The sequence below is a fragment of the Seriola aureovittata genome, chromosome 20 (assembly GCF_021018895.1).
Source record: "Seriola aureovittata isolate HTS-2021-v1 ecotype China chromosome 20, ASM2101889v1, whole genome shotgun sequence".
NCBI classification, from domain to species: Eukaryota; Metazoa; Chordata; class Actinopteri; order Carangiformes; family Carangidae; genus Seriola; species Seriola aureovittata.
Window position 1 is genome coordinate 21,446,492 of NC_079383.1, and position 70,284 is coordinate 21,516,775.

Below are 70,284 nucleotides of genomic sequence, written 5' to 3' on the forward strand. Positions count from 1 at the left end.
GGTCTGTGAGCTCTGTGAGAGCCTGTTGCCTCCGCCACTTAAAGGTGAATCCCGGTCCGCTGCTGTACTTCGAACAGAGCCGGGGATTTAAAGGAAAGCCTCGGTTCAGATGTGTTTGTTATTACCAGGCTCAGATGTGGAGCCACTGTCACGTCGGCTCAGGGACGTATTTGATTGAATGGGACGTTGAACCTCTCTGGGGATTATAAAGTGGAGGTTTAACTATGATAATGTAGTTGTTATTGTTCTCTTTATATAACAGTGATTACTGAGCCGAGCTAGCTCTGTGGACACCTGAACACAACAACCGTATTCCAGCTTGTTCTTGGGTGTTGAGGTTTAGATGTTGAAGTTCCTCCACGTCAAACTGGGACAGTCATTAATTCTTTATGGAAACACAAAGTCTAAAACATCATTATATGAAACTACACAAACGTATTAGTCAGAGGTGTCCGGTTACTTTTGGCCATCTCGTGTACAAGGCCCCAAATTAATCACATGTCACTGTTTAGCAACAATCTGGGGAACAGCCCCAGATCTGAAGTACATGAAAGTATGTGGAAATCAACAGTATTACAACACTGCAATATGGAAGTAATTGATTGGTCAGATTTGGAAGTAAATCAATAACTTTGGAGTTTTTAAAAGATGAGCAGATGCTTCAAACCATCATCAGCTGTCACATTTCAGTTTTTACATGTAACAGTTTAAATAAGAAGCTGTTTGATTGGAAACTTTCACCTGAAGAAAATAACATGTTATTATTTTATCACTGACATGTTCTATATGTTCTATATGTTCTATATGTTCTATATGTTCTATATTAATGCAGCTGATCTGAAGTCACAGCACCTTTGAACCTTTGTTTTGCTGCTATGTTAAAGGAATATACTCTCGTGTCTGAAGGGTAAATACAGATAGGTGCTGCTTAGCTTAGCCTAGCTTAGCTTAGCTTAGCATAAAGCCTGAAAACAGTGGGAAACAGCCTGAAAAAAGCAGCTCTAACAGAACAAAGTGTAAAATAACAAGTTGCTGCTTTATGGAGATTATTATTATTATTGAACTATTCCTTTAATGTGTGGATATATAACATATATGTTAAACTGCTTCTGTGTTGATGTGTTGAGCTTTTCTCTTTACAAATAATGGCGGTTACTGACTCTCACTAGGCCTGTCCCCCCTGTGCTCAGACTCGTCGTCGGGCTCGGAGGAGGAGGCGGGGCCGGGCGACGACATGTCCGGCATGGAGCACTGGATGAGCCGCCCTTCCCAGTTAGGCCCCGCCCACCTGGGCTCCACCTCCTCCTCGTCTTCGTCAACGCAGAGCGGAGGCAGCGGCAACGCCGGGCGGCTGGCCGACTCGCTGGCGCACACGCACATCTCGCACCTGGCGCACACGCACCTGGCGCACACGCACCTGGGCCAGTCGCACCACCAGCAGAGCCACCTGTCCCAGTCACACCACGGTAAGGCTGCACTGGTTCTTACTGGGTTGGTTTATTTCTCCTGTTTGATGACGACCTGCCAGACCGCTGTGTTTCCATAAGGGCGGGTCCTCACATTGAAGGGGGTATTATATATATTTATATATATATATATTTACCTGTTAGGGGCCTATTACATTTGCAATTAACCCAATTACCAATTATCAATTAGATAATATACGTAAAAACTCATAGATCTAATAATGTGAACAAACATTCCTGTTGTTACTGATTTGTTTCTGTCTCATCTTGCACAGTATTTATTACATTACATTAATATTACATTACATTTATTACATTTTATATGTTTTTATTTATTTCATTCTTCACATTACAGTTCATATTCCCATTGTAGCTTCTCGTTTGACGCCGTTTTTATGCTGCAGTCAATTTTCATTCATAATTCATCCACCCTCTTTACTCATCATTGACTTCTTCAGTTTGTTTACACCACCTCCATCTTCTCTATGGACACGTGCATGTTCTTTTTAAAACACTCGCCTCCAAGAGCCGTTGCATTTCCCCGTCACCTTGAACTCCACGTGTGTGTGTGTGTGTGTGTGTGTGTGTGTGTGTGTGTGTGTGTGTGTGTGTTGTGACCTCAGGTATCGGCCACCTGTCTCTGAAGAGGAAGGGCGCTCTGAGCGTCGCAGAGAACGGAGGATCTCTGCGGCGATCCTGCGAGTTTGGATCCGACATGCTGTGGCCACCGCCGCTGGAGTCCGACGGTAGGTCCAACCCCCTTTTACCCATCACCCATCTCTGCAGGATGTGCATGTGTGAACACATTTATGACATTTATGAACGTATTGACAGATCCCAATAAATCTGATTTATTAGAGGAACATTTTGATCTGAAATCAAAGATATCGAACTCAGATCTTTTTTTTAATCATCCATCTATAAAAACCTAAATTATGCACGCTCTCTGTTAGAGTTTAGAATATTAATAGTTATTGACGAGCCCCCTGTAATAAAAAGATATACTCTGCTGTTTCTTTCTGTAGATTTATTTTGAAGGAACCGGTTGAATGATGAGATTGTGTTTTGAAAAGCTGGTTTCATGTCAACACTTCCTCTTATAAACTGTGCTTTCATGTATTTAAAGGCATCGTGTTTTATTGAACCTCACACGTTCCTGTGTGTGACCCAAACCAATGTAAAAGTCAGAACCAGCATCAGAGCGTGCGACAGCGAAACGACGAACAGCTCAGTGATAAACATGATCAATGATTCACCACCGGTTCGTCTGTTTGTCTGTCTGCCTCTCCCTCTGCTCCCTCCATCTGTCCCCTCCCAGAGAACCACTCGGCCCCCCCGGACGTGACGGGCTACTCTTCGGACTCGTCCCACTCCCACACCGAGCGTCACCACATGGCCAACATGGGAACCATCGCCAGGAACACGCAGAAGTACGGCAACGCCGAGCGCATGGAGACGGGCGACGGTGAGAGTCAGGTCGCACCTTTAACCCGCTCCCAGCTGGAGCCTCCGAGCAAAGATGCTGAAGGCAGTCAGATGAAAATAGAAACTCTTTAATCAGGAGGTGAACTCTAATTGGATCACCACCTCAGAGAACTGACCAATTAGAGTGAGGCTGCTGGTGTCGCTCCCCTGGATGAACAGATTGGATGTTTTTTAAAGAAAGCTGACGGAGCACATTTGTTCTGAAAGCTGTATTTACTGTTTGTTGTTTAGTTCTTTTCCTTGAAAGCCAGTCTTGAGATTTGAACCGGCAACTCTAGTCTCCTTATTACGGACAGTTGCCGTGACGCTGGAGGTTTGTCGGGTTCGTTATCGATAAAATAACGAGGACTGACACGGCTTTTCACCATCTTTACAACCGTGTGTGTGTGTGTGTGTGTGTGTGTGTGTGTGTGTGTGTGTGTGTGTGTGTGTGTGTGTGTGTGTTTCTCCCAGGTGTCCCGGTCAGCAGCCGTGTGTCGGCTAAGATCCAGCAGCTGGTGAACACGCTGAAGCAGCCGCGCAGACCTCCGCTACGAGAGTTCTTCGTCGACGACTTTGACGAACTTCTAGAGGGTTAGAAACAGTTTTTGAATCTTCACGTTTCCGTCTGCTTTCTGTTAATTTAACGGTTCCGTATTTAACACTTTTATTTTTGAAGTGTTGATCCATAAGAAGATATATTTGTGGGTTTTGTGTCCGGCTTCTCTCTGGAGTCTCTAGTAACAACAGGTCGGCTGAATGTTTTCTGAGTGATCCAATAAAAATAAAGCAGATTTCAGGTAAAAACACTCAGAGAAACCAAATCCTGTAAAGGTTTGGATGGTGGGTCCAGGTGGGCGGGGCTTGGTGACTGCTTTGTTGTGACATCACAAAGTTCCAGAAGTCCTGACGGCTGGTTTTAAGGCTCAGTTTCTGAATACAGGCTGTGTGCATTTCTCTGTGGACTGAGGCTTTGATACTTTCACAGTATTAATATAGAAGCTAGAGCTGATCTATAATCACACTACACATGGACACAGACCTTTACACTGGAGGAGCTTTAAGTTTATCTTCATACCTCGGAGTCGTAAAGATATGACAGTTATAATAATCGTCCACTGCAGCCTGAGGAACTGAACCAAGATGTTGATGTTTCGATATAAAAAGTCTCTGACGTGATTCTGAAAGTTTAAAAACACTTCTTAATGGTTCAACACCTTGATAACTTACGCTCACATCCCTATCACACCTGTGTGCGAGTGTGAAGAAATATTTTCATCTACAGAAACAGACGATGGAGAGCAAATGATTTGCAGCCTGGTTCCTGCAGAGCTCAAAGTTCTCTATAAGTATTTATAAACGTATATGGAGGGAATCTGCCGCTCGCTCCGTCTGTCGGCCGTTTGCTCAGCTTCACCATCTGGCTGCGTTTTCTATCTTCGTCCTCCGTCTCTTCGCTTCTCTCTCATTGTCTGTAGAAACCTCAGAAGAAGAAGTGTTTCTTCAGTTAGGACACATCACAGTGGGCTGTAAATATCTGTGGTTGGTGTTGATGTGGTGGTTCAGACCTTCACTTCACTCTGGAGCCATTTTTTAAATTTATTTCTTTATGACAATGACTCAAAGTTGAATCCTTCCCTCTGCGGCTCGCTGCTGTCTGGATATCTGGACAGCGAATCAGCTGTCCAGATATTAACACGCTGCGTTTGTGTTAATAACAGATTAATTATCAGCCGTTTGTTAGTGTGATTACAGCTTCCTTACAGCTTCGGCTGAATGTTTCCATGTGTTGTTTTCAACACAACTCGACCGTAAACAAGCTGTGAACAGTGAAGCTTTGTGAGCTCGATGATGATGATGATGATGATGATGACATTATCCGTCTCCCCATCTCCAGTCCAGCAGCCGGACCCCAATCAGCCTCGGCCGGAGGGGGCGGAGATGATGCCGGTGCGGGGCGAGGCGCTCGGGGTGGTCACTAACTGGCCCCCCTCCCTGGAGGCGGCGCTCCAACGCTGGGGAACCATCTCCCCTAAAGCCCCCTGCCTCACCAGCCTGGACACGGCGGGGAAGCCGCTCTACGTGCTCACATATGGTAACCAGACGCTCAGCGGCTTCACACGCTCCTTTACATCATTTATTGATGAAGCAGAACAGATGATGGTGACGGAGAGAGTTCTGCAGCTGAGAGGAAACTCAACTTTTTAAGAACTTAAAATCTCATCTCTCTCATGTGGTTGATAAAAATGCATGGAGACATTCATCACGCACACATTCACATCAAGTTGTTTTTTTACTTTGTTCCTTTTTCTCTGGGACAAACTTGTGTATTTGATTAAAAAAGAAACAGCTTTTGGACCAGCGGTCGGCGACTGGCGGCCCGCGGGCCAACACCGGCCCTCGAGCTGTGATGTTCTCGCCGCCGTCAAAATAAAACAGTTAATTCAGTAAATATGAAGAATCTGAACAGACATCTGCTTCATTTTGGTCTGTATCAAAAAAAACATTGAAATTCATTCACCAAATGTTTCGTATCAGGGAACATGGACTGTGTTTTCATGTATTTTTAGGTTAATCTGTCATCAAGTACTTAGGAAAATAAAATCTTGTGGAAGAAAAATCTGAGCTCCAGCACAGACAGAACGTTTTTATCAAGGACCTTGACTTTGGATTCTGATGAAGGTCTAAAACAAAAAAACGTTGTGTCTTCAGTAAAAACAGATTTTTGTTGTAACGTTATTTATCTTTCCTGTTTCCCCTCCACCTCGTGCGCATTACACAACACTTTCTTTTAATTATAATCTGTAATAAAATAGAAATAATTCTCTGAATGTCAACAGTGACCTCTCACTGGAGACAGTACTCTCATCCTCAAAATAGAAATCCAACAACACACACTCACATCCTGTGAACTCTCCCTCCCTCCCCCCCCCCTCTCTCTCTCACCCTCCTGTCCTGTGTCCTCCTCCCTGCAGGGAAGCTGTGGTCTCGCAGCATCAAGCTTGCCTACAACATCCTCCACAAACTGGGCAGCAAGCAGGAGCCCATGGTGCGACCGGGTGATCGGGTGAGTCACGCTCCAGCACCAGCACCAACACCACCAACACCAGCACCAGCACCACCAGCACCAACACCAGCACCAACACCAGCACCAACACCAGCACCACCAGCACCACCAGCACAGGCTGTGGTTTCTTGTCTTGGTGCAGCTGCCTGTAATGAATCTTCAGTGAAACCTGATCATCACATGTTTCTTCATATGTTTAAATGTTTGTGTCAAAAGGATTTTCAGACCTTTCAGAGGGGAAAAGAAAAGCTTGATCTGAACCCGTCTCCTGTTCTCTCTCTCACCCCCCTCCCCCTCCCCCCCAAGGTGGCGTTGGTGTTCCCCAACAACGACCCGGTGGCCTTCATGGTGGCTTTCTACGGCTGCCTGCTGGCTGAGGTGGTCCCCGTCCCCATCGAGGTGCCGCTCAGTCGCAAGGTACTTGAAATCCACCTCCATGTTTAACCCCCACCCCCCCCACCCCTGTTCCCCACAGTAAATAAAGAGCTCTTTACAGCTCATCTATCACCACAGCTGCTCTGTGGTCCTCACGCTGACCCTGCAGCCCCCCCCCCCCCCCCCCGCGCCTTGGTTTCTCTCGGGGAGGTCAGGTAATTTCATTTTTTTTTTTTTACAGCGCCGCTCTGTAACATTAATCCTCTCTCTGGTTTGGTTTCGGCCACATCTGTTGTTCACCTCCAAAAAACGCTCCTGCTGCGTTTCACACAAACTGTTGAAGCGATGTTTTCGTTCTCAGCTGTTCACCAGCAACAAGCGTCTCTGAGGAAACGATCCCGTCCGACATTTATTCCTGCTGCCCCACAGCTGTTGATCTGTTGTGTGTTGCCCCCCCCCCTCCCGGGAACACGAACGTCCGGTGGTATTCCTTTATTTTAGCGGTTTGACACACCGGGGGGTCGGTCGGCACGGTTACGCACTGATCACACGCTGCAGCAGAAAATGCCTTTAGCTGCACGCCTGTCGCCGCTCTTGAACCCCTTCCCCCATCATGCATCTGTGCTGCAGGATTTTCCATAAAATCTCTGTTTTCATGTGGAGAGCGGACGAAGCAGCAGCAGCAGCAGCAAACATCACCACCTGTGTGTGTGTGTGTGTGTGTGTTGTGTGTGTGTGTGTGTGTGTGTGTGTGTGTGTGTGTACAAGTGTGTAATGTTTCTGTAGAGGAAGTTCCTCCTCATCTTACACGTCTCTTCTCTGTGCCAAACGTTAAACTGTGAATCCTTGATGCAACACAATCTACACACACGACTCAAAGGGAAACTAATTACAGATCTGGTTTATACAGAGAGGAAAATATTAATATGAGAATATTATATATTAGAAAAGTTTGGATTTTACCAGAAAAGAAAAAGTCACAACCAGTTAATGGATGAAATCATCTCCTGGGTTTGTTGTTTCTGAAAACAGCGTCACGACTCTGACTGAGGCCTCATTTTCTCAAAGTTTGATTTAATTTTTTTTTAAACTTTTCTTGTGCAGAAGTATAAAAAATAAATTTACAGCCAAGATCAGATCTGTGCAGCTGAAATAATGTTTTAGCAGATAATCTCTCGCCAGTAGCTGGTGACACATGTTTACACTGAGGGAATCACTTTAGTATAGAAAGTAGAGGGGTACTGTGTGTGTGTGTGTGTGTGTGTGTGTGTGTGTGTGTGTGTGTGTGTGTGTGTGTGTGTGTTGTGTGTGTGTGTGTGTGTGGCTGACATTCAGCTCTCCAGTCCTGTGGCCATCTGCAGCCTGTGAGGCAGAGATGATCTGGGATTATTCACGCAGAGAAACTGCACTTGAAGACGGATCAGAGTTGCCGTGGTTTCCGCTGCGTCCGGCTCTTTCTATAATCACGGATCAAAAGCAGCAAACCTGAAGAGAAGAGTTGGATTTATTTTTGTGTATGTGTGTGTGTCGTCCAATAGGACGCCGGCAGCCAGCAGATCGGATTCCTGTTGGGCAGCTGCGGCGTTACCGTGGCGCTGACCAGTGACGCCTGCCACAAGGGTCTGCCCAAGAGTGCAACAGGAGAGATCCCACAGTTCAAAGGTGAGAGGGAAGATCATCAATCATGGCTGGGGGGGGGGTCTGTCAGGAGTGCACATAATGAGAACATGAGCAGGAGGCGGGGCTTAGTCTGACATGAACGTGTGAAACATTCAAACGCTCACACGTAGAAATAACCATGAAGAGAAAACACAAAGACGTCACATGAGGTTTCTGATGATTTTTAACTTCAGGTGTAAAATTTTATTTATTTTGATTTTATTATTGGTTTAATGTGAGAATAAAATCATTTAATTATGATATATGCTCTCTCTCTCTCTGTCTCTTTCTCTCTCTCTCTCCCTCTCTCTCTCTCTCTCTCTCTCTCTCTCTCACCCCTCCCTGCAGGTTGGCCCAAGTTGCTGTGGTTTGTAACAGAGTCCAAGCATCTCTCCAAACCTCCCAGAGACTGGTTCCCTCACATCAAAGACGCAAACAACGACACTGCTTACATAGAGGTCAGCTGACACACACACACACACACACACACACACACACACACACATCAGCCTGTCTCCTCTTCATCAGCCTCTGTGCTGCTGGTTCACTTCCTGTCTGACTGAGGTCTAAAACTAATGGAGCTTTGATTTATGCAGCGCATTAAAAATCTAATGTCTCTTATCAGTGTAATCACCAGATTAATCAAACAGAAGCAGATTTCTGATTCTGCGTTCTACAACATTAGTTGATTGATCTCATTTTAAAGGAGCAGTTTGATGTTTTGAGATACGTAGATCGACGCCTCTCTCAGTCAGGAGAAAGTTAAAGTTCTTCTTCTCCAGCTTCAGTGATTTCCTGGTGAAATATTGTTTCTTTTTACTCGTTGTTTTCTGTTCAGAAAGAAGAAGATTTAATGTCCTGGTAGGTGGGACAGAGACAGACGAGCTGTTTCCTCCTGCTTCCAGTCTGTGTGATAAGCTAAGCTAACTGTTAGCTTCATATCTACCAGGTGTCGGGCCTCTAAAGGACATTTCTCAAAATGTTGAACCGTTCTTTAAATTTTGTTTCATAAAGCGTCAAGAATATTTTATGAACAGCGTCGTCTGATACTTTATAATCAATCGATCAATTAACATTGTTTTTTTTATTTTAACATGTTCTGGTTCCAGCTTGATAAATGTAACATCAGCTGTTTTATATCGATGTACGTTAAATGTTTGACTGTAGCTCAGACAATCTGACGACGTCACCAAAGACTCTCATTATTAAAACCCTAAAATTCTTAATTTTTGTTTCTTCGATCTAAATTTTGCAGTTTTTTTTTATTAGTTTGGATTTATTAACTTTATTTTCATGGGTAGCATCTCATACGTCAGACATTTTAAAATGATCAAATAAATAAATGCTGATCCTCTCCTCCGTCTCCTCTCCTCCGTCTCCTCCCATCCCTCCGTCTGTTGTTTTCCTCTCAGTATAAAACCTGTAAGGACGGCAGCGTGCTGGGCGTCACGGTGACGAGGATCGCTCTGCTCACACACTGCCAGGCTCTCACCCAGTCCTGCAGCTACACTGAGGGTACGCACGCACGCACACACACACACACACACACACACACACACACACACACAGACATAGACAGCTCAATGTCTAGGTCACAATTTAATAATTCAGCCCGTTTTCTCCTCCTCTGCGTCTGTAGCCGAGACCATAGTGAACGTTCTTGACTTTAAGAAGGACGTGGGCCTGTGGCACGGCATCCTGACGGTAAGATACCCGCTGCAGGTCGGAGGTCGTGACCCTCATTTCCTGTTTGTTTTCCACCCTTTTAATTGAAGGTGGGGGAGGGGGGAAACAACGAGAATCAATTTGGCGTTTAAGTAAAACTTCAAACTGTTTCTGCCTCTCGTAACTTTGATGTGAAATCCTGTGTTTTAATATTTCGCTGACACATGATAGAAATGTGAAACAGCTCTTTCAGCTTTAAATATCATCTCCTTCTATGTGTGTGTGTGTGTGTGTGTGTGTGTGTGTGTGCGTGCAGAGCGTGATGAACATGATGCACGTGATCAGCGTGCCCTACTCGCTGATGAAGGTCAACCCTCTGTCGTGGATCCAGAAAGTCTGCCAGTACAAAGGTCAGACACACACTCCACCTGTCACTCAGCTCAGTCAATCCACTCCATTCACCTGTCCGTCAAATAGATTACATGCTAATTTCCCTCTGTCTGTCTGTGTGTGTGTGTGTGTGTGTGTGTGTGTGTGTGTGTGTGTGTGTGTGTGTGTGTGTGTGTGTGTGTGTGTGCAGCCAAGGTGGCCTGTGTGAAGTCCAGAGACATGCACTGGGCTCTGGTGGCCCACAAAGACCAGAAGGACATCAACCTGAGCTCGCTGCGCATGCTGCTGGTGGCCGACGGATCAAACCCCTGTAAGGTCGCTCTCTCTCTCTCTCTCTCTCTCTCTCTCTCTCTCTCTCTCTCTCACACACAGACGAGGCGAGTTTAAACAGGTGTATTAGAGATAGAGAATGTCAGGGAAATGGATGGACTCTCTCGGGAAGGCGGGAAACTGGGTCACTTTACAGGAATAGAGCGGGATGTGTCCGACCGCGCGCATTCGGCACAATAAATGGATTTCAACCCGACCGGAGTGAAAACGACTGAGCTGTAACTGTAGGAACCAGGAAGTGATGTATTGTAGTTCTGCATGTTTTAGCCCGTTAGCTTCAGAGGTCTGTTAACCAATCACAGTCATTCTCTTGTTCTCACAGTTCAGTTCAGGATCAACTCACAGCTTTGAAACTTTCCTGATGTTGGTATTTCATTAAAGCGACCACAGATTCTGTTTTTTATATATATATATATATATATATACATATACATTACACTGTGACATCAGAGAATCAGTTTTATATTTAAGGAAAATGTATTTAACCTCAGTTTAATCAGGAAAACCTCATTTTTAAACGTGTCCGGCACCAGCTGGTTACAGACAAACAACACGTCAGATAAAACACAACGTGCATCAAATACAGAATTTAACAGAAATGTAATTACACTGAGAGTTTACCAGGTGTGTCAGTGTGACAGGTGTCCTTTGCAGTGATGAACCTACGGAGAATTATCACCTGTTAATCCGCAGCTGCTCTCGGCTTCATGGAGCTTTTAACTCTGTAGAAACAGTTGAAAACAAAATGAAGATCAGCCTGCAGAACATTTTGTTCTCAGACGCAGCTTTGGTTTGATTTCTGACATCACAGCTGGTCCGTTCAGTGTTTCTTTCAGCAGCCAATTCATGCATCTTTAATGTTGGCACGTCCTTGAACGCGCCACCGCCGCAACAGAAGCCGTACAGACAGGAAGTTGCTCTCTGTGATGGATGAGCTGGACTTCACTGCACACTCCACAGACCTGAGTTCAGCAGCTGTAGCGTTATGAAACAGCCTCCAGTAATCAAATTATTTAGGATGAAACATCAGTGTCGTCCTTTAAGTGTTTTTTAATAACGTTCAGGACGCCGCCGCGTTCATCTTTCGGACCCTAATGGCTGTTTAATTTGTGTGTGTGTGTGTGTGTGTGTGTCAGGGTCCATCTCCTCCTGCGACGCCTTCCTCAACGTCTTTCAGACCAAAGGCCTGAGAGCCGAGGTCATCTGTCCCTGCGCCAGCTCCCCCGAGGCGCTCACCGTGGCCATCAGGAGGTAAACACACACACACGCACATGCACACACACACACACACACACACACACACACACACACACACACTGTACGCATGCTCCTGCTTTATATACACAGATTATACAAACGTGCACACACAAACACAGAAGCACAAATATGCAAATGTTCTTATGAACACACACGTCCACACAGAGACGACGTGTAAACACAGGATTACATATACCAGAGAGACTGATCAATCAAAGTGATCAACACGCTTGAACAGAAAGCCACAGAATGAGTCTAATGGGTGTAAAAAGATGGAGGAATTGATGACGTCAAGTTCTCAGTTTCAGCAGAGATCAGACTTCGTTTAGAAAAACCTGCAGGATTCTGTTCATACGCAAATGCCAGCACTGATGTGTCTTGTGTCTGTGTGTGTGTGTGTGTGTGTGTGTGTGTGTGTGTGTGTGTGTGTGTGTGTGTGTGTGTGCGTGTGCGTGTGCGTGTGCGTGTGTGTGTGTGTGTGTGTGTCCAGGCCAGTGGAGGACAGCAGCCAGCCTCCGGGTCGAGGCGTCCTGTCGATGCAGGGTCTGACATACGGGGTCGTCAGGGTCGACACAGAGGAACGTCTCTCAGTGCTCACCGTGCAGGACGTGGGCACCGTCACACCAGGAGGTACGTGTGTGTGTGTGTGTGTGTGTGTGTGTGTGTGTGTGTGTGTGTGGTTGCCATAGTGAAAGCTAGAGTTAAAGCTCTCAGCACAGAAACACTCCAGCTGCTCCTCAGTCTCTTCTCTGATCAGATCGTTCCTGATTTCAATCTAAACTGTTTTAAACGGATCCTTACAGCATTTAACAAATTATCACACATTACATTTTATAAAACTCGTGTATGAGCTCGTTGTGTTACATGTGAAAGTCACTTTGCTCAGACGAAGGAGTGTAAACAGAATCCGAACAGAACCCAAGTGCAGCTCAGTGATCTGCAGCTGATTAAAGCCACAGCTCCTCAAACATCACTGACACGCTCTCACTCCGCCCGGTGTTCACCGCAGGAACTACAGCTGCTGCACCGACCGAGGACTCTGTCGTTAAAAAGAGGGGCGGGGGTTAAAGGAATCTGTCAGCTTTGATTGAGGAGTTCCTCTCTCTCGTGAGCGAGGAGCTTTTACTTTGAAAGAGCATAACCCATACCTAAAGGTTAAAGCTGCAGATTTATGGCTGAGTCACTGGAGACTGATGGGGATCTGTGCGCTGTATGAAGAGAAGAAACTGATTCCAGATGCTGTAGATTTTTCTGTTTTTTAACCCAGTTACTACGGTAACCTGGTTCAGGGGGGGGCGATGCAGACGTTATAACTGGGTTAGAACAACCTACTTTAAGACGAAACTTTAGAGACGTGACTAAGACGTGTGGATCGTGCCTCTGAACAGGTGCAGTGGGAGTGAATAACAGTTCATTTGGGATCAGGAACAGATTTATTCAAGGAAACAGGAAGAAACTGAAAAGGTGTTAATGCTGCGTTTCCCCTCTCTCTCTCTCTCTCTCTGTGTGTGTGTGTGTGTGTGTGTCGTTCACTCAGGCCTGGTGTGTGTGGTGAAGCCGGAGGGCGTCCCGCAGCTCTGTCAGACGGACGAGATCGGCGAGCTCTGCGTCTGCTCCATCGCCACGGGAACCTCCTACTACGGCCTCACCGGCATGACCAAGAACACCTTCGAGGTGAGGCGACCACAAACAGAGCGCACGTCCTCTACAGAGATACATGATCGTTTCACATGTTAAAGCTCCTCCAGTGTAAAGGTCTCTGTCCATGTGTAGTGTGATTATAGATCAGCTCTAGCTTCTATATTAATACTGTGAAAGTATCAAAGCCTCAGTCCACAGAGAAATGCACACAGCCTGTATTCAGAAACTGAGCCTTAAAACCAGCCGTCAGGACTTCCTGTAACTTTGTGATGTCACAACAAAGCAGTCACCAAGCCCCGCCCACCTGGACCCACCATCCAAACCTTGCAGGATTTGGTTTCTCTAAGTGTTTTTACCTGAAATCTGCTTTATTTTTATTGGATCAGTCAGAAAACATTCAGCCAATAAGAAGAGAGGCTCAGAGCCTCCTCTCTTCTGATTGGCTCACCGACCTGTTGTTACTAGAGCTCCAGAGAGAAGCCTGAGAGAGGAGATGTAAAACTACACAGAGAAGGTTTTTATATCTTCTGATGGATCAACACTTGAAAATAAAAGTCAGGAGAAGAAAGAAATATGTAGCTTTAATTTCTTTACATTACATAATTAAAGAGGAATCGTCGACTCGGCACTGATGATCTGTGATTATAACCTTTGTAATATAACGAACCGTCTTGACCGTCGTCTCATTCCTCCGCAGCTCGTCTGAGAAGCAGCAGTTTGACATTCTCCATGTAAAAGTCCTGAGTTAAAAATACTGTCATATCTGATCTTGGCTGTGTCGTGCTGCCCTAGTGCTGGCTGGTTGCCATGGAGACTCTGCAGCTGAACGCCTGTGTGTGTGTGTGTGTGTGTGTGTGTGTGTGTGTGTGTGTGTGTGTGTGTGTGTGTGTCTGCAGGTCTACCCGGTGAGCTCCAGCGGGGGGCTGATCAGCGAGTACGCCTTCGTGCGGACCGGCCTGCTGGGCTTCATCGGCCCCGGCGGCCTCGTCTTCATCACGGGCAAGATGGACGGGCTCATCATGGTGAGCGGGCGGAGGCACAACGCCGACGACATCGTGGCCACGGCGCTGGCTGTGGAGCCGATGAAGTTTGTCTACAGAGGCAGGTGGGTGTGTCTTTAAACAACCCCGGGGGGGGGGGGTCAGTTTCTAACGTCGTTCCCATCGACAGCAGCTGAACGGCGGCCGGACGTCCGACCCTGGCACATTCACTGTCACGCTGATAAATGAGCGAACCCCCCCCCTGCACATAATAAATCTAATAAAGTAGAGCAATAGTGGATGAATCCAGAAACGGTAATGGAGTGAGGTTTAATTGTGTCCACGGCCGCCGAGGACGACATCCATCTTTCACCTGACAGAGCGACGACGTCCTCGGCGGATATTTAAAGCAGCTGCAGGAACCGTGAATCCTGAAGCTCTAAAACACGGAGAAACGAAACTGTTTCGATGCAGGTGATGAAATGTGAAGGAGGCTGGAGCGTTCAGTGTGTGTGCGGGCTCTCTCTCTCTCTCGCTCGCTCGCACACGCACTGAACAGTTTGTTCTTATTGTGTCTTTGAGTTTCCTCTGAACCTGAGCGGGAGAACCAAGCTGTGATCCACCTGCAGAGGAGCTTCCACCTGAAAACAGATGAACCTCCAGCCGACACCGTTTCAGATTCCTGCCGCTCTCCGTCTGATGTGACACTCTGACTCTTAAAAGCTGAGGATCTGAAGGACTCTCATTTTAAATCAGACGCTTCACTAACTGCTGCTGACACTCTTCTTCTTCTTCTTCTTCTTCTTCATCTTCTTCTTTTTCTTCTTCTTCTTCTTCTTCTTCTTCTTCTTCCTCTTCTCACTGTTGTCAGCTCACTTATTTCTGAAGCTCTTTTAACCACAGAAAAGTTTCACCACAGAAGAAGTATCACCCTGAGCTCTTCGGTCCGGGGGTCTGAGCTCGTGTGGTAATGAACAGCGCGGTGTCGGCCATGTTCAGCATCCTCGTCCTCGTTTTTCCTCTCTTGAATTTCCTCGTCGTCGAGGCGGAGGAGCTTTTTGAAAACTGATGAAATGTTGTCAGGGTTACACTCGAGGCAGATTTCACTGCTGCTTTCACACAATGACTCATCTGTTGCAGTTAAATAAAAACCTCTCTCTCTCTCTCTCTCTCTTCCTCTCCATGATGGAGGAAGGATTTCTCCACTCAGGTCTACTTTAGTATTTTTGGGCGGGAAAGAGCCGCGGTCATCTGATCTAAATCTGATGTTCACGGAGCAGCAGTGACTCGTCGTCGTGTTTAAAGCTGCAGCTAACTGTTGTTTTTATTATCCATTAATCAGCTGATTATCTTTGAGTTTGTGAATGAATCCTGAGTGAATCCTGGACGAGTCGACTGTGAGGTAAAGAGACTGACCTGCGTCTGATGCGTGTCCGTCCCTGCAGGATAGCCGTGTTCTCGGTGACGGTGCTGAGGGACGAGAGGATCGTGGTCGTGGCCGAGCAGCGGCCCGACTCCACGGAGGAGGACAGCTTCCAGTGGATGAGCCGCGTCCTGCAGGTGGGAGGAGCCTGATGATGATGATGATGATGATGATGATGATGATGATGATGATGGTTCAACACTAAATCATATTAGGCTGAGTAGCAGCCTTTTACATGAAGTAAGACACCAGACTGTCGTTGTCTCCCCCCCCCCCCCCCAGGCCATCGACAGTATCCACGGCGTGGGCGTGTTCTGCCTCGCCCTGGTCCCGGCCAACACGCTGCCCAAGACTCCTCTGGGCGGGATCCACCTGTCCGAGATCAAGCAGCTGTACCTGGAGGGGGGGCTGCACCCCTGCAACGTCCTCATGTGCCCCCACACCTGCGTCACCAACCTGCCCAAACCACGGCAGAAACAGCCAGGTGAGACACGCAGTCCTGTGTTTGTCCCCCGGGGTCGTCCTCGAGACGGGCTTTGGTCTGTAGCTCAATACTCTGTGTGTGTGTGTGTGTGTGTGTGTGTGTGTGTTTGTGCTCTGCAGAGATCGGACCTGCCTCTGTGATGGTGGGGAATCTGGTGTCAGGGAAGAGGATCGCTCAGGCCAGCGGCAGAGATCTGGGACAAACCGACGACAACGACCAGGTGAGAGAGAGACACACACACACACACACACACACAGATGTTTGGACTCTGGGTCGGAGTGTCTCCCTCCTCTGCCTCCAGATGTTTGATGTCTTGTTTTCATGAATATTTCAGCAGTGAGGGAAGTGAAGGTCAACACTGTCTCCTTGACGACTGATTTTTAAAAGTTGACATTTTGGAGAAACAACACAGCCCGGCCATCTCGATGTGAAGCCGCGATTTATTTAGGATCATAATAATCAGCTGACGAAAGCGGCCAATCAGCGCAGAGGAAACTGCATCAGCGAAACTGCTCACACATTTTATTCTCCAGTCAGTTTGTGGCGTCAGCAGGTTGTTTCTCACCTGAAACTGATGGTAAAAACTAAAGATTGATTCTCACTTCCTGTGCAGCAGCAGCAGCAGCAGCAGCAGCAGCAGCTCCAGTATTGACTGAAGTGGAGTTTTATGTCTCATGCCTGGTTTGCAGTTTCACATGATGTGCTGATGTTAGAGGGAATTCTGGGAGAAAAGCGCAGGTTTACAACCCGCAGTCAGTTCAGATCAGAAAGGTTCAGTTTGGATCCTGAACCTGGAAACAGGAAGTGTGTGGAGCTACGGAGAGGAGACAGGAAGTCTGCTGTAAAGAAATCAACTTTGTAATAAAAAAAAAAATAATAATAATAATAATAATGTGTTTTTCAGTTCCTGTTCCTGTCTGAGGTTCTGCAGTGGAGAGCTCAGACCACACCAGACCACGTCCTCTACACCCTGCTCAGCTCCCGGGTAACCACACACACACACACACCACACACACACACACACACACACCTCCTCTGCTGCCGTCGCAGGTTCCTGCCAATAAAAACTTTCAGAATAAAACGCATAAAATGTTCTCATTAAAGGTGGTGTTGAATTTTAGCAAGAAATTCCACAGATTAGCAGTTTAAGAGAATTTAAGAAATTGGAACCAAAGAGAACTAAAAACTTTTAATTATTAAATAAGAGAATAGAGAGTAAAATATCTGTATATTATTATAATAAATAAGATACAGCTCAAGAACCAGTGCACAGGATCTGAGCTAAATGAGATTTCAAACTGTTGTGAAAGAGTTTAACTGTGTGTTTGACGGCGAAATGTCTTTTATTTTTCATCTTATTTTATTTGTTATAAAGAAAAAACCTTTAACACCCTTTTCCCCTCTCCTCCCCTCCCCTCCCCTCCCCCAGGGGGCGGTGTCCAGCTCTCTCACCTGCCTGCAGCTGCACAAGAGGGCGGAGCGAGTGGCTGCTCTGCTGATGGAGCGAGGAGGTCTGCAGGAGGGAGACCACGTCGCTCTGGTCTACCCACCAGGTCCGTGACGATGATGACGATGATGAAGCACAGTCTCATTTACAGAAGCACATCTGGAGGCACACCTCTCACCCTGTGTGTGTGTGTGTGTGTGTGTGTGTGTGTGTCTCCTGCAGGTATAGACCTGATCGCGGCCTTCTACGGCTGCCTGTACGCCGGCTGCGTCCCCATCACGGTGCGGCCCCCTCACCCTCAGAACATCTCCACCACCCTGCCGACCGTCAAGATGATCGTCGAGGTCAGAGGTTCCTCTGCGACACGTTTCATTCACATCAGTTCACAAACTCGACCCTGAGCTTCAGCAGCTTTTAGGACAGAACATGATCTTTATCAAACCGTGTCTCCGGTTCTTTTCGCCCGTCTCTGACCTGCTGGAAAAAAGACAAACAGGGCAAAGAAGCTTTAAATTAAATGATCATATTAAACGTATCCCTCTTCCTCCTCCTCCTCCTCCTCTCTCCAGGTCAGCCACTCGGCCTGCGTGATGACCACGGCCGTCATCTGTAAGCTGCTGCGCTCCAAGGAGGCCATGGCCACCGTGGACATCAGGAACTGGCCTCCTGTCCTCGACACTGGTACTGCAGCCTCTCGAACTCTGACCATCACCATGACAACAACATGCCAAACCCCCCCAACTCCCAACCTGACTTCACCTTCACACTCAACTGAAGCACATTTACAACCTTATTTGTGCTGCACCTTTAAACATTTTGCATATGTTGCATCCCTCCAGTAATAATCTAATTTTATACTTACTTCCTTATTTATGAAAGAAATAATCAATCACACAAAAACTTTAATTTTGTTTTACTTTTTATGAAGAAAGAAAAATGTGTATTTGAACTCAGGAAACATCCACCAGTGTTTCAGAACATTTTGAAGGAGATATTTTATATTTAATGTGTAAGAAAACGTCGACCACACCGGGACATCTAAAATTTATTTCTCTGACTGCTGTAGTAATATTGTGGGTTCAGCCTGAGGTCAGTGTTTCTGAAATGAATGTAACTGAACAGACTGTCCTCTTGAGTGTGATAAAACTGTCTGTGTGTGTGTGTGTGTGTGTGGTGTGTGTGTGTGTGTGTGTGTGTGTGTGTGTGTGCGCTGCAGATGACCTGCCAAAGAAGAAGCCTCCAGCTCTCTATAAGCCCACCAACCCTGACGGTCTGGCCTATCTGGACTTCAGCGTGTCGACGACCGGCATGTTGGCGGGAGTTCAGGTCAGCTCAGCGTTAATCCTCGTCTCTCCGCCCCAAACCGCTTACAGCCTCTCATCCGGCCGCCCGGACCCGCTTCCCTCCTTATTTCATGCATTCGTCACTCTCTCGCTCCTCAGGGGAAATTTCAGCCGTCAGCGCTGCAACAAACAGAACGCAGTGTAGAAACGTACAGGAAGCTTTATATGTAGTAAACATCAGAGTCAGGGCGGCGGCGGCGGCGGCGGCTTCCCCCAGAGACACATGTTCGCGAGTGTGAAACAGAAACCTGAAGCCTTTTACAAACAGTTTACAAACCAGACAAAAGTAAAAGTTTGTTTTATTATGAAAAGAAAAAATAATTTCCTTTGATTTCTAAATGAAGAAAATTGAGTTGTTCCTTGTCTGTCTCCGTTTCTCCGTCTCTCTCTCTCTCCTTGTTCCCGCTTTCCAGATGTCCCATAATGCCGTTGGAGCCTTCTGTCGGTCGGTGAAGCTGCAGTGTGAGCTGTACCCGTCCAGGGAAGTGGCCATCTGTCTGGATCCCTACTGCGGCCTCGGCTTCGTCCTCTGGTGTCTCTGCAGGTCGGTGCAACCTTTAAATGCGTCCCCGCCCACTTGCACACCGCTGCACCGTGTATTGTAGTGAGTCTTAAAGAGGTGCTGCACCGACACATGCAGACTCTTTTGTTCTGTCTGAAGTTAAATTATAGACATAAAATAAATATATATAAATATAAATATTTAAATGCACATGTAGCCTCCATTTTCTCCTGTAATAGTTGCAAAAATTGTGAAATAATAATATAATTTAAAAGAGGAAATGAATAATTTTTTCTCATATTTATTGCTTAGCCATTTTTGTATTTTGTACTCTGAATAATTTATGTATTTTTTAAAAATAATTTATAATATTTCCGTCCGCCCTGCCTCTCACACGTCTGACACCCTCGCCTCGCTCTGAAGGAAAGACTGGAGGCTATTAGAGCAGCGGCGTCCACATACTTTTGGCCGTATGGTGCGTGATCTTTAGAGAGTCACTACTGGAAACAGAGAGAAGCGGATCGCACTCATCTATCATCGCGCTGCGTCTTCACATCGCAGGCGGTTGCGCCTCGTCTTCTCCTCTCGTCATGATTGATGTCGGAACGTCGTCTTTTCCTCCTTTAATAACTGGAACACAGATTCACCGCGCTGATGTTTATCCGTGATGCTCTGAAGCTCCACTCTCTTTAAATCTTAAATCCTGGCTCCAGATCTCAGGTCTGGATTCTTTTAAATTTCCCCGCTCATAAATTCTGAACTTGGCGAGAGCGGCTTCTGCTGCCGAGCGTCGTCTAAATAAAACAGGCTGCAAATCACCTTCGGTGTGAGAATCTCTCAAGGAGGACGAGTTATATAAAGGATAAATGTTCATTTTATTGCATGTAATCATTAAACAGCACCTTGGTTAGATAATGTGACAGTACATTACCAGCTCCTCAGCACTCATCTGTCGTCTGGCGCTCCTGTGAGTGGGTGTAACCAGGTAAAACGTCCTCCGGCTCTCATGTGTATGTGCTTTTGAATTTCTTTGCAGCGTGTACTCGGGCCACCAGTCCATCCTGATCCCTCCGGTGGAGCTGGAGTCCAACCCGGCGCTGTGGCTGCTGGCCGTCAGCCAGCTGAGGGTGCGAGACACCTTCTGCTCCTACAGCGTCATGGAGCTGTGCACCAAAGGACTGGGCCTGCAGACCGAGGCGCTCAAGGTCAGCACGGCCCCGACACGAGCCACGCGACCAATCACATCTCTGACAGTCCGTTTTCTCATATTTACACCTTTTTCTGCTTCAGGAAATTTCACAGGAAGATTTTATTTACAACAGTGTGCAAAAATGACACAGGAAACATGTAAAAATTATATATAAAACCTATTATAAATTTGAATAATTACATATATTGACATACATTTGTGTTATATAAATATATATCTTCTTTCTATAGACCTTTCATGTTTAAAATGAATGAGAAATTAATAAGAAAAACATATATAAGCATATTTAAATTAAATATATATCATTAACATACCTGGATGCAACATGTTTTACAATATAAAAATACATCATAGATATTTTTTAATACATTTACAAATACAGATTTTCCTATGTGTATTTCCTGTCTGTTATAAATTACATATATATAAAGTATAACTAAATTATATATTATATTATATGTGATAATAATATGGTTAACATATATGACATCATCCTGTATATTTCAGTCACGTTCTTCCATCAAAGCTCAGTTTTCTGGACAGATCACGACTGAACTCTGGTTTCCTGACCAGCGTTTGTCTCGCAGCCAGCCTGTCACTTTTCCCACAATGCATCAGGTTCAGGTGGCCTCGGCACAGACTCTGCCTCTAAGTGACTCCGCTCCTCTGTAATAAACTCTCACTCGGTCTCTGCCTGTTCACCCTGAGGCCGTCGTCTGAGCGCCGGAGTCACAGGAGCGTCTGATTGGAGGTTAATTTAAGTGATTATCTGTCTTTAAGTCTCCATGGAAACTGAAAGCTCAGGCCGAGAAGTAGACGGGTTCTTTACTTACTGGCTTTTTTTCTTTTCTTTTCACAAAACACTCGTGAGACCCGTCGCTGACAGACACGGCGCCGGGCTCTGGGGGGGGGGGGGGGCAGATATGATAAACCATGTGATGACATTTTCCTTCCTGTGCGTCGTCCAGGCTCGGGGTCTGGATCTGTCCCGGGTTCGGGCCTGCGTGGTGGTGGCGGAGGAGAGGCCCAGGATGTCGCTCACACACTCCTTCTCCAAACTGTTCAAAGACCTCGGCCTTCACCCGCGATCCGTCAGCACCGCCTTCGGCTGCAGAGTCAACCTGGCCATCTGCCTGCAGGTGAAATATAAAACACCCGCCGGACTGTCGATGCTGCGGTCCGACGGACCCGTCGCTCTGCAGCTAAATCGTCTGCAGCTGCGTCCTGAAGCTTCACGGCCTCATAAATACTTTGAATTTACATCTTCCAAGAGTCAAAACTGTTCAATCACTGGTATTTTTACAGGCGAGAAATCAACCAGACGTCTTTTTGTTTGAGTATTTGTAGCTTCTCGTCTGTTTTTAGCCTGAACATCTGTATGTTTTTAGCCGATTGTAAGATATTGTCAGTTGTGTTTGAATTACATTGTACATGTAAAAGGAGACAGGAGTTAGAATCAGCAGCAGTTATAAACTCTTCATGCGACACATTAGTTTCTAATGGTTTTGAAACTAAATAAATAAACTTCATCTCTGCAGAAACCTGTGCAGCTGCAGCTGATATAGAAATCAATCTATGTAAATCTAATATATATATATATATATATATATATATATATACGTGTCTGCGTTGTGATTGGCTGCAGGGCACGTCAGGACCGGACCCCACGACTGTGTACGTGGACATGAGAGCGCTGCGCCACGACAGGTACGTCACTCTGACCCGTCACCCGTCACCTGTCACCCGTCACTCCAGACTTCCTGTTTCTCACATCGCCGTGTTTCCTGTGTTTCAGGGTTCGGTTAGTGGAGAGAGGTTCTCCTCACAGTCTGCCGCTAATGGAGTCTGGCAAGGTGAGCGGGATTTACACTCACATTTATATCAATCAATCGATCAATTAATCTGTACTTATATACGGCAGCTCTTTTCATACAGGTTTTAAAAAGCTTTAATAACATTAGCAAACAAAAACAAACACAAGAACATTTATAAAAAAGAACAAAATACATTTACAACATAATTACAATAAAATAAAGTAACTAATGACTAAAAACCATATTTAATTAAAAGCCAAGCTGAAGAATGTTTTGAGTTTACGTTTAAATATTTAAATTTAAAAATGTGGCTGCACCTGTAACCTCTCACGTCGGTGATGTCACAGTGTGCTGACCACGCCCCCACAGGGCACGCACTGCTGAGCATTGAACTTGAAAATTTAAAGTTTCATTTCTCCACGTGGGAATCGCTGACGCACAACACGCCACCGCTCACAGCGAGGAAACGGCTTCTGAAGCCGCTGTCAGTACAAACAGAAGAGTCCGGAGCTATTTCTGCCGCTCTCCTCCCACAGTCAGTGAGTCAAATCAGACGGGCAGGTTGGAGTCCGTGGACATGTGGGCGTCGCCGCACATTTACCAGAGAGACGCTGCTCAGACCTGAAAGGTTCAGATCTTATTCCTGTCGCTGAGGAGAAGGGAGGGGAAGGGGGAGGGGGAGGGGGGAGAAGGGAGGGGGCAGAATCGGCGGCCATTGGTCGTGAGCATTTATGCGACACAGACGACCTTGAGAAATGTCGAACCAACAAACAGGAAACCGAATTAAACCCTTACGTGTAAAATGGTAACAGGTGTTTACACCAGCAGCGACATGTGCTTCACTCCTCCTTCCTCCCTCCTCCTTCCTCCTTCCTTCCTTCCTTCCTTCCTTCCTCCCTCCTCCTTCCTCCTTCCTCCTTCCTTCCTTCCTTCCTCCTTCCTCCTTCCTCCTTCCTCCTCCTTCCTCCTTCCTTCCTTCCTTCCTTCCTCCTTCCTCCAGCTGCAGCTGATGAAACCAGGAAATGTCCCTAAAAGCTTTTTTAGAAGCCGTCTCCTGCAGCAGAGGAGACGAGTCGTCACTGAACACCGGCTCCTTCTGCCTCTCCTCACATCTGCCGCTTTAATCCAGGAGCAAATTGCATTGTACTCGTCTGATCTCTGAGCAGCACTTATTTCAGTTTCATTACCGATCTCTTAGCAACTAACTGCCCCTCTTCACAGCGAGGTCGGCGGGAGTCATGACGGCGCAGCTCAACGTCTAAATATAAAGCAGTTCACCGTGAATCGCATGAATTCATCGTGACTGATTGTAATTGTTGAGGTGGAGAAGTTGTTTATGTCTTACCTGAGTCAGCTGTTAACGGCTGTTAACGGCTGTCGATGACTTTAGGTCCAGTTTGACCATCAGACGGAGGCGTACATCTCCTGAGAATCCTCTGTCACCTTTGTTTCCTCCATCAAGGAGGTAAACAGTAAATAAAGATGGACTTGAGCTGCTCCGCCGTTGCCACCTTGGCAGTGTCTGACTCCGCCCCTAACTTCCAGCCAATCCAAAGAATGGACAAAGAGGTGGAGCTGTGACTTCGGTGCATGCATACGCTCCCCCACCTGTCACTCAAAGAGGCCACGCCCTCAATCCTACATAACGTTAGTTATGTAGAATTAGTTTATTTTAACATGGGAGTCTATGGGGACTGACTCACTGTTGCAGCCAGACTCTAGTGGTCGTTAGAGGAACTGCAGCGTCTGTTTATTCGTCAGCAGGATTGCACAAAACGTACTGATCCGATTTACATTGAACTTGTTAAAGGGCCGGGTCATGGACCAGGGGAGAACCTGTTCAATTTTGGGGCAGATGTGGATCATTTATTATGAATTCTGAGTCTGGTGAATGTTGTTTGATATCGAGCTGGAGAACGGTTAATAAAACAAAGATTAAATGCTCTTTTTGCAAAAAAAGGTTTTTAATATATTAGTACAAGTCTTCCAAACGGGGGTTAGAGCCTGCTGCTCGTCGAGCCTAATCGCCGTGGAGATGGGACACACAAAGGGGAACATTAACTGAAATAATCACATGGAAGAGCCTGAGAACAGGAGGGAAGTTCGAGCCTTTGAAGCTGCACACGGGAAATATGAAAGTGTCTTTTCTTGGAGCCTGATGAGACGCTCCTGTCTCTTCTACCCCCCCCCCCCCCACACACACACACACACACACACACACACACACACACACACACACACACACACACACAAAGACAGGACGTCATGCTTCAGAGCCGGTCATCGATCAGCGAGCAGTTTGACTCACTGTATGTGGGAGGAGGGAAGAGAAGAACATGTCGAGCAGTGACTCCGTCCTTTTCTTCAGAGCTTCCTGAACACAGTGTTTCTCTGTGGCGCGTGGACAAGTCTCAGTGGGCGTGGCTGGGGTGAGCGGGGGGGGGGGGGGGGGGTCTCTAACTTCTCTTATTAAAACTAACAAACTGTGACTCCTGGGAGAAACGAAGCCGAGAGCTGACGCTTTCATTTAAAGTGATTTGTTAAATGTAAACAGCTGCGTCTATTTTTGGAGTCGTATTCATGCTGCAATCAAAGATGTGAGTCAGAATGAAGCCGTAACCATGGCGACTGATTTTCTTTTTTAACATGTATGTACATGGGTTTCTTTTTTAGATCCTGCCCGGAGTTCGAATCATTATCGCCAACCCAGAGACCAAAGGACCGCTGGGAGACTCTCACCTCGGAGAGGTCGACACACATGAACTTTCTCTTTCCCCTTTATAAATTGTTCCTTATCTTTCTTTTTTCCCTTTGTATTTTTCTTTTTTCCCTTTTTCTTTTTGTGCCTATTCGTTGCATTTTCTTTCCTTTCTTTCGTTTATTTCCCTTTGCTTCTTTCCTCTTGCCTTTCTTCCTTTCTCTTCGCTTCCCTCTTTTCTTTTTGATTCTTTAACGTGTTGTTTCCTCCTCTTCTGCTTCCTTCATCCTCTCCTCTAAAAATACATTTATTGAGCTGCCGTCTCCGTTACGTTTATATATTTCCCTCCAGTTTATATGAACACTTCCTCTTGATTGACGTTGATCTAAATGAAATCCATGTGGAGTCTTTCACTCAGACGTTTTAACCCTTCGTCTCCCTGCTGCAGATCTGGGTGCACAGCGCTCATAACGGCAGCGGCTACTACAGCGGTTACGGCGAGGAGGTTCTCCAGTCCGACCACTTCAACTCCAGACTCAGTTTCGGGGACACGCAGACGGTCTGGGCCAGGACGGGTTACCTGGGCTTCCTCCGCCGCACCGAGCTGACCGACGCCAACGGAGGTTCGTTTTCCCCTCTCTCTCTCTCTCTCTCTCTCTCTCTCTCTCTCACATTCCCTCAGCTCGTTCTCTCTTCTGCTCCAGCAACAACAACAACAACAACTGTGGTTCTGTGTTCTTCTGCACAGAGAGACACGACGCTCTGTTCGTGGTCGGCGCTCTGGAGGAGGCCATGGAGCTGCGGGGGATGAGGTACCACCCCATTGACATCGAGACGTCGGTCATACGTGCACACAAGAGCATCATGGAGTGGTAGGTGTCCGGGACTCTGCAGAGCTCACGAGCCTCTGTTAGCTCCTGCTTTTACTTTGACATCACATCTTTGTGTCCGGTTCAGTCTCAACACTCACATCCAGGTGTGTCCAGATGTTTGCAGCTGTCTGATAAACCCTCAGTCATGAGATGAGCTGGTGAAGGAGTCAGCCGTGTGTTTGAGCTCATTGTGGAGTGTTGCCGCCCCCTGGTGGTCAGACACGTGACCTGCTGACGAGTCAAACGTGTGTCTCTCCCCCTCAGTGCCGTCTTCCCCTGGACCAACCTGCTGGTGGTGGTGGTGGAGCTGGAGGGCTCCGAGCAGGAGGCCCTGGACCTGGTTCCCATGGTGACCAAGGCGGTGCTGGAGGAGCACTACCTGATCGTGGGCGTGGTCGTGGTGACGGACATCGGCGTCATCCCCATCAACTCGCGCGGCGAGAAACAGCGCATGCACCTCCGCGACGGCTTCTTACAAGACCAGCTAGACCCCATCTACGTGGCCTACAACATGTAGCCTGAGTGTGTGTGTGTGCGTGTGTGTGTGTGTGTGTGTGTGTGTGTGTGTGTGTGTGTGTGTGTGTGTGTGTAGGAGAGAGAGAGAGAGAGCGAGCATGCGTTTGTATGCCGTGCATATCGCCGTTGTTGTTCATTTATTTCCCAAAATCAAGATGTACTGTATTTTTGAACCTGCATATGGTGTGTGGTCTTAAGTCGTCCGTTTTCTTTTAAAGTCGTTGTTGTGCCGGTTGGTTGATTGATTGACTGACTGATTGATTGACTGACTGATTGATTGATTGCTCAGTGGTGGTATGACCATTTTTACACCCCCGCTCAGTCTCGTGACCGTTACCAGGAGCTCGTCACTGTAGAAAGCCTTAGGGGAACACTGTGTGCGGGGCGGCAGCTCCGCTCGTCACACCAACCGCCGTTTTTCAGAGGTCGTAGGAGGTCGAGGTAGAGAGAGAGAAAAACAGTAGAGACTGTATTTGACGTCATGTTTTACTGGTCCAATCGGAAACTCCCAGATTCGTGGTATTATTTCAATTAGAACAGGGGCAGCCAGATTATTGTAAAAATATAAATATTGTACATAGACATAATAATCTATATGGAGAGGTACCTAAAACACAATGAGGTATAGTAGCCCCTGTATGCAGCTCTCTCCACCCGCACCCTGTGTGTGTGTGTGTGTGTGTGTGTGTGTGTGTGTGTGTGTGTGTGTGTCCATCTGTCTGTGTTAATGTGTGACAGGGACATTTTATCTAGTTTCAATGTGAATTCGACGCGGATTTCAAAGAGATTTTAAACATTTAGACAAATAAGAAAAATTTTATTGGGACTAGAAAACGCTGAAACCAGATGTGACCGGTCCAGGAACCGAAACTGAAAACAAAAAAAATAAAAACAACAACAACAACAACAGCTGGACATTTGTTTCCAGTGTCTGTGTTTGTAGTTAAAGATCTTCGTGCCTCCAAAAACCGTCTTGAAGCAGCTTCTTGTAAATCTGGTTTGGTTTTTGAAAAGCTCGTGATCATCTGACTCTTTCTGAACCATGAAGGAAAAATATTTTTTAAACTTGTGGTTAAAACAAACCTGTTAAAAAAAATAAAGAGGAATTCAAGTTGTAGACAAGATGATATATTTTAGTTTTTATTTTCAAGCTAACGATGGACTGTAACATCTTACAGGCAGATTTATATTATATCTTTATTTTAAAATTTCTTGATGCAGTTTATTTAACAGGCGTTCATAGTCACTCTTTTATTTATTATCTAGTCTCCTGACAATATGAAAAACTTTGGTTTCATCCCTTTAAATTTAAATTTTCAAATCACGAAATCTTGGATTATGTTGTTATTATTATTGTTTTTATTTCCTCTGTTTCCACCTGTTGAAGTTTTAATGTAACTTCACTGTCAACAAATCTTTTCTACACATTCACAAACTTTTAATTCCTCATGTAGAATTTCTTTTTGCAGGTTTATAAATATTAAACCACAGACTTTGAAGCTAAAAACTTTATTGATTTGAGCCTGTAAAAAAAAGTGAAACATCTTATTAATTCAAAGCAAAAACAATAATTAATGATAATCTTCCTCCTTCACGTCAGTCAGTTTCTGTGTGAAGTTCAGGCCCTGAAACGTCCAAAGCGTCTCAGAAGCAAAGTGCACTGTGTGTATATAGAAGAGAAAGACAGAATATTATTAGTATTTAAAGGGAGTTGAAGGGAGACGCAGTCATGTGACTCCCGGACGGAAGTGAAGCGTCGCTGCAGCTGCTTCACGTTCTGACGCAGCCAATCAGAGACGAGAGAAGCAGTCGCTCTCAGTCCAGATGTGGAGTTAACTGCAGAAACATCTGGAGAAAGTTTACAGAGAGAGAGAAAGAAAAAAAAAAGAAGCTCTGATTGTAGCAATAATACCCATAAGGCCGTTCTTCACTGTAGCGACTCTTCATCATCTTCTTCATCATCAGCTCCAGATTTGTTTATTATCAGATTGTTTTTTAGTTTATAAACTACAGTTTTAATAACTAACGATTTATAGAGTCATTTAATATAAAAACCAGAGTTTCTTCTTTTTAACTAAAACACATGTTGATACTTTGGATCTGAACTACAACTAAACTTAATTATTCCTTTTATTTTCTTCAGTCACAAACACGTCGCTTTTCTTTTGATCAGATAAATAAAGGAAGAAAGTAAAGAATATGGAAGGACTTTTATATTTTTTCTGACACTGAAAAATCTCAGTCTTTTTCTCACCAAAACAAAACAAAAAGCGTCTTCTTCATGTTTCCGTGGAGACGTCAGTGAAGAACGTCCTCTGGGCCTTTGTGCACTAACTGAGAATCATATATGAGATTTAAGATAAATAAGAAACTATATTAAAGTTTTTAAAGAAATCAGTTTATCCCCAGACCAGCTGTAGAGATCAGCACCTGAGCTGTGAATTATGGGAAATAATACAGCTGTCAGACTGACTGACTCTGCAGCTGCTGGAGAAAAACTTTATTCATTCATGAGCAGTGCGTCGTTTGTTTACATCCTGTCGATAAAGTTTCACCTCATCCTTCTTCTTCTTCTTCTTCTTCTTCTTTGTTTCACTTTTATCATCGTTTGTCTTTTTATCAGAAGGAAAAAAAACAACTTTATGCATATCAGAGGTTACCTAGCGCTTGTTTGGCTATTTTAGCAGTTTGGGTTTGTTGGTAGCAGCGTAGCGGTCATGTTTCAGTCCCTGTGTGTGTGTGTGTGTGTGTGTGTGTGTGTGTGTGTGTGTGTGTGTGTGAGAGAGAGAGAGAGAGAGGTGGAGGACGTTCGATAAGAAGGAGGTCCCATCAGAAACCCAGAGGACTCGTCTGTGTGTTCAGGGCTGGATGGGAGAGAGACTGCATGGTGTGTGTGTGTGTGTGTGTGTGTTTGGGTGCGTGTGTGTTAGGTGTGTGTGTATGTGTGTGTGTATATTGTATGTAAATAGTGTTGATTTTGTACGGTACAAGTGTGTGTGACTTGTTTTGTACACATGATAAAAAGATTAAATGACACTTTTATAAGAGCCTGCTATTGGCTCACCGTCACACTATACAGTGCAATAAAGTGCTTTGATTGGCTAAAACTCAGACTAGTCCTCATTATTATTATTATTATTATTATTATTATTTATTTTATTATCATTATCACATGATTGGTTCGTGCTGCTGCAGGAGTTTTTGTCGTCACAGCTGAACTGTCGAGTCAAAGGAAAAGATGAAATGTGTAAAATATTCTTTCAATATATTACATTTTTTTTATTGAAAATCGATCAATACAAAGAAACACACTATATAAACTTGTATCTGTATCAATTGAGAAATTAAAGGATAAAATAACCAGACAGGAGAATTTGTTTCAGGTTAAAAACCTGATAAATCGATGTTTCATTACAAACATGTAAAAAATTATATAGAAAACAAACAAGATCTGCTGATTGATTTGCAAAGTTTAACCACAATGATCTAATAAAACCAGAGATATTAAATGTTATATTGATTAAATAAAATCTCAGGTGGTTTTTAATCTCATCGGCTCAGTCCTGCACGTCATGTTTCAGTAAAAGGTTTGATCAGATTTGTTGGTTTCCTCAAAGATAAAACCAACAAAACACATTAAAGTAAAGAAGAAGAAGAAGAATTCATGATTAAATGAGTTTTACACAAGAGAGAATCATTATTGTCTTGGGGAAAGTTTCCGAAGTTTAAGAGAAACAAACAAAGTTACTTTATTCCATCTTTATGTTCCTACTTTATTTTTCTTCTTCTCTTTCAGAATCTTCCTCTTTTATAAAAACAGAATCAACCTCATCAGTTTCTGTCTCGGTGGATAAGAAGCTGTTTCTGCGGCTGAGATCTGAAAACATGAAACTTTTCATTTAAGTTGAAAAAGATGAAAAGATTGTAACTTCTGATTTTCTTAATCAGTTGTCAGTGATTTAAAAAAAAAAAAAAAAAGTCATCTTTTGTCTTCTGTACAAATCCATAAACTAACGAGTAGAAATGTACGTGAGGAAAGAAAAAACAGTTTCATTTAATGAGTCAGAATTTCTTTTTTCATGTCAAATTGATTAAAATGACGATATTTAACAGTGAAAATATCGAATGTTCCTCTTTCTCCCAGTTTTCCCAGAGTCAGAGTTTGATTGGCTCTTCCTCTCAGCTGATCCCTTCAACTGTAAACACAGGACGTTCGAGGAAAAGCAGAGGAACGCAGCTCGTAAAAGAAACAGACTGAAACAAACACTGTAAAACTGTCTTTAAACGCTCAACAATACGAACCTCCTCTGCTCCGTCTGATCCGTGGCTAAAAGCTTTCAGCTCAGTTATTTACGGATCTGGAGCCGAATGATCTGTGAGGTCGGACGATGGTTTCAGCTTCTTCCTCCAATTCTTCTTTTTCTTATCCTGCATCCTTTCATCTTCTCCAAACACCAGCCACTAAACTCTCTGTGGATGTTGGTGGTTTATTTCAGTCTGTAAATAGAAACACAATTAGACACAAACAAAGTGACCTCCTGACCTTCTCTGCAGCGCCACGCCAGCAGAACCATTAAAATCCAACTTACACTTTCAGCTGCGGCTTCATGTTCTTCATCGTACTGGCTTGTGATCATTTCGTGAACTTGTTCCAGATGTGGAGATCAGGGACTGAAGGAGTGTGGAGAATTATTACCTGTCTAACTAATTACAGAACTACGGAAGCCCTGAAAGGCAAGTCTGGTTTTTTTCTTTGAAGTTGTTTTTCTGGGAGAAAAGAAAACAACATTTATTTTATTTTTATTTATAAATATTTGTTCTTGCCTGTTGGGCGTGTTTACACACATGAATAAATAAATAAATAAATAAATGAGGCATATGTCTGAATATATTAGTTTGACTAAAGTGAGTGGAGGTGAATCTGATGCTTTAAAGGTCAGAAGTGAGAGAGTGTCTGTCAGTGGCTGTTTGTATATTTACTGTTTATTCATTTGTATATTTGGATCGTAAAGATGTTTTCTGTTTGGATGATTATCTACATTTCTTGTTTTAATCTTTATTTTACATTCACATACAAAATTAAATAAGGAAAACACAAACTGAATTTAAAACGTTTGTTGTGTTTCCATTTTAAGTTTTTTCATCCCTGGTTATTAAAGTTAGTTTTAAGAGGTTTTTTATAGGCAGTCGTCGTGGTTTCAGCCACTAGAGGTCGCTGTTGTCATTTCAGCTCCGCGCCGCAGCGGGATTCCAGGAAGCTCCTGGTGGCGGGAGCGCGCACCAGTCCGGGGTGTCCACCTCCTGAGGGACACGTGTGACGGGCACGCGCATTGGTTTGACAGGGAGCGAACCGGACCACCGCCTCAGTGTGGCTCTGCCTGCTGAACTAAGCACGCCTCCGTTCCTGGGTGTGACTCAGCGCGCTGTGAGCTCGCGCGGTTCCGTCTGTTTCAGGTGTGTGTTCAGGTTCTGTTGTTTCTCTGCGCCGGTTGGAAACCCGCGTTTTTAGACATTTAACCCTCAGCTTGAGAAGCGGAGTGAGGTCTGACTCACGGAGACGCCGCGAGGAGCGAAGCCGTGCGTAAAGCTGCTGACAAGCGCGCCACATTATTTTACGCACCAACATCACAAACTCCACAGACTCTGAACTCACGTGTTTCCTGCTGAGGATGAAAAGCCAGATGAGCCGCGAGCTGCTGCTCAGGTGGGTTTAACCCTCCGCTGGATGAGATGCCACCATGTCCTTTACGCACCGGCTCGTTGTGCTCCTGCTCGGCTTCAGCCTCCACCACACGGTCAGTGCTTCACTCATTACAACCGCCAGGGTTCATTTCATTTTACTGATGAATAATCTTCCAAATTAAGGCGGTAAAATATGTTTTTAAAAGTGACTTTGAAACAGTTCCTGTTACATTCCTTCAGTATTACTCCGCGTGTTTTATCTCCTGCGGCACTAAATGAGTTTGGCTTCAATATTCCAAACACAGTCACACAGTGAGTTTATAGGAACTATATCCTGCAGGATTTATGTTTCTGTTTGTCAATATTCCTCCTGGGACATTTATATTTCTGCCTCTTTAAATTCTATTTCTTCAGGAGTCTGAACTTCCACCTGAGATGAGCTTCTCTTACATTCATCTGCTGCTTGTTCTTAATTGTCCAACTGTGTGAAAATATGAATTATAGATTCCCTTTCTCGCTCCTGCTGCTGGTTAAATTTTTAATATTCACACATCAGGCCGGGCTCTATATTTAGCCGCTGCAGCCTGGACCATCACTCAGTTTATATAAGTTATTATCATCCCGCGGAGAAGCAGCTAAAGTGGGTTTTTGGATGCAACAGCCAAGAGGAGTGAAGTGGATGATTTACTCCAGTCTGAGTCCCGGTGACGTCAGCGCTGCAAAAATGCACTAAAGTGTCTCAGTGAAGATTTTCCTCAGAGGAGAAGTTCCTGATGCAGCCTGAGAGAAGTGACTGTCCACAGCTGTTCATGTCCGAGACAAGTAATGTGCTTTATCAGCCGTAAGTTTGGCGCCAAATCTTTATTTATAATGAAAAGTTTGAGTTGGAAAAACTTATATTTTTATAGAAGATAGTTTCAGTTTCCTCCCGTTTCCACAAACACACATTTTCTCACAGTGATTTCACAGTGAAAAAATAAGTGTGTCAGCTGTTTGTGTGTGTGTGTGTGTGTGTGTGTGTGTGTGTGTGTGTGTGTGTTTGTTACAGTTGATGTCAAACTTCAGTGTGTGTGTACATGTACAGAACTTACACTAAAGGTCAATGACTTCTGCTTCCTCTATTGATCCGACTGGAGAGCAGAGTCCTGCTGTGTGTGTGTGCGTGCGTGTGTGCGTGTGTGCGCGTGTGTGTGTGTGTGTGTGTGAGGTTTTACTTGAAATTCTTATAAACACAAACTCAAAAGATCATTGATTTATTGAAAAGCAGAAAAGCATGAGAATATTGAAACAGATGTTTTCAGCTACAGATGTATGTGACACGGAAACTCTGTTGCCATGACGACGCTTCAGTGAGTTTGTGTGATGATTAAAACGAACACAGAGTTGGAAGAAGCTGTTTTTTGCCACCAGAGGTGAAGTCCTTGGGTTTGAATGTCACCTCTGGCCAGATGTGCTCTTCATGTGTGGCGTTCGAATGCTCTCTTCATGCTCTGGTCTGAAAGGATTCCTGATTAAACACTGATCTAAGTGACGTCAAGGTTCAACTCAAGACACTAAATAAATCTGCAGTTTATTTTTCCTCGATCAATCGGATAAAAAAAAGTCAGAACATTGTGTAAAATACCTGCGAGAAACTCACAAAGTGACGTCTTTAAACGCCTCGTGTTGTCCAGAAACCCAGAAGTAATGAGTTCACTGTGATGCACAACAAACAAATGCATCAAATCCTCTGAGACCTGAGAATCAGGAAGCTGCAAATATTGATTATTTTTGCTTTTAAACATGATTACTGAAACTATTACTCAGTTATCTCTGGCTGCAGCTCTGTCTGAGATGATTCCTGCACAGATAACATCCGCACTAAAGCTCTGAGGGTTAATGATTGTTTCAGCAGGTTTCCACAGAGCGTCTGCACGTTGACGTCTAATCACTGAGCTGCTGTGAAATGTGACCCAGATATTTAAACACACACTTCTACTTTTTGCTTTCTTTATTTTTCTTTTTTTTTTCTTTAACCCAGTTTTAACTCGGACGTCCTTTGACCTGCAAAAACCACAAAATCAATGTTTGCCGTGTGTGATGGAATCAGTTCATGCCTCAACGAGATCCTCAGTAATGATTGTTCGTGAAGCTGCAGATTTCTCCTCATCACAGCTGCGTTTTCCTGTGAAACTGACGTGAAGTTTGTTTTAAAACGCCACAATTTGTGAGTAAAATAAATAGTAAAGAGCGTGGAATCATGGGAAATAGGAGGGAGGAGGGATTTAAGGGGAATAAAGACCGTAAAATTAAAATCTGAATTTTAATGTGCAAAAAAAAGCTGCTGTGCGACAATTTCAGATTTAAAATTTTAGTTTCTTCCAATTAAGATGAAAAATCTAAAGACGATTCAAACTATTTCCTTTATGATTTCTCAGAGCTTTTTTATTTTACTGACATTCAGGGTTGAATCAGGCCGCGTGGCGTCTGGCCGGCAACAACACAAACCTTCCTCTCATTGGCTGAAGTTTTTCAACATTTTTAAAAAGTTTTTAAAGAGAATTTATTTTCAAAAACATTCAAAAACATTATTAATATTTAAATTTCTTATTATATATTTTTATATAATTTAATCTTTTCACCAAACTTTTCTTGTTTTGCTGAGGATTTGTGGCTCATGCTGCTAAAGACAGATTGTGTTCCAGAGACTGAGACAAACTGTAGTTCTGTCGTCGGTGGCTTCTGGAGTCGGGGTCAGACCAGGTCCAGGATTACAAACTGCTCTTTCTTTTGTTTAGTTTATCTGAGAACATTTGATCCTCTGCCTGGTAATGGATCTGTGTGTTTCTGTGTGTATATGTGTGTGTGTGTGTGTTGTGGCTCATTAGACGACGGAGATTACGCTGTTTGTTCGACGGTCGTGGATTAAATCGGGTCAAACGGTTTATCCTTTGCCCTTTGCTGCTTTCTGTTTTTAGTTCTTTGTTTTGAGAAGCAGAAAATGGAAACAGGAAAGACGTGAGGCGAAATCAGAGGGCGAAGTTTCTCAGTGAGGGCGGCAGCGCCCCCTGGAGGAACAGCTGGAGACGACGTCACAGTTACCGAAGTTTAACGACCTGACAGAGGAAATTAAAAGTTATTCTTCGATGTCAAACGGAGACAAACTGTTTGCTGTGAGATGAGAATTCACATTTATCATCAGCTCAGCCAAATGTCAGCAGCCGACTTCATTAAAGTTGGAAGAAAACCAAACACGGAGAGTTTATATTTAAAGTTTCTCTCAAACCGCAGCAGGAGGAAATGTTCATCAGATGTTCAGGAAACGGCTCCTGCAGCAAAAAGCAAAGAGCGATGGAGCCAAACACCGAGACTGGGACCAAATGTCTCATATTTCTTATAAATAAAACGTCACTTTTTAAATGTTTTATAAAGAAAGAAGCAGATTAAATTGTTTAAATGATTTGTTGTCTGCTTCAGATGTCGGTGTTTTGCGCCGACACCTGAATGCACCACATTTCCACTCAGGGTTTGAAGTGATAAAAATCGATTCAAACAATCTGTTAATCAATTTATTTTGTTGCTAATTAAATCACGAGGTCAATGACCCACAGACAGACAGGCAGGCAGGCAGGCAGACAGACAGGCAGACAGACAGACAGACAGGCAGGCAGACAGACAGACAGACAGACAGACAGACAGACAGACAGTCTGAGCAGCAGGTGAACGTGGTGGAGACCAAACACAGATATGATGACAATATTATTATTATAATTATTATAATTATTATTTTTACAGTGTAAAGATAAAACATTAGACACGAATGATATGATACGTAAGGAAAATAAAATAATTAAGAACAACAGCCGATCAGTAAAAAAGATACGTAAATAAAAATGATTAAAAAGTGGAATAAAAGTGATTAAATAAAATAATAATTAGTCCAATAAAAATAATAAGACATATAAAACAAATAAAACCAGCAAACCAGACTAAACACACTCGTCCTAACAGCTTGTTTCAGCTTCCTTCAATATTCAGTTATTACAGGTTTCAGCTGTAAAAGATACTGAAGCTTTGATTTTATTCTATTTTTTATTTCTTATATTCAACGATTCCCATGAAACCAGGAAATAACGGAACCTGATAAAAACCTGATTCAGCTTCCTCTTCTGAGTCGCTGCGCTGTTTCCAGAAACTATTAAAAACACATCAGTGAGTCACACTGGTGAACATGAACACACACACACACACACACACACACACACTGGTTTATTTTCACTCACTAGAGCACCAAATGTGGATTAATCCGCTGCTGAAAATAGTCCCCGACAAATGCTCCAAAAGTTCCAGTTTAAATACCAGAAGCTGTTTAGAAATGAAACTATTTATACGTGAGACGTTTTTTAAGTCTCCAGGTGAAACTAATGAGCTCCGGTTTGAAGGATTAGGAGACGGATGATGTTTGGTTTTGGTTTTGTTGTTGCATTTGTTGACAGTAAGAATAACATTTAGGCCGAGGTGTCGGTCAGGTGTCGAGTGTCCTCAGGTGTGAAGGTGATGTTTAGTCTCTCGTGTCCCGGGTCGCTCGAAGACAGAGGTGAAGTGATGTTTGACTGTTTGGCTGAAAACGACGGATCAGTGTCGGGACGAGTCTCAGCAGGAAGTGTGTGTGTTTGTGTGTGTGTGTGTGTGTGTGTGTGAGAGAGAGAGTGAGAGGGGTATAAACACACTGACAGGTCTGAAACGCTGCTGAGAGCGGCAGTATATCTCAGTGTAAACAGACCTCCCAGCACACACACACACACACACACACTCTCAGTATATCAATGAAGTCAAGTTGACACATGGATCTGGTTCTGTTTGAGTGTGTGTTCCTCTTTGTGCAGGTTGTTTCACGCGGCCCCTTTGTGTACGCTCTGTTTGAGTGTGTGTCCATGGTTACCGTCAGCTGTACCAGGGCACACGCACGCACCAACGCCGGCCCAACGGTGGGAAACGTTATGGTTTTATCAGCGGTAGAGGAGGTGGTAGCCGTCGCTGCTAACGAGCTGCAGCACAACTAGAAATATCTGCTTCATCAGCGGCGTCTTTTTCTTCTTCATTTTTCTTTTTTCTCAAGCGGGGTCGAGCCGGTTGAGGCCCAGTGTCGGCAGACTCGGCTCAGATCTGGCCCGCATCCGGCTGCCGAAAACAGATTCAGCGGATTTTTCTTTTGTATTTCTTCACCTTGAGTCTGGAAACATGTTTTTTATAAGGTTTTATATTTAACGTAGAAAAAGCTGTGAACTTTGAACTGTCCTTTATTTTAGATGCAGCAGGAAACAACAAAAATAATAAATTAATATGAAAAAAAGTTCAATTCATTTGTTCCTTTTCAAAAAACTTTGGATTTTTATGGTAAAATTTGGTTAAAATATAGATAATTGAACGTGTGTATTCATATATATTTGTACACTAAGTGCATAAGTGAATATGTATAAGTACACACATATGTCTCTTGTCTTTCCAGATGTGTAACTGCTGGAATTTGGAGCTAATTTTGCAAGTTTTGCTATTGCTACATAGCTAACGTTAGCATTAGCAGCTGTTTGGTCGAGAAGAAACGTTGTGAGTTCAGCATCAAACTTCATTTCTTTCCTCACCAACAAATCAACCCTCTTGTTTATCTTCTATTCCTCTCACGTCTTTTCTTCTGCTGAAGCTAGCATGCTAACCGGCTAGCTCCGGCCCCGCCTCCTCACTTTCTGACAGCGACCCTGAAGACGAAGCGCTGCTCAGACGATGTACGATATCCCAACAAGAAAAACTTTGTTTCAATTATTGTCTCTTTATTGTTACAGTTTGCTTTGTATTTTACTTTGTACATGTGATGAATTTGGGGACGTTTCTAGAAATTGTTCAATCTCATTTGAATCTCAATGAATTTATTCCCTCAAATTAAAAATATGAAGTGTCTCTATCACTGCTTTTGTTATTTTCCCTTTCACACTTTGATTTTGGACGTTTATCAGGAGACTTTTATAAAGTATAAGTGTTGCAGACGCAGTAAACCAGCTTTTTCTCTCATGATAAAGACGGTGTTTGCACATACGCTCGTCTATGATAAGTCAGGACATAGTATAGAAATGTATGTAAATACTATCAGGAAGTTCTGTGGCGCTGAAACCTGGAGCCTGTTGAACTTCTCAGGTGTTTCATTGTGTTTTCAGGCGACTTATCTCCAACTCTCAGAAAAACTGAGGCACGTTAATCAAACAGCGGCGAGGAGCTGGAGACGCAGAGAAGCCAGACGCTGAACTTGTGTGTGACGCAGGAGGTTTGTTCACGTTGGAGATAATATTCATAATATTTATTTCCTCTGGTTCCGACAGGTTGATGGAAAGTTTCCCAACTGCCAGTTCCACTGGGAGATTCAGAGAGCGGAGAGAGAGTGTCGGACACAGCTGCAGCAGCAGCACACGCCCCCCCCCACCACAGGTACACACACACACACACACACACACACACACACACACACACACACACGAAAAGACACACACATATAAATAATCCAGGATGAAGAGTCGAACAATGTGCAGTGACAAAAACGCCAAAAATACTCAAAAACACAGACGTGTGTGTGTGTGTGTGTGTGTGTGTGTGTGTGTGTGAGAGGTCAGTTATGTGAAGATGAGGGTGTGTCTGAACGCCGTGTTGCAACACACTCTCTATCAATCATTTATTTACCTCTCAGGCAAAGTGCTCCAGAGTCGTGAGGAGAACAGGAAGTAGAGAGAGACACACACACACACACACACACACACACACACAGTATGAATTACAGTGCTCAGGACTTCCTGTTTGGCTACTTGTTTCAGACTCACTGATCCAGCTGCTGAACGATATGAACAATAAATGAAACATAAAACATCTGGATCCTCTGGAGTTTCTACACTGACTGAACAAATCCGGAATTTAACACCTTAAACTTAATTGTTTTTCATATTAAGAATGATATTCAGATTATTTTAAGGGATAAAACAGTTAAAACATTTTCTTAAAACCCTCAAAATGAAGCTCTAAATGTTGTTTTTGCCGCTCGGTTAAATTTATTCTTTAGGCTTTAAATTTGAAGTTTATTGAAGTGATTTATTCCTAATTTTATCATTAAAGATTTAAGGCACTTCTTAAGGGAGTGTTGGATGATTGAAAACCTTTTTAAGGAGTTTTTCCTTTGGGTTTTGCATTTGTTTTACAGCTGATACTAACTGTTTTATCTATTATTGATTAATCTGCAAATTATTCTTCATTATAACGTCCGAGAACGAGAACACTTCAAAGGTCTTGTGATGTCTGAACGAACAGTCCAAAGATGTTCAGTTCAGCGTCACAGCTGGAAAATAAATGACTCACACAGTGATTAAAACTAGTTATTGATCTACACTGATTGATTTTGTGTTGATCGACTCATCGTCTTCGATCTAATTTGATTAATGTTAAAGTTGTTTTTTGTTCCGTCACGTGGGTTGAAACTCGGTTTGTCTCTTTAAATCGAAATGTGTCTGAAACACTGATACACACACACACACACACACACACACACACACACACACACACACACACACACACACATACACACACACACACACACACACACACACACACACACACACACACACACACTCGTGTCCATAGACAGGCGTGAGAAAGAACAAGCTGCACAGATAAAAAAAACGCTTTTTAATTATCACTGTGCTGAAACATTTAAACACACACGACCTTTTAGAAAAAACACAACAGCTGTGTGTGTGTGTGTGTGTGTGTGTGTGTGTGTGTGTGTGTGTGTGTGTGTGTGTGTGTGTCCCAGTATAAACACCAGCCTTGTGGGGTCCTAATGAGGCTCAGCGTCACGTCTGAGGGTTTGTGTTCGGCTTCACAGTGAATGGAAGTCAATGCAATGTCCCAACAAGGACAGCTGTGCAAACTAATGTGTGTGTGTGTGTGTGTGTGTGTGTGTGTGTGTGTGTGTGTGTGTGTGTGTGTGTGTGTGTGTTCAGGATGTCGTGGTGAGTGGGGCTTCGCGTCCTGTTGGCACAATGCGGCGGTCGGTGAGGTGATGACCCTCCCCTGCCCCTCCCCCCTTCTTCAACTTTTTGGAAAAAATGGTGAGTTTCAAACACACACACACACACACACACACACACACACACACACAAACACACACACACAACACACACACACACACAAACACACACACACACACACACAACACACACACACACACACACAGAGGTCACGTACAGCTGACGGAGGAGATCATGGAACGATTTTCAAATCAAATTGATTAAATTAAATTAAATAATAATTAAATTAAATAAAAACTTTTAGAATAAAATAATTAGAAAGAAAAACTAACGAACGAGTGAAACGCAGACGGTTGGTTTGTGTTGACAGTGTCCAGTTACTGTTCGTGTTTGTGTTTCAGTTCACACCGAGGAGTCGTGATAATAATCATAATGATCATTTCCTGCGGCACCTTCGTCCCGGATCGACTCGTCTGAGTCTGCGCCGACCGCCGGGCGCCGTGTCCGAACCCGTCGACCTCGTGCAGCCGCTTCCTCCTTCCTGCCGCTTCCTTTCACGGTGAATCTGGCAGACTCTCGTCTTTCATCCGACTCGTCGCGCCTCATCCATCACGCCGATCACCTCTCGTCCCCTCTGCCTTTGATCCTCGCTCGTCCTCCTGTCATCCGTGCACGCCGCCGCCTTCCTTCCCTTTCCTCTCCCATCAGCCCCTGCTCTGACCCGGCCTCCATAACCTTCCTCACCCTCCGCGTCTCTCTCTATGTGCATCATTCACTCTCGCTCAGATTTCCTTTCTACTTTTAAACAAACAGTTTTAATAAAATCTTTTAAATTCAGAAAAGATTCATTGAACTTGAGAAATACCGGAGATGAATTTGATCTCATCGGCAGAAACACGTCGACGAAACCTGTTCTCCTCTCGGTCTTCGTCCTCCTGAACCTCCCTTCACCTTCCCTCCGCCTCTGTGTTTGATCTCTCCTCCGTCACCACCGTCTCCGTCTCTCCATCGGCCTCTGTCTGTTAATGAGTCTAATTATTCACAGGGCAGCTGACAACATCTGGGCCGCCGACTTTCTCGCCTATCCCCCCCACCCCCCTCCCCCCTCCCCCCCAGCAGCATCTGAGATGGAGAGCGTTCGGTCGTTAATGGATGAAGCGCGTAATCGGCACAACATCAGACTGAGACTGTGATTATCAAATATCCAACACTCAGTCAGCTGTTCACACACTGAAAACAAAACAGACAAACAAACATCTGCTTTTTCTCTGGCGTGAAGATCAATCACAAGCCGCATTATCCGCATTTAAAGTAAAGATTTAAACTTTTCCAACAAACGAAGCTCAGATCTGAATCTGAGACTCATTAAAGTGAAAAAGTTCTGTTGACTTGTTGGAACAACTTCATAAAATGAAGTTAACACAACTATATTATTTATGTTTACTTAGTTTTTTCCATCTTTTCATCTGTTTCCTGAACTTTTTAAAGTCAGAGCAACTTGTCACGAGTCCCTGGTTCATTCTCCTTCTCCCTCCCTGCGTTTCCTGTCTGTCTCTATCAAAATAAAGGCATTTGCTGAGATCAGTTAATGTGAAAAGCGGCGGCAGCCTCGTCAACAAACAATAAACTGTGGAGAAACGTTTTCAGTGTATTTACATCGAGACTACATTACACTACATTACATAACTGTTTATCTTCTACTTACTCAGTCAACTGTTAAAATTTACTTTCTATAAATATCATTTCCTGAGACTAACGTCTTCACACGGAGAAAACCTCTGGGGGACAATTACTGAGTCCTGTTATATATTTAATGTGTTGGTCAACTAATGTAATTAAAAACACTGTAATTAGGCAATAAAATACAGATAATGTGGATTTCTTAATTGTAGAACAGGAAGGTCACGACCTGGTGTTTCTGATCTGTCGTTAATGAACCAGAAACAAACAGCGTTCGCCCCTTTTTAATTAGGTTAATTAACTGGATCAATATCATAATCGGATTTAGTTTAATGTAGATGTAACAGCCAGTGATTAGCAGGAGCAACATTACCTTTTAGCTCCACTGTCTGATTTTATTAATTTCATTATGAGCTGATCTGTTTCCTCTCAACCAGTTAATTGATTTATTGGTTATTGGTTTATAAAAAGTCAGATAATAAAGAAAATGCAGAAACTTCCGGCTTCAGTCTGGACAAATTAACTTCAACCATGAATTAATCAAGAGAATCGATTACAAACCTCCTGCCCGTGTGTCTCAGGGAACCTGAGCAGGAACTGCACGGAGAGCGGCTGGTCGGACGTCTACCCCGTCATCACCGTCGCCTGCTGGTCCAACGACACAGGTGAACCCAACGAGGTGAGTTCACCTGCAGAGAAACCCCTCCCACCACTCACTGTGAGGCTGCTGCAGGCCTGCACTGTGTGTGTGTGTGTGTGTGTGTGTGTGTGTGTGTGTGTGTACGTGATGAAGATCCCTTCATCTGATCTTTAGTCTGAGCTCTTCGTGTTCAGCGTCACATCCTCTGTGCAGCTGTTTTTCAGAATGAAGCTCGATCGGTTCGAACTCAGAGAAGTTTGACCACATGTGGTGAAATGCACCAGTTTAAATTCCTGCAGCGTGAATCACCAGTAAGATTTTATTCCAGTGGTTTTAACTTTATTTATAAACTTTATTTCACTGTCATGTAATAAAGAAGCTTTATAGATGTTCAGCTGCTGGATGCAAAAGAAGATTAAACTCCCAAGTTATTTTATTTATTTATTTAAAATGTTCTGATTTAACAGAACTAAACTACTTCACCGTCTCTGTGAATGTTTCCATGGAAACACATTTAACTGCAGGAAATCATTAGAAAACAATGAGACCTGTGAAATAAAGTGTTACAAAGAAAAAGAAGCGAGATGAAATAGTTTCCACAGTTCACTGTAAGTTCACTTATCAGTGCGGTTCGTTTTATCTCTGGTAGTTAAACATTTATCTGCTGAGGTCAGGGTTTTAAAACCACGTTTCCTTCGTGTCGCGCGTCTGCGGCGACGACGCGATAAAGATTCGCATCTCTGTCGCATCTGTTTGTTCTGCAGCAGACAACCACAGACACAGTCTTTCAAACCGGCCGATCTCCTGGCTGATCAGCCGGCGGAAGAGTTTCAGTCTGTGTTTGTGAAACCTGTTTCGCTCCTTTTGTCCCGCGCTTCATTCTGACTCAAAACCTTTTTCCCCCGAACATCAGACTTCTGATGAACTGAAACTAAAGCAGATCTCAGCCCCGACAACCGACGCTTCACACAGACATGAAACATTAGATCCGTTCCTCCTGTCCACATCGACACAAACACGATCCTGACACGTGAGTTTTTATAGTGTGAAAATCTCACTTCAACAGGCCCGGAAATAAGAAATGTGACTGAATCTGTGAGAAACCCGTCAGAGGTAGCTGAAGAGACGTGCAGAAGAACAAACGCTTCAGGTTGTTGTTTGAAACCCGTCGGACGGAGATCCGGTTCACCGGGTCAGAACTGCTTTGACCCAACAGGTTTCACATCAGCTCAGCGGGTCTCGGCGTCTCGGCCTGTGTTTGTCTGTTCGTAGGCGACAGATGAACCGGGACGAAGGTCGGGGGTCAGGCCACCATGAAACCTGTTCGCTCATCAGCTCCTCACTGTGTGTGTGTGTGTGTGTGTGTGTGTGTGTGTGTGTGTGTGTGTGTGTGTGTGTGTGTGTGTGTGCGTGTGTGCGTGTGTGCGTGTGTGTGTGTGTGTGTGATGAGTGAGGAGACTCTTGCAGTGGCACATCGCCTCGGTTCTTGCCTCGTCTTTCCAGTCGGATTAAAGGTCCTTTAACTGGTTTTTAAAGCCCGGCGGTCTGGAACCGGCCCGAGCTGCAGGTTCTGTGTGGGTTTATAATCCTCGACGAGCTCTCGGATCTTCCGCTGCCAGGATTTTAAACACACAGAGGAAAACAGGCAGCGCAGCTTTTTTTAAAACTGGGATCCAAAACTTTGGGAAAACCTGCCAAGAGCCAGAAGAACAGCTGAAAACCTGTTTATTTAACTTTGCTTTTAAATTTATTCTCTCATATTGGACTTTCCGTACTGGTTTCTGTTTTTATTTATTTATTTAATCATCTTCTGTCTGTTTTCATTTTCCTTCTATCTGCGTTTATTTTATTCCACTGTTTAATCTTTATGTCTCTGCGTCCGTCTCGTTCTCGCGGACGCGATATCTCAGTGACGCCGCGATGGAACTTCTTCACATTTGGCACAAACATTCACCTGGACTCGAGGGTGAACTCGTTCGATTTGGGTGAACAAAGGTCAAAGGTCAAGGTCGCGGTGACCTCTCAAAACACTTTTATTTCCTTTGCGAACGCCGTATCTCCGTAACGCCTTGAAGGAACTTCTTCATTTGGCCTTGGACGTTTTTTCTTCCTTTTTATAAATACGAAACTGCTACAGAACCATCATGTAAACTGCATTAAGGGATTTCAGCTGGAGAAGTATCTGCTGTGGCGAGACACCGGCTTAAACCTCCCGCAGTCTCGTGGGGTTCAGTTCTCGGTCTCGGCCTCGGCCTCCGTCTGTTCCCGGATCAGCGTCTTCGGAGGATGAAGGTGAACCGGAGGAAATGTTTTCTTCTTCCCCTGTAAACTCTGTCGAGGCTCATGAAGCAGAAGGACACGGCCGGGCGAGCCGTGCAGGTGGCTGTGTGGGGGCGACTCCCCCCGCCCCCCCGGGCGACCTGTGCGATGCCACGGAGCTTATTTTTTAACCTTCCCAGTTATTGCTTGTGGCCGCGGCTGCATTCCAGGACCCTTCGCTTCATGCTGAGCTCTAAATAAGCGAGTAACAACCAGGTTTAAGAGAATATCCAGAGTTATTGTTGTGTCACGCCACACACTCCTCCTGTTCTTCAAATCAGAGGGAAGTGAGAGTGTCTCATAAAAAGCCCTTTTATCATATTTGTATGACTGATAAATAACAAAGAAAGAAATCCAGTCAGAAGTGTGTGAACTGATTCCCAGTAAAAGTTTTTATCGTTTTTAGAGAAACATTTGAGAAACAAGAAAATTGTGCATTTGTTTGGGACTATTTTCAGCGGCGGATTAACGCCACAGTGGAATAAGGAGGTATCAGGCTTTGACACAGATTTATCCGAAGGATCAAGTTTATTGAAAAAACATGAAATATCACCACAATTAACCTTTTTGTCGAACGCAGCATAGAAACACAACAAACTAAAGAAATAATTGCAGAAATACCGTGTGTGGCCGAACCTCTTCACCTCTTTTATTCCCGCTGGACTCTAAAGAAGAAGATGTCTGAATGATGAACTGCTTCAAACGCAGGAATAAAAACTTCTCAGCGTCACAAACTACGACATTAAACCGATGTCTCCTGCAGACAAGACGTCAGCGGGTTCAACCATCAGTTTCTTTACGCAGACGGACTCTCAGCTGTTTATTGTTCCTCTTGAGGAGCCATCTTTCTTTTTGACATCTCTGTCACCTCCGTGTATTTCTCTGTTTACAGGATCTTTTTCTCGTCGCTGATCTGTTGTTTCTTTCCTCTGCACCTCTCGCCCACTGCAGTTTACAAACCTTAGATATGAAGACACAGGGATGAAAATATAATGTTTCCCTCAACGCGCCACAGCAGCTGTTTTCCATGTAATGGCCAAATAATAGATGAATTAATCACGTGACGTCGTGTATCAATAATCATCATGTCTTCAGCGCTCATATCCGGCCTCAAACTATAAAACTGATGCCACTGAAGTAATTTACACATGTTTTATGGGTAATCAGTAGATCACTGTGTAATAAAGTCAATTTATTTATAGAATACCAAGTATGAAGATCAATAAATAAATGAATAAAGTGTAAGAATAAATAATTTAGGGTAAAATCATCAAAACACAACAGAAAGGGTTTTTATCGTGACGATTAAATTGATTATTTCAAATTATATTTTCAAAATGTCACTGAGTGAAATTAGCAAACAACCAGAATATTAAATGTTTTATTATTTAAAATCTCCACCTGATCATCCACCAGACGTGATGTGCACGTTGTGTGTTGCACAATTTTAGCGATTCAAAGAAAATGAAAACAAAACTTTGAACCAAATTTTCAGGAAATAATCAAAATAAGAGAAAAGATTAAAGGACGTTTTGGTGCATTAGATAAACAGCTGGTGGAGCTGCTTTTACTGACGGCTGCCGTTAAAACGCTGCAGAAGAAGAAGAAGAAGAAGAAAAAGAAGAAGAAGAAGAAGAAGAAGAAGAAGAAGAAGAGGAAGAGGAGTTCTTTCAGATACAGACGGATGCTGGATGTTGATGCTGAGGCGCTTTAATGTTGAAAACATTGCTGCAGTTCTCGTGTTTCTAAGAACGAGAACAGAATGAAATCTCACACGTGTTTGTGTTTTTTTAAATTCACCAGAGTCAATTTTTTTGGAAGACGGGAACATTCGACTCCTGTGAATATAAACCAGGCAGTTAATATTGTGTTGAGTGGAAGGAGTCGAGGGATCTGCTTCGTTTATTTAGTCGACTAATTGTGAACGTTGTTGCTTCCAGAGTCTGAAGCGAAGACACAAACACACGAAACCAGTTAAACAGAGAAACTCAAACTGCAGCAGCTGAAGCGAGCGAGCGAGAACAGGGAGCAACACTCATAAGTAACGTACTGTGCACACACCTGAGCGGCACACACACACACACACACACACACACACACACACACACACACACACACACACACACACACACACACAGCTGGCCGGTGATCCTCTCCAGAGCCTCAGGTGTGGGACTCTCTGAAGCCTCTATTTGTTTCCTGCTGAAGAGACAAAGGTTTTCCGTCTGGAAAACATTCAGCTGAGAGCAGACGTCACCGCTGACACACACACACACACATTAACGTCACACACACACACACACATTAACGTCACACACACACACACACACATTAACGTCACACACACACACACACACGTGAACGTACAGCTGATTGTCCTCATCGTCGACACAGAACCCTGCAGACTTCAGGAACGTCACACGACCGTTTGTTGCTTAAAATACGGAGAAAAACTCGGCCCAACGTCGGCCCAAATCCGGCAGAACTGGCGTCACATAGAACTTCAACTAACAATTATGTTCATTATTGATTAATCTGCAGAACCGTGGAACAAACCAAAGTGAGGCGCTCCGTCTGCAGGTGAAACAGGAATATTGATTTATTCCAACATGTATCAGCTCTGGGTTTTCATCAGGGTTTAATAACCAATAATCAGTTTCAATCACAAAACATTCGCAGGTGATATTCAGCTGAACACCTGAGGCCAGGTACACGACCCCTAGATGGCGCTAAGCTCTGACCACAAACAATTTACAATGTGACATAAAAGAGAGAAATATTTCACATTAAATGAAAGTAAAGCAAATCCTGAAAATTCCCATAAATATTAGTAAACAATAAAAATAAACAAACGTTTTTTTCCAGTGTGTGAAACCGAGCTCACACATAAAAAACTCACAATACAGCAACAAAATCTAATCAATACTTTGATTATAAAGTCAGAGCTTCATTCCTGCTCGACAAACTGTTGATCTGCTTATAAAATAACAAACCGATGTTCTTCATGTGAGAAGCTGCAACCTGCAAATTATGTGACATTTTTATTTGGAAAACGACTGTAAACTGATCGATAAATGATCAAAAGTAGGTATTGATTTCTCTGGCGATGGATTAACTGGTTAATGGACAAATCTCTTCAGCTCAGAGACAGTTTTTTCTCTCTGCGTGTTTCAGATGCTTCAGTGTTTAAGCGTCATTGAAGCTTTATTATTGAGACTGTAAAACATTATTTTGCAGCCTGTTGAACTCCAGGTTTCACTGACACGTTTCCTTTCAGCAGAGGCTTGAACCGGGAAAAGCAGCTCCACATCTAAAGTACAGATGATGTACAGTTGAGCCCTGATTATAATATCAAAACAAATATGGTCATAGTCTGCAGATTCATATTTCCAGAGTCTCCGTCGTGACTCGATCTTGATTTAAAACCGCCGGCGAGCGCTCGGGAGCAGAAGATAGAGCCGCTCCGCCAGATTTAGACTTTTCTCTCGGCGGCCGGGAAGCCGCTCGGCAATGAAGTTCAACATCGCTCTAATTCCCCCGGTGTCAGGGAGGAAGACGGAGAGGGCGAGCGAGCCAGCGTTTATGGATGGAGATGTGTTTGGATACAGAAGGCGGCGTGGCTGCAGCGGACCAGAGCCAGCAGGTCATCAGCTCCCAGCCAGAAGGCCTGAGAATCAAACTCAGGAATGAGACGCTGATGCCAGGCTGCGACAGTCTGTGCAAGCTCAGATATTTGTCCATATGTGTACAGTGGACAGGCGGGGGGGGGGGGGGGGGGCAACACAAACCCTTCACATAATCATGACTAAGTGGAAAAATACTCCACTTTCTGCAGAGTGTTGCTCATTTCACATGAAAGATTTCTACGTTCACGATGTTTATTTCACACAAATCAGAATAAAATACAAGTAATGGGACAAATACGAGCTTGTATTTCCAATCATCGTTTATCAATACCTGATTTAAAATGTGAACTGTCAATCAAACCCGCTCAGCTCGACTCAGGATGTTTGTTTCCCTCCAAACTGGAGAGAGAGAAAGATTTGAAAACATGTTTTCAGGAGGTTTATGTAAAAATAAATACTGAAACACAGCAGAAGTTCAGACGTCAGTGATGGGGCGTCCCACACGGGCATAACGTCCCGGGCCAGGAAACATCTCTCTCCACTTCCCCCGATCAAATAAAGGAAGAAAAAAAACACCCAAAAAATAAGTTCAAAACATGTGAAAATGAAAACAAAAGGAGAAGAAAACTTTGTCAGAAGGAAAGAATAGAATATAGGACAGACAGAAGGAAGAGGAAAGATGAAAGAAGAGAAGGATGGAGGGAAAGAGTGAAAGGAGGGAAAAGTGAAAAGGAAACAACATTTTTTTAAAAAGTAGGACGAGAAGAAGAAAAGAAAGAGAAGGAAATATGGACTTGAAAGGAGAGAAGAAAATAGGAAAAGTGAGACAGAAAACAGACAGAAATATGTAAAGCAGAGCGGAGAGGACAAGAAATAGAAAGTCTCCAAAAATGGAAATCTGTAAATAAAACGAGAGAGAGAGAGAGAGAGAGAGAGTCAGTGAATGCATCATGTCCTCATAAGTACTGAATTATAATTATGTGCATTTAAGAGCCTGTTTGCATTTTCACGTCCATGAATATGTGATGTTTATAATATATATATATATATTAATTAATATTAATATTAATTGATATATGTGCAGTACACGGCTTACAGTTAGTGTGTGTGTTAATGTATGGGATCATGCGTGTCTTAATGTACAGTGTGTGTGTGTGTGTGTGTGTGTGTGTGTGTGTGTGTGTGTGTGTGTCTGGTTAATTGCCAGATGGTGTGTCAGACAAAGGAATGTTGTTTATAGATGATGAGAGAGCGATGAACGCCAGGCACCACACACACACACACACACAGTGGGCATTATAACACCGTGTGTGTGTGTGTGTGTGTGTGTGTGTGTGTGTGTGAGAAAGAGTTAGCGCTGTCTTGAGACGGACCAGACCCTCATCCTGATCCTGACCCCGCTCTTATTGTGAAAGAGCCTCTCCACTGTAGGAAAAAGCGGCGGGAACCGAGAGGCTGCTGCTCACATCTTCAGCAGCAGCCTGAGGATGATGTGGGAAAATGGATGGAGGAAGATTATGTTTTTAAAAAAAAATGTAAATACACTTAAAGTCAGTCACAGATCGTTAATAAATCAAATTGATCTTTTTTTTTTATATATATACATATAAGGAACTTTCATGACTTTTATGAATCACGTCTCACAAATAAAATAATCAAATTAAATATTTAAGGAGCGAGAAACATAAAAACGGATTGTAATTGGACTGAATCATTTATCGTCTGGTGTTTGTTGTTTCTCTCCAGCTCCCAATGACCACACAAGGCTTCACTGTCACCAGGCTTCAGCTCCTGTTTGTTTCTCAGAGGAGTAAACAATAATTATTCACTTCATCTCTGTATGAGACGTGTAATGATGAAGAGGCAGAGAGCGGCGCCCTCTAGTGGCCGTTACTCAAAACACAACCGGCTCCTCCCTGGGAATAAGATCAAAATCAATCTAAGCAGAATTATTATTAATTATTTTGCATTTATAAACCGTGTTTACACCGTGATATATTCTGATATTTCACCATTCATGCCTCAGTTTATCATCGTCAACATCAGCGGTTTTTATTTACCAGTGATTAAATCAAACACTGGATTTTACCGCCTCTCTCTCCTAAAGTAAATGTGTTTTCTGTGTCCAGCTGGTTTTCTACAGAGTGGTGAGGATCCTGTCCACTCTGGGCCACAGCCTGTCGCTCATCGCTCTGCTCACCAGCACCGTCATCATCTGTTTGTTCAGGTACACACACACACACACACACACAGAAACGTCTCTTCATTTAATGACACACTTTTCTTTCACATAACGAATGAAAAGTTCAGATCACACAGTTAAAAACAGCTTCCTGTGAGAATCATGTCGCTGCTGATGGAGAAAAGAAAGTGTCAGAGAAGATCAACATCTGCTTTATACATCAACTAATTATCATTTACTTTCCTATAAATCATCTCCCACAGGAAAGATAATTCATAAATATAATTAAACACATTATTTCTGAAGATGGTCGTTAATTTGCAGCAAAAGCTTCAACCTCAAGAGTTTAAAAAACGACCCTGAAAACTCAGGACAAGCTGAACATATCAGCTCGGGATATATAATGTAAACCTGTGTATACACTCCTAAGTGCAGACATACACTTAATGCACATGCCTCCTCACACACGGAGCGCTCTGGGTGGGGGGGGGGGGGGGGGGGGGGGGTGATAACAGTTTGCTGCAGAAACGTGTGAGACAGATGAAGCGTCTGCAGCTCGGCCTGGATCGACTCCAGCTGTTCACTCGGCTGCTATCAGCGTGTTTAGAAACCTCATCCCTCACTGGCTTCACACCCTGACAGCGTCTGTAAACACACTTCTCAACGTTCTTCTGTCTGTGTGTGTGTGTGTGTGTGTGTGTGTGTGTGTGTGTGTGTGTGTGTGTGTGTGTGTGTGCAGGAGGCTCCACTGCATGAGGAACTACATCCATCTGAACTTGTTCCTGTCGTTCATGCTGCGAGCCGTTGCCGTGTTGACCAAAGACACACTCCTCTTCTCAGACGACGAGGACACAGACTGCAGCACGCAGCCCTCACTGGTGACCACACACACACACACACACACACACACACACACACACACACACACAGACAGATGTCTACCTCTGTCATGATGGAAATAAATGGTGACATTATGCTCCTGTTCCTTGCAGCTATTTTCATGTGTTTCATTCTTATAAAAATCATGTTTATTTCGAAAGCTGCTTCTTATGTTTCTGCAGCTCTCGTTGTATCTGCTGTGAACTGTGCTGTTGATTTTTACAACAGGTTATCACAATGATAAACAGAATCTATCACCACATATATATCATGTGTATTTTCATGTCGTTTTGCAGGGTGTCAAACGTACTGTAGTGGTGGCGTCTTGCAGGCAGCGCAGTGGGTGCTAACTGGGTGACTGTGTTCAGTAAAAATAAAGATGATATATGTTCTCTGCTACATATACAGTAATCTGCAGGTTTTTTAAATCTAGTTTCATGTTTTTTTACAGGTTGACTGGATTTAATCGTCAATAATCCAGGTTTATTATCAGTAAAAACTGGATTCATTTAATGCCGTTTTGTGAAACAGGCTCGTTTTAATCTACGTTAAATTGCGAGTAACCACGCTTTACCAACAAGATTAACCTGACGTCACCCACAGGTTTCTGAAGCTCGGAGTGAGCTGCTCAACCGCTGCCATCTTGGCAGTGCCTGACTCCGCCTCTAACTCCCAGCTAATCCAAAAATGGGCCGAGATGAGGGGAGGAACTTTAATCCTTAGAATTTAATCCTAATAAAATTAAAATGGGCGAATTATATAAAAATGAAAAAATTCAAATTAGCTCCAGAGACCAAAACAGTTTTTGTACCAGGCTGTAAACATGTTTATTTCTGCTGTGAAGTTGGACATTTTAACATGGGAGTCTATGGGGACTGACTCACTGTTGGAGCCAGACTCTAGTGGCCGTTAGAGGAACTGCAGCTTCTGGTTCTTCGGAGGTTGACGCTTTAAACCTGAACTCTTTATTGTCAGAACAAAATCCATTACACGTCTTTACATCCAGTTGTATTGTATGAACTGTTGGAACATACATGTGACAAACTGTGATGTTGTTGTTGTTGTTGTTGTTGTTGTGGTTGTTGTAGGTGGGCTGTAGAGCCAGCCTGGTGTTCTTCAACTACTTCATCATGGCAAACTTCTTCTGGCTGCTGGTGGAGGGTCTCTACCTGCACATGCTGCTGCTCGTCATCCACACCTACTCCACCCCGCTCTCCATCTACATGTTCATCGGCTGGGGTCGGCTGCACCACAGTTTTCATTTTGCTGTTGTTGTTGTTGTTGTTGTTGTGGTCTTGTTTTCCTAGTGTTGGCTTTTCTTTCGCCAAGTCAAAGCTCTGCTGTGCTTTATTTTCTATTCTAATTGAGATCCCAGGAGAAATTAAAAGGGAAGAGATGTTAAGGGGCTTAATGAGTGATCAGGAATATTAAATATGTTTGAAATCGTGGAAGAAAACCTTCATATATCATATAAACATCCTGTTGACGTCGGGTTTGATGCACAATTCTGTGGTTTTCTGCCCAAAATAAAGAAGAAGGGAGATTTATTGCTCACACACTCGCATTAGATTTTCACCAGGAGTTTTTCCCCAAGCGTTATACATTATTAATTAACATATAACATGTTAATTAAATAGCTTGTATTTCTTTGCATTGCATTGTTTCTGCGCACGGTTTCAGGCCCTCTGACAGTGTGTCATGGCGGTCGGGTTTGTAAACTCTCTCCCGGCCTCTGCGTTCGCTCAGCTGCCGCCATGTGACGCCTCCTTCCACAACCATCCATCACCACTTTACCCACACTTCCTCCTCCACTGCATCACCATTCAGCCCCAGCTGGTTAATGTACACCAGTGTGTGTGTGTGTGTGTGTGTGTGTGTGTGTGTGTGTGTGGATGTCATATTTCCTTCGTGAGGATGTTCTTTGTCTGACGGACTGAGAATCTAAACACACTTTCTCTCGTCCACACCCCTTCCCCTCTCTCTCTCTCTCTCTCTCTCTCTCTCTCTCTCTCTCTCAGGAATCCCTTTTGTCTTCCTGGTGGCGTGGATCATATGTAGGATTAAACTGGAGGACACATGGTGAGTCTGCCCCTAGTGGCCGCCATCGCTCCCTGCAGCTGGAATTACAAAACAGATGTGACGTGAAATTTACTTTAAATGCATTAAATGAGGAAAATGAATAAAATTCCACACGACACACAAAAAGAAACTAAACAGCAAACTGTTTTAATACTTAGAAATAATTTTAAAGAAATTTTTTCTCCAAATTTGTTTGTTGAATTTTCTAAAATACAAACATTTTGCATTACAAGTTGCAGTAACTTAATATTTACATGTTTTTCTGAGGATTTAGTCAAAATTTTCTCCGATTTTTTCCGTCATTTCCCTCCGGACAGGGAAGTTAATAACAAAAGGAATCAAGTTCATTGTTATGCTGTTAAAATAATGTTATTGAAAAACATTAATTTCATGAGTTTCTTCCTGCAAGTCTCTGTTAGCAGCCGGTTACTTTTCGTAGCTGTGGTTTTTAGAAAACGCTGAGAAACGATATGAAACATCACCGACTCGTTTCCAGGTGCTGGGAGATGAATGAAAACCCGATCCCCAACAGACTCATCAACTGGCCCATCATGGCGTCCGTCATCGTGAGTTTCCTCCCAGTCTTCTTCTCTATCATAACGACACTGCACAGTGTTTATTTTTGAAATGCATGTAGCAGTATTTTTTAACTAAAGCTTAAATTTCCTGTCTCAAACTAAAACTATTTTAGAAGTTATGTGGTAGATTCTCAACAGCTGATTATTACAACTACAGTATGTACGCTCAAAAAAGAAAACCCACCTGGGAACATTTCTTATTAGTGGAGTGTGTTATCTCAACATTTATAAACCGTCTAACGGCTGCAGAGATAAGTTTCAGATAAGGTTCAATCACTCAGCCCTTTATTTCAAAACACGTCGGCCCACAGGTGATCCATCAGAACAAGGTGTCGTCCTGAACTTTACTTCTCTGACTCCAGCAGCAGGTTTTCTACTCGCTGCTCGGCTCATTGTGGACGATGTGTTCTGTGCAGTTTAAATGCACGTGAATGTGTGTTTTGTTCGATGCCTCTGTTCCTGTAACAGCCAGAAATGTTGCACGTTTTCTAAGTAGAATAAAAGTTTTGTGAAAGCTGAAATCACCATGCAGATATTTGGTGATGTGTATGTCTGTAATTCTTACTCTAATTTTCTGGAGTAGAAGAAGAAATATTTTTTATCTAACATGGCTCTGACTTCCTGCTTTTGTGTTTTCTCCACTTTAAGATCAACTTCATTCTGTTCATCAGCATCATTCGTATCCTGGTGCAGAAACTTCGCTGCACGGACGTCGGAGGAAACGAGAAATCACAGTACAGGTAGACCGAGGAAGCGTGTTTGACCTCTGACCCTCAGATTTTTACACATTATTTGAAGACTTTCCTCCGTGTGTGGTGAGGGTGTAACTCTGTCTGCTGGTTCTTGATCTGGTCCTGTGGGTGTGTTTTATCAGACGTCTGGCGAAGTCCACCCTCCTGCTGATCCCTCTGTTCGGGGTGAACTACGTGGTGTTCGTCTACCTGATGGAGCCGCCCGATAAAAACATGAATCGCATCAAGATCTTCTTCGATCTCGGCCTGGGATCCTTCCAGGTACCAAATATATATGACAGGTTTCTGTTCTGCAGATCATTACATCGTGTGCAAATGTATGTTTTTGTTTTTGATTAAATCTCTTGGTGTAAAACCTTAAGAGCTTCAGTCCTTCCTCTCCTACAGATAAAGTCTTTAGCAATGTGATTCTGTTGTTGACTGTGTTTTTATTTGAACTCTGGAACATGAAACAGTTAAATCCATCAGTAACAGTTGTGTGTTGTGTGTTTCAGGGTCTAATTGTGGCTGTGTTGTACTGTTTCCTCAACAGCGAGGTTCGTCTCCACACACACACACACACACACACACACACACACATGTTTCTACACACAGAAACGCTGCACTACAGCTGACTCTGCTTTGCCTCGTGTGCGTACAGGTTCAGAGCGAGCTGAGGAGGACGTGGAGGAGTTTATCTCTCAAGCGTTACGTGGGGCGGGACTACAGGCTGCACGCCATGTCAATCAGCCGAAACGGCACCGAGAACTCTGCCCAGTTTCCCAGGAACTCCCGAGCCCAGTCCATCCTGCAGACTGAGACCACCATGCTGTGACGGTCTGGTTCACAGGAAGTCGTACTCAAGGACGCTTCTATAGACATATCACTTGCTGCTGCAGGGACTGAGCTGCAGAGGTTTCTGAGGTCAACAACCTCTTATCAGAGAGGACGCGCCTCCTGGACTTTTCTAACATCGCTCTCGAGTTCGTCCTCACGGTGGTCTTCAGTGTTTCTCGACTCACAGACATCCACACATGAAGCAAAACCTGCTGGAATCAGGCAGAACAAAAACTTCCATCAATAAATAGTTTTTATTTCAGACTGTTTTATATGATTAAATATTCTAACACATTCGGAGGTTGAGAATTAAGGTTTTCAGCCTAAAATGCAGTGCAACTACATCACTTTTTATTCTTGCATATTCTCAGTGGTTATTAAATATTTTTCAGACACAGCTGAATGTATTGATAACGTGCTATTAATTCAGTTTAATAGTGTGCTGCAGTTTCATGCCAACAAACGTAAAGTTACATTTAACCTTGGTGGATACCTCGTCTTCAAAGCAAAGAACATTTACCACAAAGATTAAAAACAAGCTAAATAAGAATTTATGTATTAGAAACATGTTGGTTAGGGTTAGGGTTAGGGTTAATGGTGGTGGAGAATCCCTGATTTTCCCAATTACTTTCTACAAAGATGAGTCTTTGAGATGAGATAACACCCATAACATTTACTTCCTACAGACAAACACAAGACGGGAACTGCACAGAACTTGTCCAGTTAAACTTCAGGTGTATTAAGCTAAAAGCCCTTCAAGGGTATGAACTTTCCCCTTTTTGTCATTTAAGCAACTTGCTCTTAGAATCTCTCTGAGAGCAGCGCTGGGATTTGTAGGATGAGTGGACCACAGGAACTGTTCGGTTCTGCTTCCTGTAAGGTAGGAAGCAGCCCAGGAGTCGACGACGGGTCTGGGCCTGGATGGTGAGGTCGGTTCGTCCCTCGGTGGTTTCGGCGAGACGTGTCTCCTCCCGCCTGGAGAGAGAGCTGAAGGGCAGCAGAAAGTAGGAGAAGGAGGTGTTCTTCAGTCCATCCGGACCATCTTCCCCCTGCGGCCTCCCGAGCCATCGCCATCTCTTTTCCTTTTAATCATTTTTACCAGTGTAAACAGTTCAGAAGGGAAAAAAATGCAAAGGTTTTAGAAAACCTGCAGCAGAAATATGTGTTTTTTATTATTTTTTTAAATTATTTTTTAGCTTTCCTCTCCTGGTAATCATCTCACGGCCACTCAGGTTTATCTTGCGACCCCTCGCTGGGGTCTCGACCTCCATGTTGGCAACTGCTGTCTATGTGAGATGATAAAAAAGTAATTTCATGTGGGAGTTAAAGAAATGTACAGATTACTGTAGCTCGTGTGTTTATGTTATTTTTCATATAATTGGTGCCAAATTCAGGGTTCAACCAATATGAGTCTCTGAAGCACAAAATATTTAAAATGTATTCTTGGATTTCAGTGTTTACCATTAGGATCTGAAACGGTTTTACACAAAAACTCTTCTAATCACGTTTATCGCTGCCTGTAAATGAAATAAGTCACTAAATAAAAAAACGAAAGTGTCTGAGGCAGAGATTCAGTTCTAATTACAGCCAAAAAAAACAAAAAAAAACACCTTGTACAGAAAGTGACTGTTTTGTATTTTGTATTATTTGTGTTTTTTTGTTGACGACTGAGCATCAGTGTCATTTGTAATCTTTTGAACTGTAAACCTGTGACTCCATTTATTTTATGTATAAAAAGCTTTTATTGTGAAGGCTGAGTCATGTCTGTTACTGTACATGTAGTATGTCTTTTGGGATTATTATTACTATTATTTAAGTTCTTTACTTTTTAGTTTCTCTGCCACAAACTAAAAAGAAAAGCACTGCTTCTAAACGTTGTATCTACAGACACTTCCCTGTTCTTATCTCATATTTGTGTTTCCATTGGCGAACAAGCAAACCCGTCTCTGCAGTGTGTGTGTTTATCTGCACTTGACATTTCGCACTGGCCCATGCTGTCAGAGGTCAGAGGTCAATGAGGAAGAGAGCATGTTGTTCCACTGGTAAATGGAGGAAAACAAACTTGAGTGTGAAACCCATTTACTGGTGGGAGACTTTATTTTTCCTCCTGGGAGTGGGTGTATTTATTTTGGATTGTGAAGCATTTCAGCAGATTGCAGATGCAGATATATGCTTGCATGGTTTTCAATGGTTTTAGAGAGGTCACCCGTAAAGGTGAAACTCCGTCAGCAGAGCCAAAGAAAAGCAAGACTGATGCCTGGAAAACCTGAATGGCAAAAAAAGAAAATTGGAAAGTTATAAATACAACTGGCAAGGTAAACACAGACCAATGACAACCCAGGGTTCACCTGGAATGTGGAATGATGGGATCTCAGGTTGATTTATCAATCACAATGTCAGGTTACAATGATAAGTGAATATTTCAGGCTGGGTTTGTCAGGCAGTGCCTCCTCCTTTTTTTACTCCTTTCCCTTTTCACATTAGCCTTATCATTTATATTTTAGAAAAAAAAATGTTTTTTTGGCTCTGCATGTTAAGGTCATACATTATAAATGATCTCTGCCACCAGGCCAGCCATGCTCTTAAGAAATATTTGTATATAAACTCACTTTTCCTGCTGTCAGATGTATTATAAGTTAGTCTAGCCTGTGCTCACATTTTGTCAGTAGGGCTTCGACCTGTGTTAGATATTAAGCAGAATATGGCTGAAAACTGAACGGATGGCAGTAGTGGAAGAAGTATTAATCTCAAGTAAAAGTAGCAGTACAGCAGTGTAGAAATACTCGGTTACAAGTAAAACTCATTCAAAATGGTATGCTTCATGTTTTGGCATGAAAACAGACATTTCCATTTTTGTGTATGAGCCAAATAAAAAGGTTAACTGGAATAAATTTATTAGTTGGTTTAAATATATATATATAATAATATATAATATAATATAATATAATATAATATAATATAATATAATATGATATGATATGATATGATATAATATAATATAATATAATATAATATAATATAATATAATATAATATAATATAATATAATATAATATAATATAATATAATATAATATAATATACGTAGGAGAAAGTCCCGCCTACAAGGTATCTAATTGGACAAGCCCGAACCAATGTCTGACGTCTGTGCGGTCTAACCAATCAGCACGAGACATTCTGACTCACTGGATTAAGGTGTAACTTCAACGGTAGCGCCGAAACTTCGCACAGCGACTGTGGTAAGAAAATAATGTAATTAATACGAATGTCTAGCGCATTTAAGTCCATTAAACGTCAGCCAACAGTAACGTTAACATACCCAATATTATCCTGAGTTACCTTAAGACCGTTTACGTAAAAAATGTACGAATAACGTTAGTGTTCAAAACGTTAGCAAAGTGCTAGCTAACGCGGCTAAAAACATTAGCTTGTTATAAGGAACGCTGATGCGGTTTGTTGACATGAGAAGTTGAGTAATCTATGAAAGTACTGCATATACTTATATATATATACTAGTGATTTAAGTCATGGCAACAGGTGTTAAAGGTTCCCCAGAGGTTTTAAATTAATTTCCATATATATTTTTTTATGTTGTGGTAGCTAATATTATTAGCACAACAGCTATTCCTCTTGTCACAAAATGGATGTTTTTCATGTCATCATGTAGAATTACCTCATCTAAGACTAAGATTTGCTTGGTCAGATGTAAAAAATATCACAATCTCTACAGGCACTTGCTCTGTCCATACATGTGTGCACTTGTAGGGAAGTAAAAATCCATTGTATGCAGCCATTTCAGTGTGTTGTTTTGATGGTTTCAGACATGGGAGTATTGTTTATGAGCATATAGTTGTGCACCTGTGCACAAGGTGCTGCTGCTGCTCTGCTCTCTGTTTTGAGGAAGCCCACATGTCTGATTAGGCTAAAACCAAATCTAAGCTCTTTAGTGTCCCCTTTTTTTGAAGAAGTGAGGGCTGGGAAAAATTGTCTTCACTTTGTAGTGTCCTTGCTTTGATGGGCTAAAAATCAATTTAAGACACACGTATTAGAGCACAGTCCCTCACACTCTGAATCATCCACCCACCAGATACAAAATAAAAAGACAGCCGTCCTCCTGTGCCCTTCTTCTCTCCTTCACCTCCATGTTTTCAATTAGCCTCCTGAGAGCACACAGTCTGCTTTTTCCATCCACCCCACTGACTCCTCCTCCCTACACTCCTCTTTCAAACTGTGCGTTCTCTCACTTTTCCTTCTCTGGTCTCAGTTCACCTCCCTTTTGACATCCCTTCGATCTCGCCTGCAGATGAGACACAGTTTGCTTCATATTCTCAGTCCTACTGAGTGTCTAATAAGCAGCGACGCAAGAGATTGAACTTGTGACTTTTTTTGTATAGTGGTGGGAGAGGATTAGAGTCACACAATCGAGATTAACTTGGCTAAAATTTGCCTAAGACTTATAGAGTTCGCATTTCCTTATTTCAAAGTTTAATTCAGTCTTTTTCTGATTCTCAAGTCTCTAAAATGTTTTTTTTGGTGGAGGGAAGAGGGAAGTCTAGGTTTCAGCAGCAAGTAATCGCAGTCCTGTCCAGCTCTGTGTCACTGAAAAAAAAAAACAACTTCTGAAAAGTTCATATTAAAACACCCTGTGGTGTGTGTGAACAAGTATATATATATATATATTTGGGAAGCAGCTTGAAGTCTACCATGGAATTTTTCTTGAATTTTGAATTATAATTATTGACAAGAATTTTAGATAATAAGCAGGAAAAATATGGAGGCCTGCAGTTAACTGGCTGCCTTCAACCAACAAACACTGGTTTATTGGTATACTGATTTGATTTAAAAACTGAAGAAGAGTTTTAACTGGAGTTTGAGAAACATTCAGAGAAGAAAATCTCACATAAAGAATAGTTTTAATTTATATTTTCCTGATGGGGAGAAGGAAATACATTACAGACAAACCACCAGTGTTGCTTTTCACTGTTGCTTGATACCAGAAACTGCCACTAGATGACACTAATATCCAGTTGAAAATTCGAGTTTATACAAGTTGCCAGTGTCAGTGTATTCCCATCTCCTCTGGCAAGCTCAGTACAAATATTCAAGTTGTTCTGCAGTTGAATTGACAGTTGTCAAAGAGGGTTCCCTAAAGAAATTAAATAACTTTATCACACTTAATTTAGTCTGCAGTGGGTTTTCATTCTCAGCTGACACCCACAGGAAGACCTTTACTAACTCCACTGTCACATCAATTGTGCCATCTTTATTCAGTGTGACACAGAATTCATTTCAAAAGCTAGTCATCAGAAATTAAAATAACTTCAGTAAATAACCATGAAACATGCATTTATTAGTTGATAATACACTTTATGCACATATACACATATATACTGTATATGTTTTAGCTCAGTTAACAAAGGCATGTGACTGTATGGGGATTGTTACTGTAGAAAATATGACTGAATATACTGTGTGTGTGTGTGTGTGTGTATGTGTGTGTGTGTGTGTGTGGAGGTCCTTGAACAGCAGCAGGAGAATATAATGCTCAGACAGGTGGTGGTGCTTCACAGGACTAGAGGGCAGAGACAGAGAGAGACAGATCAGTGCTTCTGTGAACACACCACATTCTCAAAAACAAAATCATCGACTAAATTTAAATGAACAAGTAATTCATTTGTCTATGAGACATGCAAAAGCCCAACCTGGACAGGAGTCGAGAATTAGCAATACCCATGAACTCTTTGTGTGACGCATTAGTTTCACCCTGTTTTGAAACTGTTAGATTTCATCGTCCCAATCAAATAAATAAATTAACTAAAAAGAAAACTAAACTAGATTGTCATTATTTGAATGCTTCCCTTATTGCTTTATCCTAAACTATGTCGTACAGTCGACATGGTTCGGTGCCTCCGGGGCTTCACTTGAGCGGCGAGCTGACGTCAGATCTTTCTCGTGGTGAGGTTACTTTAAGGCCGTATTTTCAAAAGCAGCGTTTTGGTGTCTGTATGTCTCACTAGTTTCCTCTGTTTTCGCGTTAACAAAGAAAGGCAGAAACACTGCTGCGGTTTACCTGGTAAATTTAAAATTTTTTTTTATAGAAGGACTATTTATTGATTTGTGTCCAGTGACAGCCCTCATGTCTGTGTGAGTGTTTGTGCCTGTTATTATGAGTAACTCACATTTCTTGGTCCATTTAGCGTCAGGGTCAACACAGACTTTTCCCTTGCTTGTGCGGAAACTAGAAGAAAAAAGAAACAGTGATGAAAATGATTATTATTTTGTGTGTGTGTGTGTGTGTGTGTGTGTGTGTGTGTGTGTGTGTAAGTAAGTATTCAAGAGACTATGTTTACACTTACATCAACGCCTTCACACATGGTCCGTGGGCGTGTTGTGTGGTGGGCGTCCCAGATACATCTGCACTGAGATCAGTAGAGGAGACCTCAGTGCAGCACAGAGGGACTCGTCCTCGGTGTGGGAACCTCGACCCTGAGAGGGGGGGGGGGGGGGGGGGGGGGGGGTTTGAATACAGAAAGTGTAAGCAGTGTGGCATTAGACCAGCATGCTGTGCTGCAGGAACGAGGCCTCCTCAGCCGTCACCAGTCAGAGGTCCTGCTGCTGCTCTCTGGGCTCTATTCCACTTGTAGCTGTCACACTGGTTACACATATTTTAATTCAAGAGAGAGACAACTTTAAATTAAAGTGATCAAAAAATGGAAGCTGTTGATTTTAAAGCAAAAACAGGAATATAACAACACAGGAAATTTGAATTAAAAAGTCAAATGTAAAAGCCTTTTTATGATTAATTTTGCTTTGTTTCCCACAGTTTTTGATGCATTGTGTATATAAAAACGTTTTTTAATCATTTTATCATAGTCTTATAAACTAAATGTTGCTTTTTACAACTATAATTAAATGCTTAACAAAGTGTAGAATTACTGCAGTGATATCCTCCAGAGATCAGCACCACTGTCTTTCAAAATAATGCACATATACAGTTTTTAATGTTTCTTCCAGTGGATAAATATGTGATATGTAGTGAATATATACTACAGTGATAAAAAAGAAGATGTCATATGATCCGTTTGAGGTTAGAAATCAAAACATCGGCTCAGTATAATGTGTTGTGGTAATTCTTTGGTGCTTACCTGGTGTACACAGACACAGGGGGAGGAGGAGGAGGAGAGCGACGGACAGGATCCTCATGGACATTTTGAACAATGGACTCGCTGGTTGACTGGTTGACTGATTGATCAAGGCTGCAACTGCAGAAGCTGATTGACGTTTGGATATTTATCGGTAAGTGCATCAAGATAATCTTGGGGGTGTGTTTGGCTGTGGGCAGTACTGATGACGTGTTTCCATATGTATTAAATGCATATGTATAAACTGTGTGTGTGTGTGTGTGTGTGTGTGTGGTTATGGTACTATCACACCTCCGCCCTTCATCAGACAGTCTTTTCTACCCCCTGTGCAAATTTAAACCACCAACATCTAACTAACATCTTTCTTGGAAACAACCTGACACGTTTGCATGCACACACACACGCACACGCACACACACACACACACAACCACACACACACACACACACACACACACACACACACACACACAACCACACACACACACACACAGCGTATTTTGTATAAGTGTATGTAAGTGTGAACATGATGCACAGCGTGGTGTTTTGCGTAGTCATGGCCCGTAATTATTCACTGCTCCACTGGAAGTTATTATTACTTATATATAAGTTTAAATTAATTATTTTGCAGCTCTGTGAAATATTCAACTGATAAACATCTTAAAACAGGATTCCCATGGGTCCTTGATATTCTTTGAAAGTCTTGAATTTGATGTTAAAGTTTGTGGGAACCTGGTTAAAATCCACTTAAAGCTCCTTAATTTGACCCTCAGGCCTAAATGTTTCTTATGCATTTACATGTATAAGTAAAGACAAGTAAGTTCAGCAGCTTGATGGAGGCTGGAACAAACAGTAGCTTGAGGTGTTTTGATTTGCACTTTGGCACCGTGAGTCTTCTTCCTGATGGCAGAGGTTTGTAGTCAGAGAAGAGGGTAGGATGCCTGTTTCATGACTACCTCCCTGTACAGCCTCTGTGTTTGGTTCACACCGGCAAACCCGCTTTTCACGATTTAAAGGAGCCTTCTTTTCTATTCAGCACATTTGATTATCTTTGACAGAGTCTGCACTGAAGGAAATGAATGGAGCTCGTGCTGATCTTTGCACACACCCAGGCATTAAAACTTTCAGCACAGTGACCGCTTCTGCCTGTAAACAACATCCCAGCTGACTCTGAATTCAGCTTTTACTCACTGCTGCTGCTCTGGGATGGCAGCAGAGATATTATTCATTCACATCTCAAAACTGTGGCACATCAAACTGAAACTATCTGCATGGCCACACACTAAGAGATATAAGCTGCAGCAACTTTTGCTGATGCGGCAGTCTCACTTCTCCCTGTCAGACTAATCATACTGCTGCAAATAAAATCAGCTGTATGAATGAAATTAATAGATATTTTGACCTTTCACACGCTGGGACGTGAGTCATCACTGTAGTGAAACAGCACAGTTTCTCACCAAATACTACGAGAACTGAGAATTTATTTTAAACCTAAACACACATGTTCACATATTTTTCTAGACGGTTTAGTAGAGAGTTCCAGTGACAGGAGGCAACAGGACACAGATGGACAATTCTCCTGTGTTGTCCCAGCATCTTGTTCCTCTGTGGATTCAGGCCGCCTCAGTGTCTTCTGTCTCTTCATATGATCCCAGACCGACTCCATGATGTTGAGATCAGGGCTGTGTGCGGGCCAGACCATCTGCTTCAGGACTCCTGGTCTGTGAAGTCACCTCTGTATGATTCACGCTGCGAGTCTGGACTTGTTGTCCAGCTGCGATGTGAATCTGAGTCCGATCCAACGCCTCCCCCAAGGTGTTTTCCTGATGAGCAAGAATCGAGACACATACACACTGTTGCTCATAAAGTTGGAATAAAATATTTTTTACCTCTTCCCATTAAATGATTGTGACAATGTGATTTATTTCATTTCACCTGGGTAATCGGGGGACACATAATGTAATCATTGCACCTGGTCAAAAGTGATTACAGATGCATTTAAATAGGAATAAACAGAGGATTGTGTCTGAAAACAAAATTATTCCAACTTTATGGGCAGCATGAAGCACACTGAAACCCCGGGGGCTGTCGGTGGTTAGGCCAGCACCTTGCACAGTAGCTCAACGCCCATCCGTGTGTGAGTGTGAACAAGTGGCAAGTTGTAGTCGCACAGTAGCGGGTATCAAAAGTGTAACAATGGTTAAACTTCAGAGACATAAAAGAGGAAAAATCTGTGCCTGTTTTGGTGGGTGGCGACCACACACGCGCCCCCCACTTCCACTTCCTGGTTCATAAAGGGCTTCAGGAATCATGTAATTTACGGTACACAGAAAAGAGATTCTTCAGCTTTGACTCAGAGAACAGATGTCAGTTTTGTATGTCATACAGAGAGGGCTGGTGTAGGAGGACACTGATGACTTCAGGGGTAGTATGATGATATAACGATGAAACAGAGGCGGAGACAGAGAAAATTCTCAGTTATTCCGATAAAAATAGAAATTTGAAAGACAAAGGAAGATTGAATTTTTTTTCTGCTGTTGGAAACATCGCGGCAAAGTAAATGTGGTATGGTCAGTTTGTTACTGAACTTTTCAGTCATAATCAAGTCAACTTAAGTCAAATCAGCTTTATTTCTAAAGCACATTTAAACAGAAAAAATGTATAAAATAAGTAAAAAACACAAGGAAAGCATATTAAATATACTGTATACAGAAACATGTAAACATATAAACAAGACACAATTATGAACATGACAATGGACTAAAGGCATCGTCAGGCCCATTTATTACTTTAACTTCCTTGAAATTACAGAACAAGTGCTTCCTTGGGGTCGCTCATCACGTCCTCCGTTACTGAGCAGAAATTGAGTGTTAAAACATGTTTTCAGTGTGGTTTACCAACCGCAAACAACACAAGTGCAACAGGAAAATGTCTACATAGCTGCTTCCTCTTGAAAAGGAGAGGTGGGTTGAATGTGTAGATCATTGTGTCTTCAAGGCCTGAGCTTTATGCTTGAAACTGGGGCGATGAATTATACTGAAAATTTGCATTTAATATATTCTTTAATTTTATCCTCCTATGTTTTCTGTTATTTACATTTGTGTACTTTTTTTTTTTTTTTTCTGGAAAGCATGTTACGATTTATATTATTTATGAATGGAGATTGACTGACAGTCTCAGGCATGGGGTTGCACGTGAAAAGTGCCAGGAGTAGTTGACTGAAACTGCTTGTTTGGTCCTCTACACACACACACACACACACACACACACACACAGTGAAGTGGATGTGCAAGTCAAATTGTCGGTTTCATTGTTGGGCACGGTGTCCCCAGTTAACATCGTTGAAGAGCGTCAGCCGCACAGGAACTACCCGTAGCCTGATTTACTACGTTTATAATCTGTGTTTAAATCAGTGTTTTGCAAGATACTGTCATTGATAACAACCTGGAGCCGGTTTCACACAGGCTTATTTTGACTGTGCTGTAAATATAACAACCAGACTTCAGAGTCTGAATTCATCTGTTGCACAGAGCAAAAAAAAAAAAAAATGGCCGACTGAGGGTCCGATTCCAAACCGCTCGACTCCGTTCACCCTCAGCAGTTATAAGGTAATTTAACAATGTGAGGGAAACCACATATATGAGCCACGTTTTCCCTCGTTTTTGTTGTTGCATGCTCCCGGTCAGATCGGCTGTCATTGATCGTCACCGTTAGCCTGGGGGTCAGGTGACTTAATTTATTCAGGCTTAAAATGAGTCAGTCTTTATTTTTGTGAGACGGTCTCACTTGTATTAAACTGATATGTGAGCAAAATAAAGACGGGACCAACACTACACACCCAGTCTGAATCATCTTATCTGACCTGGATTGTTGCACAGACTGTAGAGAAACACAAAGGAAGTCTTACTGAGGTGGCAGAAGTTGGCATTTTCATTTGGCATGCACTCATTTATACCCGACCACATCTGTGTGTGTGTGTGTGTGTGTGTGTGTGTGTGTGTGTGTGTGTGGGACGGGGGGGAAGGCAAACTGCTGATGAGTTTGAACATGGGACAGAAATGGAAACCGAATGCAGAGATTCTGACGATAAGATTAAAGATGCCTTTTTTTTTTTTGTCCTTCCTCTGCACCGACACATCAGAACTGCCGGTGCGGGTAAGCTAATGTTCCAACCGTTAACCGCAGCAGCCACATGGTATGTTTCATATGTTCAAACCCTCGCTGGATAAAACCCTTTTAAAGCTTCTTGCTCCTGCAGATAATAATGTTACAGGAGGAAGTCAGATAAGATGCAGATACACAAACAAACAGAGACACACTGGATGTGAGATTATAGGTGCAACTTTTATTTCTTACCAATGTTTTCAACTTTCAAGTACCGGTAAATAAATAACTCATTACAATTTCACAAATGAATGAGTTTTAACACTTTTAACATGACACTTTTCATAATGTTTCACACATTTGTAGATAAACTTTGTAATAAATACATGAATACTTTCTATCAGTGCTGGTCGATTAAATTAAACTAATAAATATTTTCATATAACTAGCTATTCAACATAAATTAATAATTTAACAGAATCCTATTCATCAAGTGCTTCTTCAGACATCTCGTTTGTGTCTGTGTGATCGCAATCATTCGTTCTCTTGCCATGATTCGGGGGCGAGGTGGAGATGTTGCAGGTTTACTCGCTGTCCCCCTGTGAAGTGGAGGGTGAAGGAGGGGAGGCGGTGGATGTGATGAGGGAGAGGAGGGAGACGTCAGTCGGGGAGGCGTTGGAGAGGCGGGAGACGTCAGTCGGGGAGGCGTTGGAGAGGCGGGAGGCGGTGGAGAGGCGGGAGACGTCAGTCAGGGAGGCCGTGGTGGACAGGGCCTTTGCTCGCCTGCGAGAAAAGATGATAAAAGAGACACGTGAGACCTCAAGGTTGAAGAAGTGACCGAAACGAATGAGCGTAGAAATCGTGAGCGTGTGAAAATGTGAACGGTGACAGGAAACTCACTTCAACTCAATAATCTTCCCCCGAACCCAGCGAGCGGTCCCGTTAATGCAGAACAGACCCGACTTTGTCTGAAAGCTGCAAGAATGAAACACAACATGAGTACTTGACTTTTAAAAGCCCAATAAATGAATTCATATATTTGTATAATCAGCTTGATTCGGTTTCAGAGGTGCTAAACGATGAAAGCGCAGCGTGCCGCGTCGTACTTACATCACGGCTGCGACGCATGGTGGGTTAGGTCTCTGGATCATGTATCCCGTGATTGTTTCATTTATCTTGTTCTTGGTGACTGACTTACAGCAGGACGCCAGCTTCTCTACAGGTGGAGAAACAAACAAAAAAGAGAGTTAATTAATAAAAAAGTCATAAAAAAGTCTTTAAACTGGAGGGAAAAAAAACCATCTGTTAAAAACTTGTACCTTGTGCTGATCCAGAGTCAGAGCGAGCCACGAGGACAATTGCGACCAGCGCAAATTTGAGCAGACTTCCACAGTTGACCATTTTGAAAAAAGGATGATAAATAAGAGCTTAGACTGATGAAAACTGAGTGACTTCTGTTGGTCTGTCTTCTGCTGTCCTCTCCAGAGATGCTCGCTGAACTGCCAAACCTCCGAAGGCTTCGGATACTTAAGGCCTGAAAAAGCAGAAGTGACGTGTCGGATTAGTCATCATCCTTCCTATTTTCTTCCCTTTTTTTTTTCTTCTTTTTCCATCCTATCTTTGCAACTGAACGACCCATTCTTTAACAGGGGGGGGATTTCCATGAAGTGACCGACAGCTCACCAACAGGAAGCACTTTCATCATAGTGTTTCGTTTGGAAAATTAAGTCACGGTTTTTCCTCATTATCTGGGGTACTAGGAAGAGCTCAGGGGTCCGAGGTCAAGATCATGTCACCACTTGTCTTTATCAGTATGTTTATTAAAGAATTCACAAAGAATAATTTATCAATTAAGTTATAAATCAGCCACCAGATACAAACTGCACACAGTTTAGTGTAAATCTGCCTCATGTGAAGCAAAATGAAGCTTTCAACAATGGATGCTTTTTTTTCTTTTTCTCTGTAAGAATAAATTTTAAAAATTATTTTTATTCAGGGTGAAACTCATTTTAAGGAAGTCTTTGGCATTTATGTCAGAAAGAATTTAGCAATCGCTGTGGGCAGGACATGTTATAGCAAAACGCTCCAGCCCAGTGACACACAGACATGTCACAGCATGACCTCCCACCCATATGCAACATACTGCACAGCACCGGGGTCGGGGCAGGTGGGGGGGTCGGGGCAGGTGGGGGGTGGGGGTGGGGGGGGCACACACACAAAATGACTGTGTTATCCTTTATAACATGTAGTGATGTTCATAAGGCAAATTGTCCTGTAGTGCAAAGGTCACAGAGGGTAACGACCAGCGTGCACTGACTTTTTGAGTTATGAGAACCAGTGAAATTGTGTGAATGAGCTTCTCCTCCACACTCAGAAGTAGAATTGATTATCTGGCAGCATAAACACAAGATGTAAAGTTTATTACACGTGAAAATTAAGTTGTTTGGACTGTTTTTGTTTTTTTTTAACTTTGATTTGACTTTAAATTAAGGTTAAGTATCATTTCAAACTGGTTCAACTAAGAACAAGTTTTCCTGCTGCGTTAAAGATGTAAGAGTCGGTTTGTCGTTTAACACGAAGAACAGTTTGTACCAGAGTCGGTGCAAAGACGAGGAGGTGTGAGGACTGGGTTTGATGCTGGTCTTCATCGTGGTTTACACTGTTTTCACGAGTCACGAGAGCAAACAACCGCGACTTAATTCAACACGTATCAAGTTTTCATCACGAATCTCTTATTCAAACTTTAAAACAGTGTTTTCATTCTGGAACAATGCATGCTGGGAAGTCTGCTATAAAACGATGTTGGTGTTTCTTATACACGGAGCGATATTGAGTCATCGGACGAGTTTCATCATGTTACCACAGCTTGAATTTCACTTATCACTCAACAAAGAATTGGATGGAGTTGAAGTTACAATGATAATTTTATTAGAGTTACTTTATGTTTGCAAAAAAGAACTTTTATCCCACAATAATGCATTTAACTAAGTAACTGTAAAAGAGTATATGACAACATGTGAAGTTTTCTGTGGAGATATACAGTATATGTGTGTGTATATATACAGGTTACAGGGATATATAACAGATGTTTCAAAGAGTCCAGGTGAGAATTAGAAACAGAATCTGTATTAATGCCTCAGAGCTCAGAGTCAAAAGTCTTTAA

At 43.1% G+C, this 70,284-nt stretch overlaps 3 protein-coding genes and 1 long non-coding RNA gene across 6 annotated transcripts in view; 3 read left to right on the plus strand and 1 right to left on the minus strand.

The window, feature by feature from the left end:
* The window catches only part of LOC130161221 (disco-interacting protein 2 homolog C-like), a 45,884-nt gene extending 16,170 nt beyond the window's left edge, over positions 1-29,714 (plus strand). For 2 of the 3 annotated variants that reach the window (XM_056364335.1, XM_056364337.1), the window contains 34 exons: positions 1,170-1,466; positions 2,090-2,212; positions 2,785-2,931; positions 3,405-3,524; positions 4,828-5,025; positions 5,906-5,997; positions 6,304-6,414; positions 7,911-8,034; positions 8,380-8,489; positions 9,444-9,546; positions 9,671-9,735; positions 10,013-10,106; positions 10,277-10,396; positions 11,553-11,667; positions 12,164-12,303; positions 13,211-13,347; positions 14,211-14,419; positions 15,740-15,854; positions 16,000-16,201; positions 16,321-16,421; positions 17,106-17,186; positions 17,631-17,754; positions 17,871-17,992; positions 18,218-18,329; positions 18,865-18,974; positions 19,405-19,535; positions 20,530-20,698; positions 21,672-21,842; positions 22,349-22,410; positions 22,499-22,556; positions 25,191-25,265; positions 25,664-25,838; positions 25,964-26,087; positions 26,352-29,714. In XM_056364335.1, the coding sequence (XP_056220310.1) occupies positions 1,170-1,466; positions 2,090-2,212; positions 2,785-2,931; positions 3,405-3,524; positions 4,828-5,025; positions 5,906-5,997; positions 6,304-6,414; positions 7,911-8,034; positions 8,380-8,489; positions 9,444-9,546; positions 9,671-9,735; positions 10,013-10,106; positions 10,277-10,396; positions 11,553-11,667; positions 12,164-12,303; positions 13,211-13,347; positions 14,211-14,419; positions 15,740-15,854; positions 16,000-16,201; positions 16,321-16,421; positions 17,106-17,186; positions 17,631-17,754; positions 17,871-17,992; positions 18,218-18,329; positions 18,865-18,974; positions 19,405-19,535; positions 20,530-20,698; positions 21,672-21,842; positions 22,349-22,410; positions 22,499-22,556; positions 25,191-25,265; positions 25,664-25,838; positions 25,964-26,087; positions 26,352-26,604 (4,490 nt within the window). In that variant the 3' untranslated portion in view covers positions 26,605-29,714. The remainder of the gene's footprint in view (positions 1-1,169; positions 1,467-2,089; positions 2,213-2,784; positions 2,932-3,404; positions 3,525-4,827; positions 5,026-5,905; positions 5,998-6,303; positions 6,415-7,910; positions 8,035-8,379; positions 8,490-9,443; positions 9,547-9,670; positions 9,736-10,012; positions 10,107-10,276; positions 10,397-11,552; positions 11,668-12,163; positions 12,304-13,210; positions 13,348-14,210; positions 14,420-15,739; positions 15,855-15,999; positions 16,202-16,320; positions 16,422-17,105; positions 17,187-17,630; positions 17,755-17,870; positions 17,993-18,217; positions 18,330-18,864; positions 18,975-19,404; positions 19,536-20,529; positions 20,699-21,671; positions 21,843-22,348; positions 22,411-22,498; positions 22,557-25,190; positions 25,266-25,663; positions 25,839-25,963; positions 26,088-26,351) is intronic. The other variant, XM_056364336.1, reaches the window with a different exon arrangement.
* A 2,219-nt stretch (positions 29,715-31,933) lies between these two features.
* Positions 31,934-57,629, plus strand: LOC130160900 (vasoactive intestinal polypeptide receptor 2-like). Its single transcript, XM_056363678.1, has 13 exons — positions 31,934-32,398; positions 38,636-38,741; positions 40,301-40,408; positions 42,589-42,686; positions 50,722-50,819; positions 51,514-51,652; positions 52,742-52,892; positions 53,672-53,732; positions 54,229-54,298; positions 54,959-55,050; positions 55,185-55,323; positions 55,557-55,598; positions 55,703-57,629. Exons 1-13 carry the CDS (start codon positions 32,342-32,344, stop codon positions 55,874-55,876), a joined length of 1,335 nt encoding a protein of 444 aa, XP_056219653.1. The 5' UTR covers positions 31,934-32,341; the 3' UTR covers positions 55,877-57,629.
* Positions 57,630-61,205: 3,576 nt separating this feature from the next.
* On the minus strand, positions 61,206-63,168 carry ccl34b.4 (chemokine (C-C motif) ligand 34b, duplicate 4). The gene is made up of 4 exons (XM_056365059.1): positions 63,022-63,168; positions 62,233-62,362; positions 62,056-62,114; positions 61,206-61,448 (listed from the first exon to the last, which is right to left on the minus strand). Exons 1-4 carry the CDS (start codon positions 63,083-63,085, stop codon positions 61,441-61,443), a joined length of 261 nt encoding a protein of 86 aa, XP_056221034.1. The 5' UTR covers positions 63,086-63,168; the 3' UTR covers positions 61,206-61,440.
* The window catches only part of LOC130161654 (uncharacterized), a 20,162-nt gene continuing 12,965 nt past the window's right edge, over positions 63,088-70,284 (plus strand). The window contains exon 1 of the long non-coding RNA XR_008826185.1: positions 63,088-63,172. This is a non-coding gene — a long non-coding RNA (uncharacterized LOC130161654). The remainder of the gene's footprint in view (positions 63,173-70,284) is intronic.

Excerpts from the sequence above, each read along its gene's own strand:
- ccl34b.4 (XM_056365059.1), bottom strand. The coding sequence starts at position 63,085 with ATGTCCATGAGGATCCTGTCCGTCGCTCTCCTCCTCCTCCTCCCCCTG. Across the intron at positions 62,363-63,021 it reads CCTGTGTCTGTGTACACCAG|GGTCGAGGTTCCCACACCGA; the intron begins GTAAGCACCAAA and ends CCCCCCTCTCAG. Across the intron at positions 62,115-62,232 it reads CCATGTGTGAAGGCGTTGAT|TTTCCGCACAAGCAAGGGAA; the intron begins GTAAGTGTAAAC and ends TTTTTCTTCTAG.
- LOC130160900 (XM_056363678.1), top strand. The coding sequence starts at position 32,342 with ATGTCCTTTACGCACCGGCTCGTTGTGCTCCTGCTCGGCTTCAGCCTC. Across the intron at positions 32,399-38,635 it reads GCTTCAGCCTCCACCACACG|GTTGATGGAAAGTTTCCCAA; the intron begins GTCAGTGCTTCA and ends TGGTTCCGACAG. Across the intron at positions 55,599-55,702 it reads ACTGTTTCCTCAACAGCGAG|GTTCAGAGCGAGCTGAGGAG; the intron begins GTTCGTCTCCAC and ends GTGTGCGTACAG.